Genomic DNA, 51,708 nt, shown 5'->3' with positions numbered 1-51,708 from the left:
GTGATTGCAACATTTGGTCCACTCTTCTTTAACATCTGTGTGATGGTATCTGCAGTGTTACCTTGTAGAAAATTTGTACTTTTTTGATGCTGAAAGTGTTTTCTGAACACTTGTCTGCCATTGCAAAGGAAGTGCAAAGAATTGTGAAGCATGGCAAGGATGTTATTAATGATGCCTCGTTCCTTTTTTAAATATTCAGGGCTGCAGATTGTAATTTCTCAGAAGGACCCCCAACTCAAAGCTCCTTATTTGTTTTTCTACATTCAAAGACCATCCTTACCCTTCCTACAAAAGCACTGGCACCACCATTGTACAAATACATTGTCCTCCATTTTGCATCCATTGATCAACTTTATTTCCACAGACTCCTCAACATGCCAGCTACTGTACCTTGTTTCCCCTTATTCATTCATACACCCTTCATCCTTTCCACAGTTGTTCATTTAATATTTGTTCTCTTTCTCTCAGATACACCTGATTTAACCCCATTAATGCATCCCTGTTGAACTCTCTTGCTGCTTTTAATATTGTTTCACTCAGTGCTAGGCCACCTAGCTTCTTTTCGTTCATATTATTAACAATTGGTAATATATAGCATTCGTATTACATCCGCACATACTGTACTACATGTAAAGCTAGAAAACAATAATTATAAACCTGGTCTTATTAGGCTGTTTTGTGCAAATGTTCATACTCCAAGTGGAGGATCAGATTATTGTTACATTTAATTCTGGTACACCTGTGACACTCTGTGCAATAACAGTAAAGCTATGTTGTTTCAGAATATAAGTTTAAACTCTCATGTTTAACACAGCTTGTTTACCAACATAGTAATGCATTTAATGCATAAAAGTTTATTAATTTGGGCAATTATTGCTTCTTTAAGGAACAGTGGCCATGTTATCAAGATAATTGCTTTCAGTTAATGTACTGGTATCTTATATATCAGGCAAGATCCTCTTAGAAAAAGATTGATCATGCTTCATTGTTTTATAGCTGTAATGTGAATTTTTTTAAAGTATTTTTTCTACTTTATATATATATATATATATATATATATATATATATATATATATATATATATATATATATATATATATATATATATATATATATATATATATATATATATATATATATATATATATATATATTTTTTTTTTTTTTTTTTTTTTGGTTGTGGATGAAATGTGGATGACTACAAATTAGAAGTAGTTATCTTGATATTTTGTTATGGTTTGGCTGCCAGTCGCAGAAAGCTGTCATTGGTATTTAAAACATTGTACCGTACTTTCTGCTCTCTAACATAAGGCAAACATTTTATTAATTTAGTCTCACAAATTATTTAGGCTACAAGATATTCAGGTTAAGGTGTTCCTCAGGTATTGTTCTGTGGGCCCAACAAAATGTAGACTCTCTTAACTGATGTAGATTTTCCCAGCCAGGTACTGTATTCTGTAGTTCTTCTGTAGACTGGCCTACTAACATGACTGCTCATGTAGTAGCCTGCTCGCCATAATCTGATGGTTTTATAAACCTCTTTTGCTTTCTCGCTACATGACCTGCATAGCAACTCTGTGATCTGGACAGGTGTTTTCCACGGCATTTATGTTTACGAAGAAAGTATGCATGGTTTAATACCTATGGATAACACTCGACACAGGATTGGTGGCGGCTCCAATAAATTTTCTTATATTGTATTTATATTTAGATAATGACTTTTCATTGTAGGGCTGGATAACTTTCCCAGCCAAGGCTTGTGTGATGTGAATAAACAATATTGTTGTCCCTTTTTTTGCTTGCAGACTTTACTATAAAGGGGCTTTGCACAATGCCCTGTAAACTGTTTGAGGCTTACTTCATTGACGTAATGCAGGGTATCTATTGTAGTCCTTTCTTTATGACAGTCTTTTTGTATATTTATGTGTAGACTTGTGTATAATTATGTATGTGCTAGTTTTCTGCAACTGTATTCAAAAAAGTTCCTAATTACTTTGATCACTGACATTTTCTAAAAAAAAAAAAAAATCATTTGAGGTTGTTTATGTTGTGGTTCAAAAGTGCTACATATCTAATCATTTGATTATAACTGTGATTACATTGAAAAACTAAAAAAAATCAACTAATTTTTGACCTAATGGATAATATTCACACATGAGATAGTCAGTGGCCAAGATTAGCTGGACTTTTTCACTGCAGTATCCAGTGTCTGTGATTTTCATGCTCCATTGCCTGGTTAATTCTAGTCCTTTGTAGTATAGACTTTGGTCTCAGATATCACACTGATTTACTTAACCCTTATTTTTGTGGCTTCTTTCATTTTACTACTACAGCTTATAAAAAAAACATGCTTCATAATAACCAACTCAAACATGTACATTTAATTCTGTTGAATTATAATCCTAGGTAAGATAATTTACTATGCATCTTTTGTTGTCTAGCTAGTCTTCGAAATAAAGATTTTTAATGTGGTGACTCATTCTCTTTTAAAAATATATATTGGGTAAAGTGTTATATACTGGGTATTTTTTTTGTTATTTTATTGTTTTTATTGTGCATTTAGTGTTAGCATATATAATTAAGAAGTATATAAATAATGTTCAGAAAGTGGATCATGTTAGTGTATAGGGCTTGATAATGATTCAGAAATGTGTAGAGAATGTTAAAGGATGCTCATGTTGGCTTCTAGTTACAATTTGTGAGGGATTTTAATGATTTTGTTTATACATTTTTTTTTCTGCTTATTTTAGCAAGATTAATTTGCACAGAGTATAGCTTTCCTTTGAGATTTTTAGTTCTGAGTTGATCCTGATAAATAATTTTTGTTTTTATAGCAGAGGAATCATACTTTTTCCAGGCTTAGTCAAATTCATTTTATTTCAAGCTCCTTGCTAAAACCAATTAATTTTCTTTTCTCTTAAGTTTTTTGTATTCATAGTTAAGGGCTGACAGTTAATAGCTTTGAAAAATCTCATCCTTGGCCTCTGGAAAAGTTTGTTTTAGATTTTATATCATAATTAATATGAATTTCAAATAGAAATATTTAATTATCTTTTTTTTCATTTTCAAGAAAGTTGTTGGGCAGTTTTTATTTTCTCTTTTTCACTTTCATATTGATAACATGCAAAATATAAGTATTAACTAAACTGACTTAAAGTGAAATTTGCATATATATAAACTGTGTGCTATATTTTAACATAAATTTCTCATTAATTAAGTTACACAATGTGAATATGGAAATAATGTGACATAAAATAATCACTATTAACCATTATATTAAGATAATATTTTATTATTTCTATTCCGAAAGTAGGATAAGAATTTGTCACTCATAGTGGTATAAAAGATGAAGTATGTGGGAAATTAGCTATGTTAAGCATGTCAAAATGTACGGTAGTCTAGCGTGATTGGAAAATCCTGATATTTCAATGATTTATAGATAATATGGCATGGGGTCAATTAGTGGCCTAATAGTATCAGTATGCATGATGGAGTTTTTGACATAGGTCTATATGCTAGTGATGAAAATAATTTACAATTATTTCATAGACCTTTACTTGTCTAATTTTTGCATGATTGCAGTAAAGAATTATGATTAAAAATTTTACTGAATAAAATTAATAATAGACCTCATTAAATACAGTATTCTAGTTTTGAGATAATATAGATACAGTTTTTATGGTAATCATACAGTAATTATATCAGGTTTTTAGTTTAAAATTTGCTCCTTAGATTAAGAAAAAAAAATTACAATTTCAAATTATTCTTTTCAGTATACTGGATTGTTTTATATTTCTCATTTGTATTTTGTAGTATAATCTTGAGTTCTAAATTTGAAAATTTATCAAAGGTTATGCTGATATGCTAATTTTTCCTGCTTCCCTTCTTTATGCAACTATTGAGACTTAAGAGTAGCAAATTCTTTTATGCACAGTAAACTATAAGAAACTGTAACAAATATTTGTGCCTCTCACTATTAGAAAAAAATAGCCTCTTGCTTATATAAGAAGACTTAGAAGGCCTATAATAATTCAACAGTGTTATATTTTAGATGACTATATATAGTATATTATACTTATCAAGAAACATTCACTTCCATAATTTAGTTATGCTATAATCTTGGACAGAAATTTTTTATCTATAAAATGGGTGTTGCTAAGTGCAATTCTTGTCATTTGAAATATAAAATTGCCATTTTCATTGCTCCAACATACCCTAAGCATTGTTCCCTCACACTTCAGCAGATGGAGGCATGCGGTGTGGTGACGATGGGTCCATTGTCCACCAGCTGCAGCGTGCCATGGATCTCGAGGAAACTGATAAAGATACACTGCACCTTCTTTTTTTTTTTTTTTTTTTTTTTTTTTCAACAAGTCGGCCGTCTCCCACCGAGGCAGGGTGACCCAAAAAAGAAAGAAAATCCCCAAAAAGAAAATACTTTCATCATCATTCAACACTTTCACCACACTCGCACATTATCACTGTTTTTGCAGAGGTGCTCAGAATACAACAGTCTAGAAGCATAAACATATAAAGATACACAACATATCCCTCCAAACTGCCAATATCCCAAACCCCTCCTTTAAAGTGCAGGCATTGTACTTCCCATTTCCAGGACTCAAGTCCGACTATATGAAAATAACCGGTTTCCCTGAATCCCTTCACTAAATATTACCCTGCTCACACTCCAACAGATCGTCAGGTCCCAAGTACCATTCGTCTCCATTCACTCCTATCTAACACGCTCACGCACGCTTGCTGGAAGTCCAAGCCCCTTACCCACAAAACCTCCTTTACCCCCTCTCTCCAACCCTTTCGAGGACGACCCCTACCCCGCCTTCCTTCCCCTATAGATTTATATGCTTTCCATGTCATTCTACTGTGATCCATTCTCTCTAAATGACCAAACCACCTCAACAACCCCTCTTCTGCCCTCTGACTAATACTTTTATTAACTCCACACCTTCTCCTAATTTCCACACTCCGAATTTTCTGCATAATATTTACACCACACATTGCCCTTAAACAGGACATCTCCGCTGCCTCCAACCGTCTCCTCGCTGCTGCATTTACCACCCAAGCTTCACACCCATATAAGAGTGTTGGTACTACTATACTTTCATACATTCCCTTCTTTGCCTCCATAGATAACGTTTTTTGACTCCACATATACCTCAACGCACCACTCACCTTTTTTCCCTCATCAATTCTATGATTAACCTCATCCTTCATAAATCCATCCGCCGACACGTCAACTCCCAAGTATCTGAAAACATTCACTTCTTCCATACTCCTCCTCCCCAATTTGATATCCAATTTTTCTTTATCTAAATCATTTGACACCCTCATCACCTTACTCTTTTCTATGTTCACTTTCAACTTTCTACCTTTACACACATTCCCAAACTCATCCACTAACCTTTGCAATTTTTCTTTAGAATCTCCCATAAGCACAGTATCATCAGCAAAAAGTAACTGTGTCAATTCCCATTTTGAATTTGATTCCCCATAATTTAATCCCACCCCTCTCCCAAACACCCTAGCATTTACTTCCTTTACAACCCCATCTATAAATATATTAAACAACCATGGTGACATTACACATCCCTGTCTAAGACCTACTTTTACCGGGAAGTAGTCTCCCTCTCTTCTACACACCCTAACCTGAGCCTCACTATCCTCATAAAAACTCTTTACAGCATTTAATAACTTACCACCTATTCCATATACTTGCAACATCTGCCACATTGCTCCTCTATCCACTCTATCATATGCCTTTTCTAAATCCATAAATGCAATAAAAACTTCCCTATCTTTATCTAAATACTGTTCACATATATGCTTCAATGTAAACACCTGATCTACACATCCCCTACCCACTCTAAAACCTCCTTGCTCATCCGCAATCCTACATTCTGTCTTACCTCTAATTCTTTCAATTATAACCCTACCGTACACTTTTCCTGGTATACTCAGTAAGCTTATTCCTCTATAATTTTTACAGTCTCTTTTGTCCCCTTTCCCTTTATATAAAGGGACTATACATGCTCTCTGCCAATCCCTAGGTACCTTCCCCTCTTTCATACATTTATTAAACAAAAGTACCAACCACTCCTACAATACACTGCAAAACATCCAGTGTGCATTGACGACAATTATGTTATGAAAACATCTTATGAGTTTCTGATCTGTCAGAATATCTATGAGCATTATTTTGATACAGTATTATTACATTGCCATGCATGTTGTAAAAGGCGACTAAAATGCCGGGAGCAAGGGGCTAGTAACCCCTTCTTCTTTATAAATTACTAAATTTAAAAAGAAGGACTTTTGTTTTTCTTTTTAGGTCACCTTGCCTTGGTGGGATATAGCTGGTGTGTTAAAATAAATAAAAAAAATTATTATATGGTCTGACAGAACCCATTGTTGTCTGTTATTGGCAGTTGTGCCTTGTATGTGGCATCTTGCCTAGGTGAGAAACAGCTGATAATTTTAAGAATAATTAACATCTTAACAGGCTTTTTTTTCAGATTTTTCTTTGTCATTTACATTAGTTTGTTTTACCTTATAAATAAACATTTGGGATTCACTATTGTAAATATAGCTAATACATTTATTATAAATACTGTTTGCAAGTGGATTGCTTTCAACCATTATTCATATCAGTAAGTCCAGGGCCTGTAATGAGAGATCCCTTACTTGTATTCTCACTGATGATTCTTTGTAACATTTTGGGTTTTGAAAATTGTCCAGAACATAGGTCGTGAGCTTCCTGCCTCTAGTGCTTTAGTTCTTTGAGTGCCCACCTTATGGTGTATTGCTGCCTCATTCACTGGTTTTAGGATCACAACCTGAACACAGAATACAACAATTCATTGGAGGGATTAGGATTTGGACTTATGGTTTAGGATTACCAACTCACCACCTTAGTCCATTGCACCTGTGCACTGGGATTCCCAGACTGTAGGTTCAAATTCCATTCACTCCACAGAATTATTATATTGATTCATTAAGATTTTTTGATACACACATTATAATGTTTTGAAGTGTGAAAAACTGTTTTGTAGGGAAGATTCCATGAATCATGGTGTCCTCTGTCTTCCCATGTCAGTTGTTTCTAAGCACTGGTACTCAGGGGATGAAAACTGGTTATAGAGTCCATTTCTGGTGTAATATTCTCGAAGTTTATCAACAGTTTACCATCTAGTAGTGGTTAAGATAAGATAAGATAAGATTTCGTTCGGATTTTTAACCCCGGAGGGTTAGCCACCCAGGATAACCCAAGAAAGTCAGTGCGTCATCGAGGACTGTCTAACTTATTTCCATTGGGGTCCTTAATCTTGTCCCCCAGGATGCGACCCACACCAGTCGACTAACACCCAGGTACCTATTTGCTGCTAGGTGAACAGGACAACAGGTGTAAGGAAACGTGTCGAAATGTTTCCACCCACCGGGAATCGAACCCGGGCCCTCCGTGTGTGAAGCGGGAGCTTTAGCCACCAGACCACCGGGTATTGTTATGTACATACTCACTAGACAGATACTAGTACTGTAGTTGGTAGACAGCAACCACCCAGGGAGGTACTACTGTTCTGCCAAGTGAGTGTAAAATGAACAATGGGCTAGTAACCCCTTTTCCTGTAAAAATTACTAAAAAGAATAAGAAGAAGAAAATTGTCAAAGTGGGAAGTCTGAATGTGCGTGGATGTTGTGCGAATGATAAGAAAGAGATGATTGTGGATGTTATGAATGAGAAGAAGCTGGATGTCCTGGCTTTAAGTGAAACAAAGCTGAAGGGGGTGGGTGAGTTTCAGTGGAGAGGAATAAATGGGATTAGGTCAGGGGTTTCTAATAGAGTTAGAGCTAAAGAAGGAGTAGCAATAATGTTGAAGGATAAGCTATGGCAGGAAAAGAGGGACTATAAATGTATTAATTCAAGGATTATGTGGAGTAAAATAAAGGTTGGATGTGAGAAGTGGGTTATAGTAAGCGTATATGCACCTGGGGAAGAGAGAAGTATAGAGGAGAGAGAGAGATTTTGGGAAATGTTGAGTGAATGCGTGGGGAGTTTTGAACCAAGTGTGAGAGTACTTGTGGTTGGGGATTTTAATGCTAAAGTGGGTAAAAATGTTGTGGAGGGAGTAGTAGGTAAATTTGGGGTGCCAGGGGTAAATGAAAATGGGGAGCCTTTAATTGAGCTATGTGTAGAAAGAGGTTTGGTAATAAGTAATACATATTTTATGAAAAAGAGGATAAATAAATATACAAGGTATGATGTAGCACGTAATGAAAGTAGTTTGTTAGATTATGTATTGGTGGATAAAAGGTTGATGGGTAGGCTCCAGGATGTACACGTTTATAGAGGGGCAACTGATATATCGGATCATTATCTAGTTGTAGCTACAGTTAGAGTAAGAGGTAGATGGGATAAGAGGAAAATGGCAAAAGTAAGAGGAAGGTGAAAGTGTATAAACTAAGGGAGGAGGAAGTTCGGGTGAAATATAAGCTACTATTGGCAGAAAGGTGGGTTGGTGCAGGTATGAGTAGTGGAGGGAGGGGGGGTTGAAGAGGGTTGGAATAGTTTTAAAAATGCAGTATTAGAATGTGGGGCAGAAGTTTGTGGTTATAGGAGGGTGGGTGCAGGAGGAAAGAGGAGTGATTGGTGGAATGATGAAGTAAAGGGTGTGATAAAAGAGAAAAAGGTAGCTTATGAGAGGTATTTACAAAGCAGAAGTGTTATAAGAAGAGTAGAGTATATGGAGAGTAAAAGAAAGGTGAAGAGAGTGGTGAGAGAGTGCAAAAGGAGAGCGGATGATAGAGTGGGAGAGGCACTGTCAAGAAATTTTAATGAAAATAAGAAAAAATTTTGGAGTGAGTTAAACAAGTTAAGAAAGCCTAGGGAACAAATGGATTTGTCAGTTAAAAACAGAGTAGGGGAGTTAGTAGATGGGGAGATGGAGGTTTTGGGTAGATGGCGAGAATATTTTGAGGAACTTTTAAATGTCGACGAAGAAAGGGAGGCGGTAATTTCATGCACTGGCCAGGGAGGTATACCATCTTTTAGGAGTGAAGAAGAGCAGGATGTGAGTGTGGGGGAGGTGCGTGAGGCATTACGTAGAATGAAAGGGGGTAAAGCAGCTGGAACTGACGGGATCATGACAGAAATGTTAAAAGCAGGGGGGGATATAGTGTTGGAGTGGTTGGTATTTTTGTTTAATAAATGTATGAAAGAGGGGAAGGTACCTAGGGATTGGCGGAGAGCATGTATAGTCCCTTTATATAAAGGGAAGGGGGACAAAAGAGATTGTAAAAATTATAGAGGAATAAGTTTACTGAGTATACCAGGAAAAGTGTACGGTAGGGTTATTATTGAAAGAATTAGAGGTAAGACAGAATGTAGAATTGCGGATGAGCAAGGAGGTTTTAGAGTGGGTAGGGGATGTGTAGATCAAGTGTTTACATTGAAGCATATATGTGAACAGTATTTAGATAAAGGTAGGGAAGTTTTTATTGCATTTATGGATTTAGAAAAGGCATATGATAGAGTGGATAGGGGAGCAATGTGGCAGATGTTGCAAGTATATGGAATAGGTGGTAAGTTACTAAATGCTGTAAAGAGTTTTTATGAGGATAGTGAGGCTCAGGTTAGGGTGTGTAGAAGAGAGGGAGACTACTTCCCGGTAAAAGTAGGTCTTAGACAGGGATGTGTAATGTCACCATGGTTGTTTAATATATTTATAGATGGGGTTGTAAAAGAAGTAAATGCTAGGGTGTTCGGGAGAGGGGTGGGATTAAATTATGGGGAATTAAATACAAAATGGGAAGTGACACAGTTACTTTTTGCTGATGATACTGTGCTTATGGGAGATTCTAAAGAAAAATTGCAAAGGTTAGTGGACGAATTTGGGAGTGTGTGTAAAGGTAGAAAGTTGAAAGTGAACATAGAAAAGAGTAAGGTGATGAGAGTATCAAATGATTTAGATAAAGAAAAATTGGATATCAAATTGGGGAGGAGGAGTATGGAAGAAGTGAATGTTTTCAGATATTTGGGAGTTGACGTGTCAGCGGATGGATTTATGAAGGATGAGGTTAATCATAGAATTGATGAAGGAAAAAAGGTGAGTGGTGCATTGAGGTATATGTGGAGGCAAAAAATGTTATCTATGGAGGCAAAGAAGGGAATGTATGAAAGTATAGTAGTACCAACACTCTTATATGGGTGTGAAGCTTGGGTTGTAAATGCTGCAGCGAGGAGGCGGTTGGAGGCAGTGGAGATGTCCTGTCTAAGGGCAATGTGTGGTGTAAATATTATGCAGAAAATTCGGAGTGTGGAAATTAGGAGAAGGTGTGGAGTTAATAAAAGTATTAGTCAGAGGGCTGAAGAGGGTTTGTTGAGGTGGTTTGGTCATTTAGAGAGAATGGATCAAAGTAGAATGACATGGAGAGCGTATAAATCTGTAGGGGAAGGAAGGCGGGGTAGGGGTCGTCCTCGAAAAGGTTGGAGGGAGGGGGTAAAGGAGGTGTTGTGGGCGAGGGGTTTGGACTTCCAGCAAGCGTGCGTGAGCGTGTTAGATAGGAGTGAATGGAGACAAATGGTATTTGGGACCTGACGAGCTGTTGGAGTGTGAGCAGGGTAATATTTAGTGAAGGGATTCAGGGAAACCGGTTATTTTATATAACCGGACTTGAGTCCTGGAAATGGGAAGTACAATGCCTGCACTCTAAAGGAGGGGTTTGGGATATTGGCAGTTTGGAGGGATATATTGTGTATTTTTATACGTATATACTTCTAAACTGTTGTATTCTGGGCACCTCTGCAAAAACAGTGATTATGTGTGAGTGAGGTGAAAGTGTTGAATGATGATGAAAGTATTTTCTTTTTGGGGATTTTCTTTCTTTTTGGGTCACCCTGCCTCGGTGGGAGACGGCCGACTTGTTGAAAAAAAAAATTAAGAGATGATGAAATATTTGGGAGGCTTGCTTTAAATTTGGTAAGAGTTTAGCATAGTGTGGGTATGGTTGTTATTGAGAGATGAGATGATTTTTGAGTATAGTCCTAAATTGATTTGTGGGCAGGGGACCTCTTGTTTTTTTAGGCAAAGACCTTCGGGCCCTTTATGGGCATTGCATTTTTGAATAATGCTCTGTGGCCTGGTGGCTAAAGCTCTCACTTCACACGGTGAGTGTCTTGGTTCGGTTCCCAGTGAGGGTAGAAACATTGGGTGTGTGTTTTTTACACTGGCTGTCTGTGTTCACCCATCAGTAAAATGGGTACCTGGGAGTTAGTCGACTGGTGTGGGTCGCATCCTTGGACAAAACTGACCTGATTTGCCTGAAATGCTCTGCATAACAAATGGCTTTCTATATAGAAGTATGTCATTGATGTCAGCTATGGTCTGTATACCTTGTACATAGGCCCGGGTTCGATTCCCGGCGGGTGGAAACATTTGGGAGTCGTAACATCATACACCAGACTGCAGTGAGAGAGCTAGCAGTCAAAGTGACGACATCTTTGTGCAGGCTGCTCACTGAAGGCCTGGCTGCGGCTTGACGAGTATCATCTCTCGACAGTTGGAGTTATAGCAGAGGTTAGTCTAAGCGTCCCCAGACTTGTTTCTCTACATATAACTGCACTCTGACGGTCTGGAGGTGAAGTGAAACAAATCTCGATGGGAATCGTAGCAGGTACGATTCTGCAGAACACGAGCGACGAGCATAAAAGCTTTCTGTACAAGGGGGCTCGTACGCTCAGGGCTGAGTAATCAGTTGTCAAACACACTGGTCACGCGGGTGACATAGTGGTACAACTCAAGGGTCTGACCACAGACCTCACTGGACACACGGAAAACTTACAAACACACCGCTGTACATATGGTACAACATGGCTTAAACTAGCAAATGATGCTTTTTTGCGCATAAAACTGACTAAGACATACTAAAATGTGAGAACACTGACTGAGAGGAATTAATTAACACACGACATATATCTTCTCTCAATCTTCTCGACAATATTGAAATAATTACTGAACACTCAATGGTGACATCATGTGATGTCAGGCGTGATGTCGCGAGGTGACGTCAGCAGCACTGACGTCAACAGACATCTCGAGGTGACGTCAGGCAGACATCGTGAGGTGACGTCAGCAGACATCGTGACGGGACGTCAGCAGACATCGTGAGGTGATGTTAGCAGACATCATGAGGTGACGTCAGCAGACATCTCGAGGTGACGTCAGGCAGACATCGTGACGTCATGAAGTCGGGCAGCATCGTGGGTGACGTCAGCAGACATCTCGGGTGACGTCAGGCAGACATCGTGAGGTGACGTCAACAGACATCGTGACGTCATGAAGTCGGGCAGCATCGTGGGTGGCGTCGATGTGATGCGGGCAGCAGACCACAGCATGAGGCCTGGGACATCTGGTAACTCACGTGGCTTTGTAGGTCTACGTGACATCGTCCACACCCAACGTGGTGTCGATCCACGTGGTGTCGTGATCTACGTGGCATGCTGATCCACGCAGCTTCGAGTGGTCTTGGGCACTCGGATACACAGCACTGGCAATGAATTCATACGAAAAACAGCAGAAAACACAGCAGAGGGAGTGGGCAGTGGTGAGTGGTGTATGGTAGACGGGTGAGCGTGAGGAGGGCGAGCATGGGCAAGGTGAGGAACAGCCACTTCCTCTCCTCTCCTCCCCCACCCACAAACACGTGGAGAAGCTCACACTGGACGCAGAAATCACCACAAGACTCACCTCTGGCTTGCTGAAACAGCTGTGCTGAGCTGAACAACAACAGCAACATACAAGTGACGCTGAACACGTGACTTGAGAAACAGCGTGGGACACTGTAGCGTGAGACGCTGGGACGCTGTAGTGTGGGGTCACTAGCGTGGGACGCTGTAGCGTGGGGTCACTGGGACGCCACGTACAATTCTCGAAGAAATTCGGCAAATTTCGGCTGGATCCTGCTTGTACCTGTGTCTGGGTGCTCAAACGTGCAGACACGACATCAGGATAACTTGTTGAGAGACGGATGCTTCTTGTGTAGGGTGATGAAGTGAAGATGACGCAGTAAATAAAGATATTATTATTATATTATTATTATTATTATTATAGTGTGAGATGGATACGAGGGATGTCAAAAAGTGTTTTGTGCCTCATGTTGTGCCTGTGTGTTCTGTTGAAGCTGGCTAGAAGTTTGAGTGGAGGGTTGATATTGGAGTTTAATGTTCCTGTATATATAGTAGGCACAGTAATAAGTGTGTATATTTTGTATATTAAGTAAGTTCAAGCTTTTGAAGAGTGTTGGGGTGTGTTGTCTGGTGCTAGAGTTTGATCATCTGCACTGCCACATTTTGTTGGGTTATTAAAGGTTTAAGGTGATTGGCCATGGTAGATCCCCAAGCACAGATACCATAGGTGAGGTAAGGGTATATTAGAGAGTGATATAAAGTAAGGAGCACCCTTTGGGGTACATAGTATCGTATCTTGGAAAGGATACCTACTGTTTTGGAATCTTTCTTAGTTATATGCTGGACATGGGTTTGAAATTTAAGATTACATTCAAGGTGGAGACCTAGACATTTGCCCTCAGTGTGTCTTGTAATGGGTGAACCATTTATCAATATGTTTAGCTGGATATTTAATGCTTTGTTTCCAAAAAGCATGAAGTACATGGGTTTTGTCTATATTGAGAGTGAGTTTGTTGGTCGTCATCCAGTTCAACAATTTTAGTAGCTCGCTGTTTACAGTGTTACTAAGTACAGTGGACCCCCGGTTAACGATATTTTTTCATTCCAGAAGTATGTTCAGGTGCCAGTACTGACCGAATTTGTTCCCATAAGGAATATTGTGAAGTAGAATAGTCCATTTGAGACCCCCAAACATACACGTACAAACGCACTTACATAAATACACTTACATAATTGGTCGCATTGGGAGGTGATCGTTAAGCGGGGGTCCACTGTATAGCCGGGTTTGGGTGGGTAGAGATGGGGTCTTTGGATGGTCATTGAATTGTGATGGTTGTACACATCTACTGAATGAGTACTCACCTATTTGTACTCACCTATTTGTGGTTGCAGGGGTCGAGTCCTAGCTCCTGGCCCCGCCTCTTCACCGGTTGCTACTAGACCCTCTCTCTCCCCGCTCCATGAGCTTTATCAAACCTCGTCTTAAAACTGTGTATGGTTCCTGCCTCCACTACGTCATTTTCTAGGCTATTCCACTGCCTTACAACTCTATGACTGAAGAAATACTTCCTACTATCTCTCTGACTCATTTGTGTCTTCAACTTCCAATTGTGGCCTCTTGTTTCTGTGTCCCCTCCCTGGAACATCCTGTCCTTGTCCACCTTGTCTATTCCACGCAGTATTTTATATGTCGTTATCATGTCTCCCCTGACCCTCCTGTCCTCCAGTGTCGTCAGGCCGATTTCCCTTAATCTTTCTTCATAGGACATTCCCCTTAGCTCTGGAACTAACCTTGTTGCAAACCTTTGTACTTTCTCTAGTTTCTTGACGTGCTTTATCAAGTGCGGGTTCCAAACAGGTGCTGCATACTCCAGTATGGGCCTGACATACACGGTGTACAGTGTCTTGAATGATTCCTTACTAAGGTGTCGGAATGCTGTTCTCAGGTTTGCCAGGCGCCCATATGCTGCAGCAGTTATCTGATTGATGTGTGCTTCCGGAGACATGCTCGGTGTTATACTCACCCCAAGATCTTTCTCCTTGAGTGAGGTTTGCAGTCTTTGGCCACCTAGCCTATACTCTGTCTGTGGTCTTCTGTGCCCTTCCCCTATCTTCATGACTTTGCATTTGGCAGGATTAAATTCGAGAAGCCATTTGCTGGACCAGGTGTCCAGTCTGTCCAGGTCTCTTTGAAGTCCTGCCTGGTCCTCATCAGATTTAATTCTCCTCATTAACTTCACATCATCTGCAAACAGGGACACTTCTGAGTCTAACCCTTCCGTCATGTCGTTCACATATACCAAAAATAGCACTGGTCCTAGGACCGACCCCTGTGGGACCCCGCTCGTCACAGGTGCCCACTGTGATACATCATTACGTACCATGACTCGTTGTTGCCTCCCTGTCAGGTATTCTCTGATCCATTGCAGTGCCCTTCCTGTTATATGCGCCTGATGCTCTAGCTTCTGCACTAATCTCTTGTGAGGAACTGTGTCAAAGGCCTTCTTGCAGTCCAAGAAGATGCAATCAACCCACCCCTCTCTCTCTTGTCTTACTTCTGTTATTTTATCATAAAACTCCAGAAGGTTTGTGACACAGGATTTGCCTTCCGTGAATCCGTGCTGGTTGGCATTTATACTCCTGTTCCGTTCCAGGTGCTCCACCACTCTCCTCCTGATAATCTTCTCCATAATTTTGCATACTATACACGTCAATGACACAGGTCTATAGTTTAGTGCCTCTTTTCTGTCTCCTTTTTTGAAAATGGGAACTACATTTGCTGTCTTCCATACCTCAGGTAGTTGCCCAGTTTCCAGGGATGTGTTGAAGATTGTGGTAAGTGGTACGCACAACATATCTGCTCCCTCTCTAAGGACCCATGGAGAGATGTTGTCCGGTCCCATTGCCTTTGAGGTATCGATGTCCCTTAGCAGTTTCTTCACCTCCTCCTCATCTGTATGTATGTCGTCCAACACTTGTTGGTGTATTCCTTGTTGGTGTCCCCATCTGGTCTGTCCCCCCAGAGTCCTTCCTGTCTCTACTGTAAATACTTCCTTAAATCTCGTGTTGAGCTCCTCACATACCTCTTGATCGTTTCTTGTGAGTTCCCCACCTTCTTTCCTCAGCCTTATCACCTGGTCCTTGACTGTTGTCTTCTTCCTAATGTGGCTATACAGCAGTTTCGGGTCAGATTTGACTTTCGATGCTATGTCGTTTTCATACTGTCTCTGGGCCTCCCTCCTTATCTGCGCATACTCGTTTCTGGCTCTTCTACTAATCTCCTTGTTTTCCTGGGTCCTATGCCTCCTGTACCTTTTCCATTCTCTGTTGCACTTAGCTTTTGCCTCCCTACACCTTCGGGTAAACCAAGGACTCGTCTTGGTCTTCCTATTATTTCTGTTTCCCTTGGGAACAAAACTTTCCTCTGCCTCCTTGCACTTTGTTGCCACATATTCCATCATCTCGTTTACTGATTTTCCTACCATTTCTCTGTCCCACTGAACCTCCTGCAGGAAGTTTCTCATACCTGTGTAGTCCCCCCTTTTATAGTTTGGCCTGTCCCCTTCAGTTCCTGTTACCTTCTCCACTTGTAACTCTACTATATAGTCAAAACTCAGAACCACATGATCGCTAGCTCCAAGGGGCCTCTCGTAAGTGATGTCCTCGATGTCTGAACTGCTCAGGGTGAACACAAGATCCAGTCTTGCTGGCTCATCCTCCCCTCTCTCTCTGGTTGTGTCCCTGACATGTTGATGCATGAGGTTTTCAAGTACCACATCCATCATCTTTGCTCTCCATGTTTCGGGACCCCCATGTGGCTCCAGGTTTTCCCAGTCGATCTCCCTGTTTTTTTTTTTATTATCACACCGGCCGATTCCCACCAAGGCAGGGTGGCCCGAAAAAGAAAAACTTTCACCATCATTCACTCCATCACTGTCTTGCCAGAAGGGTGCTTTACACTACAGTTTTTAAACTGCAACATTAACACCCCTCCTTCAGAGTGCAGGCACTGTACTTCCCATCTCCAGGACTCAAGTCCGGCCTGCCGGTTTCCCTGAATCCCTTCATAAATGTTACTTTGCTCACACTCCAACAGCACGTCAAGTATTAAAAACCATTTGTCTCCATTCACTCCTATCAAACACGCTCACGCATGCCTGCTGGAAGTCCAAGCCCCTCGCACACAAAACCTCCTTTACCCCCTCCCTCCAACCCTTCCTAGGCCGACCCCTACCCCGCCTTCCTTCCACTACAGACTGATACACTCTTGAAGTCATTCTGTTTCGCTCCATTCTCTCTACATGTCCGAACCACCTCAACAACCCTTCCTCAGCCCTCTGGACAACAGTTTTGGTAATCCCGCACCTCCTCCTAACTTCCAAACTACGAATTCTCTGCATTATATTCACACCACACATTGCCCTCAGACATGACATCTCCACTGCCTCCAGCCTTCTCCTCGCTGCAACATTCATCACCCACGCTTCACACCCATATAAGAGCGTTGGTAAAACTATACTCTCATACATTCCCCTCTTTGCCTCCAAGGACAAAGTTCTTTGTCTCCACAGACTCCTAAGTGCACCACTCACTCTTTTTCCCTCATCAATTCTATGATTCACCTCATCTTTCATAGACCCATCCGCTGACACGTCCACTCCCAAATATCTGAATACGTTCACCTCCTCCATACTCTCTCCCTCCAATCTGATATTCAATCTTTCATCACCTAATCTTTTTGTTATCCTCATAACCTTACTCTTTCCTGTATTCACCTTTAATTTTCTTCTTTTGCACACCCTACCAAATTCATCCACCAATCTCTGCAACTTCTCTTCAGAATCTCCCAAGAGCACAGTGTCATCAGCAAAGAGCAGCTGTGACAACTCCCACTTTGTGTGTGATTCTTTATCTTTTAACTCCACGCCTCTTGCCAAGACCCTCGCATTTACTTCTCTTACAACCCCATCTATAAATATATTAAACAACCACGGTGACATCACACATCCTTGTCTAAGGCCTACTTTTACTGGGAAAAAAATTTCCCTCTTTCCTACATACTCTAACTTGAGCCTCACTATCCTCGTAAAAACTCTTCACTGCTTTCAGTAACCTACCTCCTACACCATACACTTGCAACATCTGCCACATTGCCCCCCTATCCACCCTGTCATACGCCTTTTCCAAATCCAGAAATGCCACAAAGACCTCTTTAGCCTTATCTAAATACTGTTCACTTATATGTTTCACTGTAAACACCTGTTCTACACACCCCCTACCTTTCCTAAAGCCTCCTTGTTCATCTGCTATCCTATTCTCCGTCTTACTCTTAATTCTTTCAATTATAACTCTACCATACACTTTACCAGGTACACTCAACAGACTTATCCCCCTATAATTTTTGCACTCTCTTTTATCCCCTTTGCCTTTATACAAAGGAACTATGCATGCTCTCTGCCAATCCCTAGGTACCTTACCCTCTTCCATACATTTATTAAATAATTGCACCAACCACTCCAAAACTATATCCCCACCTGCTTTTAACATTTCTATCTTTATCCCATCAATCCCGGCTGCCTTACCCCCTTTCATTTTACCTACTGCCTCACGAACTTCCCCCACACTCACAACTGGCTCTTCCTCACTCCTACAAGATGTTATTCCTCCTTGCCCTATACACGAAATCACAGCTTCCCTATCTTCATCAACATTTAACAATTCCTCAAAATATTCCTTCCATCTTCCCAATACCTCTAACTCTCCATTTAATAACTCTCCTCTCCTATTTTTAACTGACAAATCCATTTGTTCTCTAGGCTTTCTTAACTTGTTAATCTCACTCCAAAACTTTTTCTTATTTTCAACAAAATTTGTTGATAACATCTCACCCACTCTCTCATTTGCTCTCTTTTTACATTGCTTCACCACTCTCTTAACTTCTCTCTTTTTCTCCATATACTCTTCCCTCCTTGCATCACTTCTACTTTGTAAAAACTTCTCAGAGAAGGGGACCCTGAAGTATATTTATAGATGACTTTATTGTAATTCCAGACTGGGATGTGTTCACATATTCTTTCTAGCAGTTCATTATCTTGGACTGAAATGGTAAATATTGTAAATGCTTTATTATTTATACTTTACTGTTTTTGTAATAGTTTTATTTATTATTCTCCACTGCATTTCTTTATTCACAAAATACGTTGTATAATAATTCTACTATTTTGGTTTATTCAATTACAGTATTTTAAGAAATATTATTTGGTGGTGTAAGGAATACTGGGGACCAAATTGACACATCCATGTGACATACCAAGTTGGTATAGTTACCAGTTCAATGTCTAGTGCTCCTTACATTATTGGTAACTTTCATGATATGATGAAATTTGCATTTTTCTATTGGTTGTGTTTGTTTTCAGAGCATCGCCTGTGTTTAATGCCTTCTTGTCTAACCTGTCGCATGTCCTGGATCATAATTTTTCCATGGGTACCCTACTGCTTCAAGGTAGTAGGTTGGTAGACAGCAACCACCCAGGGAAGTACTACCGTCCTGCCAGATGACTGTGAAACAAAAACCTGTAATTGTTTTGCATGATGGTAGGATTGCTGGTTTCTTTTTCTGTCTCATAAACACGCTAAGATAACAGGGATATCTTGCTACTCCTACTAACACTTTGGTCACACTTCACAGACACGCACATGCATATATATATATACATACATCTAGGTTTTTCTCCTTTTTCTAAATAGCTCTTGTTCTTTTTTATTTCTTCTATTGTCCATGGGGAAGTGGAAAAGAATCTTTCCTCCGTAAGCCATGCGTGTCGTATGAGGCGACTAAAATGCCGGGAGCAATGGGCTAGTAACCCCTTCTCCTGTATACAATTACTAAAAAAGAGAAGAAGAAAAACTTTATAAAACTGGGTTGCTTAAATGTGCGTGGATGTAGTGCGGATGACAAGAAACAGATGATTGCTGATGTTATGAATGAAAAGAAGTTGGATGTCCTGGCCCTAAGCGAAACAAAGCTGAAGGGGGTAGGAGAGTTTCAGTGGGGGGAAATAAATGGGATTAAATCTGGAGTATCTGAGAGAGTTAGAGCAAAGGAAGGGGTAGCAGTAATGTTAAATGATCAGTTATGGAAGGAGAAAAGAGAATATGAATGTGTAAATTCAAGAATTATGTGGATTAAAGTAAAGGTTGGATGCGAGAAGTGGGTCATAATAAGCGTGTATGCACCTGGAGAAGAGAGGAATGCAGAGGAGAGAGAGAGATTTTGGGAGATGTTAAGTGAATGTATAGGAGCCTTTGAACCAAGTGAGAGAGTAATTGTGGTAGGGGACTTGAATGCTAAAGTAGGAGAAACTTTTAGAGAGGGTGTGGTAGGTAAGTTTGGGGTGCCAGGTGTAAATGATAATGGGAGCCCTTTGATTGAACTTTGTATAGAAAGGGGTTTAGTTATAGGTAATACATATTTTAAGAAAAAGAGGATAAATAAGTATACACGATATGATGTAGGGCGAAATGACAGTAGTTTGTTGGATTATGTATTGGTAGATAAAAGACTGTTGAGTAGACTTCAGGATGTACATGTTTATAGAGGGGCCACAGATATATCAGATCACTTTCTAGTTGTAGCTACACTGAGAGTAAAAGGTAGATGGGATACAAGGAGAATAGAAGCATCAGGGAAGAGAGAGGTGAAGGTTTATAAACTAAAAGAGGAGGCAGTTAGGGTAAGATATAAACAGCTATTGGAGGATAGATGGGCTAATGAGAGCATAGGCAATGGGGTCGAAGAGGTATGGGGTAGGTTTAAAAATGTAGTGTTAGAGTGTTCAGCAGAAGTTTGTGGTTACAGGAAAGTGGGTGCAGGAGGGAAGAGGAGCGATTGGTGGAATGATGATGTAAAGAGAGTAGTAAGGGAGAAAAAGTTAGCATATGAGAAGTTTTTACAAAGTAGAAGTGATGCAAGGAGGGAAGAGTATATGGAGAAAAAGAGAGAGGTTAAGAGAGTGGTGAAGCAATGTAAAAAGAGAGCAAATGAGAGAGTGGGTGAGATGTTATCAACAAATTTTGTTGAAAATAAGAAAAAGTTTTGGAGTGAGATTAACAAGTTAAGAAAGCCTAGAGAACAAATGGATTTGTCAGTTAAAAATAGGAGAGGAGAGTTATTAAATGGAGAGTTAGAGGTATTGGGAAGATGGAAGGAATATTTTGAGGAATTGTTAAATGTTGATGAAGATAGGGAAGCTGTGATTTCGTGTATAGGGCAAGGAGGAATAACATCTTGTAGGAGTGAGGAAGAGCCAGTTGTGAGTGTGGGGGAAGTTCGTGAGGCAGTAGGTAAAATGAAAGGGGGTAAGGCAGCCGGGATTGATGTGATAAAGATAGAAATGTTAAAAGCAGGTGGGGATATAGTTTTGGAGTGGTTGGTGCAATTGTTTAATAAATGTATGGAAGAGGGTAAGGTACCTAGGGATTGGCAGAGAGCATGCATAGTTCCTTTGTATAAAGGCAAAGGGGATAAAAGAGAGTGCAAAAATTATAGGGGGATAAGTCTGTTGAGTGTACCTGGTAAAGTGTATGGTAGAGTTATAATTGAAAGAATTAAGAGTAAGACGGAGAATAGGATAGCAGATGAACAAGGAGGCTTTAGGAAAGGTAGGGGGTGTGTGGACCAGGTGTTTACAGTGAAACATATAAGTGAACAGTATTTAGATAAGGCTAAAGAGGTCTTTGTGGCATTTATGGATTTGGAAAAGGCGTATGACAGGGTGGATAGGGGGGCAATGTGGCAGATGTTGCAAGTGTATGGTGTAGGAGGTAGGTTACTGAAAGCAGTGAAGAGTTTTTACGAGGATAGTGAGGCTCAAGTTAGAGTATGTAGGAAAGAGGGAAATTTTTTCCCAGTAAAAGTAGGCCTTAGACAAGGATGTGTGATGTCACCGTGGTTGTTTAATATATTTATAGATGGGGTTGTAAGAGAAGTAAATGCGAGGGTCTTGGCAAGAGGCGTGGAGTTAAAAGATAAAGAATCACACACAAAGTGGGAGTTGTCACAGCTGCTCTTTGCTGATGACACTGTGCTCTTGGGAGATTCTGAAGAGAAGTTGCAGAGATTGGTGGATGAATTTGGTAGGGTGTGCAAAAGAAGAAAATTAAAGGTGAATACAGGAAAGAGTAAGGTTATGAGGATAACAAAAAGATTAGGTGATGAAAGATTGAATATCAGATTGGAGGGAGAGAGTATGGAGGAGGTGAACGTATTCAGATATTTGGGAGTGGACGTGTCAGCGGATGGGTCTATGAAAGATGAGGTGAATCATAGAATTGATGAGGGAAAAAGAGTGAGTGGTGCACTTAGGAGTCTGTGGAGACAAAGAACTTTGTCCTTGGAGGCAAAGAGGGGAATGTATGAGAGTATAGTTTTACCAACGCTCTTATATGGGTGTGAAGCGTGGGTGATGAATGTTGCAGCGAGGAGAAGGCTGGAGGCAGTGGAGATGTCATGTCTGAGGGCAATGTGTGGTGTGAATATAATGCAGAGAATTCGTAGTTTGGAAGTTAGGAGGAGGTGCGGGATTACCAAAACTGTTGTCCAGAGGGCTGAGGAAGGGTTGTTGAGGTGGTTCGGACATGTAGAGAGAATGGAGCGAAACAGAATGACTTCAAGAGTGTATCAGTCTGTAGTGGAAGGAAGGCGGGGTAGGGGTCGGCCTAGGAAGGGTTGGAGGGAGGGGGTAAAGGAGGTTTTGTGTGCGAGGGGCTTGGACTTCCAGCAGGCATGCTTGAGCGTGTTTGATAGGAGTGAATGGAGACAAATGGTTTTTAATACTTGACGTGCTGTTGGAGTGTGAGCAAAGTAACATTTATGAAGGGATTCAGGGAAACCGGCAGGCCGGACTTGAGTCCTGGAGATGGGAAGTACAGTGCCTGCACTCTGAAGGAGGGGTGTTAATGTTGCAGTTTAAAAACTGTAGTGTAAAGCACCCTTCTGGCAAGACAGTGATGGAGTGAATGATGGTGAAAGTTTTTCTTTTTCGGGCCACCCTGCCTTGGTGGGAATCGGCCGGTGTGATAATAAAAAATAAATACTTATGGAGATATAAGGCCGCAAAATCAGCACTTGTTGCTCACTTGATGGCAACATGAAGCGCTGCTGCTTGCAGAAGTGTTGCCGATATACCTTTTTTTCTCATTTTTTTTAAATTTGTATAGTTTTTATGTTCTGATAATTACAATTTGTAGTAGTTCTTGTGATTTCATAGTTAATCTTTGTTCTGATGCTAATATTAGGTACTGAAATAGTACTCAAATAATCACAAACACAATGACAGGTGAACATTTTTGCGTTTACATTAAAGCATATATGTGAACAATACGTATTTAGATAATGGTAGGGAAGTTTTCATTGCATTCATGGATTTAGAAAAGGCATATGATGAAGTGGATAGGGGAGCAATGTGGTAGAGGTTGCAAGTGTATGGAACAGGTAGTAAGTTACTAAATGCTGTAAAGAGTTTTTATGAGGATAGTGAGGCTCAGGTTAGGGAGTGTAGAAGAGAGGGAGACTACTTCCCAGTAAAAGTAGGTCTTAGACAGGGATGTGTAATGTCACCATGGTTGTTTAATATATTTATAGATGGGCTGTGAAAGAAGTAAATGCTAGGGTGTTGGGGAGAGGGGTGGGATTAAATTATGGGGAATCAAATACAAAATGGGAAGTAACACAGTTACTTTTTGCTGATGATACAATGCTCATGGGAGATTCTAAAGAAAAGTTGCAGTGGTTAGTGGACAAGTTTGAGAGGGTGAGTAAAGGTAGAAAGTTGAAAGTGAACATAAATAAGAGTAAGGTGATTTTTTTTTATTATCACACTGGCCGATTCCCACCAAGGCAGGGTGGCCCGAAAAAGAAAAACTTTCACCATCATTCACTCCATCACTGTCTTGCCAGAAGGGTGCTTTACACTACAGTTTTTAAACTGCAACATTAACACCCCTCCTTCAGAGTGCAGGCACTGTACTTCCCATCTCCAGGACTCAAGTCCGGCCTTCCGGTTTCCCTGAATCCCTTCATAAATGTTACTTTGCTCACACTCCAACAGCACGTCAAGTATTAAAAAAACCATTTGTCTCCATTCACTCCTATCAAACACGCTCATGCATGCCTGCTGGAAGTCCAAGCCCCTCGCACACAAAACCTCCTTTACCCCCTCCCTCCAACCTTTCCTAGGCCGACCCCTACCCCGCCTTCCTTCCACTACAGACTGATACACTCTTGAAGTCATTCTGTTTCGCTCCATTCTCTCTACATGTCCGAACCACCTCAACAACCCTTCCTCAGCCCTCTGGACAACAGTTTTGGTAATCCCGCACCTCCTCCTAACTTCCAAACTACGAATTCTCTGCATTATATTCACACCACACATTGCCCTCAGACATGACATCTCCACTGCCTCCAGCCTTCTCCTCGCTGCAACATTCATCACCCACGCTTCACACCCATATAAGAGCGTTGGTAAAACTATACTCTCATACATTCCCCTCTTTGCCTCCAAGGACAAAGTTCTTTGTCTCCACAGACTCCTAAGTGCACCACTCACTCTTTTCCCCTCATCAATTCTATGATTCACCTCATCTTTCATAGACCCATCCGCTGACACGTCCACTCCCAAATATCTGAATACGTTCACCTCCTCCATACTCTCTCCCTCCAATCTGATATTCAATCTTTCATCACCTAATCTTTTTGTTATCCTCATAACCTTACTCTTTCCTGTATTCACCTTTAATTTTCTTCTTTTGCACACCCTACCAAATTCATCCACCAATCTCTGCAACTTCTCTTCAGAATCTCCCAAGAGCACAGTGTCATCAGCAAAGAGCAGCTGTGACAACTCCCACTTTGTGTGTGATTCTTTATCTTTTAACTCCACGCCTCTTGCCAAGACCCTCGCATTTACTTCTCTTACAACCCCATCTATAAATATATTAAACAACCACGGTGACATCACACATCCTTGTCTAAGGCCTACTTTTACTGGGAAAAAATTTCCCTCTTTCCTACATACTCTAACTTGAGCCTCACTATCCTCGTAAAAACTCTTCACTGCTTTCAGTAACCTACCTCCTACACCATACACTTGCAACATCTGCCACATTGCCCCCCTATCCACCCTGTCATACGCCTTTTCCAAATCCATAAATGCCACAAAGACCTCTTTAGCCTTATCTAAATACTGTTCACTTATATGTTTCACTGTAAACACCTGGTCCACACACCCCCTACCTTTCCTAAAGCCTCCTTGTTCATCTGCTATCCTATTCTCCGTCTTACTCTTAATTCTTTCAATTATAACTCTACCATACACTTTACCAGGTACACTCAACAGACTTATCCCTCTATAATTTTTGCACTCTCTTTTATCCCCTTTGCCTTTATACAAAGGAACTATGCATGCTCTCTGCCAATCCCTAGGTACCTTACCCTCTTCCATACATTTATTAAATAATTGCACCAACCACTCCAAAACTATATCCCCACCTGCTTTTAACATTTCTATCTTTATCCCATCAATCCCGGCTGCCTTACCCCCTTTCATTTTGCCTACTGCCTCACGAACTTCCCCCACACTCACAACTGGCTCTTCCTCACTCCTACAAGATGTTATTCCTCCTTGCCCTATACACGAAATCACAGCTTCCCTATCTTCATCAACATTTAACAATTCCTCAAAATATTCCCTCCATCTTCCCAATACCTCTAACTCTCCATTTAATAACTCTCCTCTCCTATTTTTAACTGACAAATCCATTTGTTCTCTAGGCTTTCTTAACTTGTTAATCTCACTCCAAAACTTTTTCTTATTTTCAACAAAATTTGTTGATAACATCTCACCCACTCTCTCATTTGCTCTCTTTTTACATTGCTTCACCACTCTCTTAACCTCTCTCTTTTTCTCCATATACTCTTCCCTCCTTGCATCACTTCTACTTTGTAAAAACTTCTCATATGCTAATTTTTTCTCCCTTACTACTCTCTTTACATCATCATTCCACCAATTGCTCCTCTTCCCTCCTGCACCCACTTTCCTGTAACCACATGTATAGTGGTACCAGCACTCTTATATGGGTGTGAAGCTTGGGTTGTAAATGCTGCAGCGAGGAGGCGGTTGGAGGCAATGGAGATGGCTTGTCTAAGGGCAGTGTGTAGTGTAAATGTTGTGCAGAGAATTTGGAATGTGGAAATTAGGAGAAGGTATGGAGTTAATAAAAGTATTAGTCAGAGGACTGAAGAGGGGTTGTTGAGGTGGTTTGGTCATTTAGAGAGAATGGATTAAAGTAGAATGACTTGGAGAGTGTACAGATCTGTAGGGAAAGGGAGGTGGGGAGGGGTCATCCTTGAAAAGGTTGGAGGGAGGGGGTAAAGGAGGTTTTGTGGGTGAGGGGCTTGGACTTCCAACAAGCTTGCGTGAGCGTGAAGGTGGATGGTTTCTGGGACATGACGAGCTGTTGGAGTGTGAGCAGGGTAATATTTAGTGAAGGGATTCAGGGAAACCAGTTATTTTTATATAGCCGGACTTGAGTACTGGAAATGGGAAGTACAATGCCTGCACTTTAAAAGAGGGGTTTGGGATATTGGCAGTTTGGAAGGATATGTTATATATCTTTATATACATATGCTTCTAAACTGTTGTATCTGGGCATCTCTGCAAAGACAGTGATTATGTATGAGTGAGGTGAAAGTGTTGAATGATGATGAAAGTATTTTCTTTTTGGAGATTTTTTCTTTTTAGGTCACCCTGCCTCGGTGGGAGATGGCTGACTTGTTGAAAAAAAAAAAAGAATAATAATAATAATAATAAGTTCCCTTGAACCATGATGTAAGATGTATGTCACTTTACTGCTGACAGTGCAGCTAATGGTGACATTTGATGAGCAAACATTACCTTCACTTTATATGTTTTCACTGTTACAAATAAACATGTCTGTCTGTCTAGCTCTCTGTCTATCTGTCTGTGTGTCTGTCTTTCTGTCTATGTGTCTCTGTCTCTCTGTCTGCTAGTCTCTCTTGTCTCAGAGAATTGCTCATGAACCAAGTGGTATTACACACGATCATGTCTGCTTCCTGAGCAAGTGAAAATGCGTATTAGTTGACATTTATGTTTATTATGCATTATATCTACAAGCACAGTACGTATAGCACTTTGTCTGAATTTTTTGGGTTATCCTAGGTAATTTACGCTATGTATAGTAGCTGTATTTACGTATGTGTTTCTGTGAGATAGAGACAGAGACAGAGATACAGAGAAAGAGATAGTCAGAGATAGATACAAACAGACAGACGGAGATAGAGACAGCCAATCAGCCAGCCAGCTGCCCTGCCAGCTGCCCAGCCAGCTGCCCAGCCAGCTGCTGGTCAGCCAGCCAGCCAGCCAGCTGCTGGTCAGCCAGCCGCCAGCCAGCCAGCCGCCGGCCAGCCAGCCTGCCAAACACATATTACACGTTCCAGAATTGTTTCTTTTTACTTAAGACATAGGTTATAGGACATTCTGGCAGGATGACACTACCAGTGGTACCAAAATTGAAAGGGTGTTGCACAAATGCTGCACATGGGTTATTATCGAGGTCTTTGATGTTTCCACAACCACTTGTGGCCACATCCACCTCAGAGCCACTAAACTTGGGGTCAACATCACTTTCCTCTTAAAAGGAGAGTATTGATACGACATGACATCAGGGAATCCTTGGTGTTTGCCACGCTGTTTGGTCTAGCTGGCACTCAGTTGAATTGGTGCTCCCACAAGGTACTAAGTGGTCCCAGATTTTTTAATACTGCACACACTGAGGGTTAAGACCCATTCTATGCTGACCAGGAATCTCAGGCAATCGTGCCAAATTTGAAGGCAAGAAAAATAAAACGTAGATCTACGTTTGGAGCGCTAGCGGTAAGAACGTAGATCTGTGTTTGGATAGTTAAGGGGTTAATGATATGGTGGCTTGGTAACTCATAGCAGGACATCTCAGGATTCTCTAAGGCTACTGGCTGTGCCCCAAATGCCTTCTGGGCTTGTGTGATGGATGGATTTGTGCCCATAGTCTACTCTGCCGTGATGTCTTGAGTTCAAATTTATCAGTCATTTTTGTCTATAGACAAATTAATGTGGGCAGAAATAAGTCACTGACATGGGAAAATTGCATAGATCATTAGATTACATAAAGCAAGCCATCAGACAAAGAAAACAGTAAAAACCATCGTCATGTGTGAACATTCAGTGAGGACCTGATTGCGTCAGTTTCCTTGAGAACGGTGTTGATGACATGTCCACATCAAAAGCATGTCATGGGAAGCCTAGAAAAGCATCCTCTCTAACATACCCAGAATTACTATGTGATCATTTGCTCGAATCTTTCAAGCAGTGTGGTGCAAAGATTTTTATGCAAGATAGTGCTTCTTACCACACTGCAAAATGCACTGTTTACTGGCTTCATGACTTTGAGGTACCCTTTTTTGATATAGTCCAGGAAATTCCCCATACTTGAACACCATTGAGAATCTTTGGGGTGTGATAAAGAGAGATCTATGAGGAAAAGGATATTAGCCCACTCCCACAACTGGAGGTTGCCATCCACAAGTTGTGGGGGAATTTACCCCATGAAACCCTGAATAATGTGTGTTAATCATTTCCTAGATGATTGAAGGATGCGAGGCATAAGGGACGACCTATCCTGTGGTCATGGTTGGAGAGAGGACTGACATTCTTTAATTGTGAGCACAGTATATTATACAGTACTTAAAAATTTTTAAACCTTGAATCACATAAAGTATAATGTACCGTATTAATGTTCCCTCATTCTGATTCCATTCCAGTTATATAGCCTGTCTCTAACTTCCTTGTTTCTTCAGGCAGTATAGTGAAAGTTTTTACAAACTTACACAGTCTTTGTTCTTAATTAATGTGTTTTTGGTCACTAAATAATTTGTTGCAATTTCAGTATAAGTATAGCAGTCAACCACTCTCAATGCAGGCGCTCTCTCTGGTGCGTATAGTACTGAATACCATAGATAATCATTTTCATCGCTGTCAGAAAGTTGATGATCCAACCTTGTGTGCTGCCAGCTCTGCATATTCTAGAGGTTTGTTGTCATGTATATGTTAAGTCTTGGTAGCATTAGAATTTGATTATAAACACTTGATTATATAATTTTTGTAAATGCTTGAGAGCACTTATTGCATGGATTACAAGTACTGTAGGCTCTCACCTTTTGTGAGGGTTAGGTTCAAAAAAAAAAAAAAACAATGAAGCTACGTAAATGTGAAAATGTGGAGCACAGAGTGAACAACTTATGAGAATAATTGAGTTACATTCTATGACCCTCAAATGAAGCCAAACAAGTTTTGAAGATTCTTAATTCATTAGAATTAATACAGTTATTGACATTGCGCATTGTTGTTTTTGGAATTTGGAGAGTGTTTATGTTGCCTTACCATTCCTAGTTGGATGTTGTGAGTTTAAGGCCCTCAGACATATATGTAGTCTTTGACTTTATTGGGTTATCCAAGATTAAATTTACATAAAGTACTTTTTATTGTCTCATAACTTTGGTGTGCTGTCAAGACCATTGTAAATAAGAGTGTATGATGTGTACCCAAAACTTAAAAAATTTACTTATTAACCCTTTCACTGTCAACAGGACTGATCACAAACCTGCTCTCAGTGTCGAAAATATTCGAAAAAAAAAATTTTTATTACCAAAATCTTAAGAATATTTTTCTGTGTTTTAAAAGAAAAAAATTTTTTGCCATCAGTACTTAATAAGATATAGAGGCATGAAGTTGACAGAAAGTGAACCGCTTACGGCAACATTGGCTACTGCCACTCACTCAGTAATATTATTTTTCCTTTTATTCTATTTTTTTTTTTTTTAATATTTTATTTTTTCAAGTAACTTTTGTGTCCTGTGAGACCAATATAATGTATAATGTATAAATATCCACTCGTTGTATGCAATACAATAACCGCACAAACATTATCATTACATTGTTTACAAACTTGTTTACACAAACCAACAATAAAAAAAGTTGTTTATTACTTTTGTTCTATAATACAGTGGAACCTCGAGTTATGAATTTAATCCATTCCGTGGACTTGTTCGTATCCTGATTTTCCTCATCTAAATTAATTGAAATGCAATTAATTTGTTCCAGCTGAATTCCTGCTCTCAGGAGGCATGACAAAATAACCTTAATATCAACTCTGTGGCTTCTTTATCTGTCACAATTCATCTGATATGACATAATAAACAATATAAATAACATAGAAACCTGATATACATTCTAGAATGAATAAAATATGTCATTACATGGACGGCGGAGGGAGGAGGATTGTGGTCGGGAGTGGTCGCGTATTCTCGCTATGAAATGTCACAGGTGTTATTATCAGAGAAAACAGAGTTTGTGAGGCTAACTGAATTAGATCTGGTGTACATACGACATTTACATACCTTGGAGAAGATATGCAGAGCGGCATATCCTGTCAGGAGTTCACACTTTTCTTAAGAACCGCTATGTACAATTTTTATGTTTATCTCACTACACTACGTATCTCCTGTGAGCTGTTTCTCCGTCAACCATGTCAACACCAGCTTTACCATCTTTTAATTGACAGAGGTCCACTGCTTAGAAATTACTGTAATGCCCTTTGCTGGCACTGTAGCCTTTATAGACTCCTGCTTTAGTATTGTACATATAGTAGATTATTATTATTATTATTATTATTATTATTATTATTATTATTATTATTATTAATCATGGGGAAGCGCTAAACCTGTAGGTACATGTAGTACATGTTGTACATGTAGTACCTGTTGTACCTGTTGTACTCAACTCGCTAAGTCCTCAACCCTCATACCTAGTCTGTGCTTATTAATCGTTTCTTGCTTTAATTCCATGAAAATCATCCTCTTTTTCTTCTCGGCACTGTCCTTTGCACTTGCTTCCTTAGGACCCATGGTTAGAAGAAAGAAATCTGGCAAATTAATTGCACGAAACGTAAGGGAATCACGAGAATTCCTTGCACCGTGAGGGTAGCTCCATGAGCACATGTGCACTGGTGACCATTGTGGTGGTGTTGTCAAACTAAATTATATGCAGTACGTACAAGTATTATTATTATAATTATTATTGTACTATTACATATCATTATATTATATATAAACACTGGTAACCACTACTAGTACACTTTTCACCTGTCTAGACGTAAGTGTAGTCTTAAGTAGGTATTTCTGCCTGAAATGCCTTGGCATGATAGTGGCTTTCTTTGCTCCAATCGTATTATGATATGTAAACACACATTGTAACCTTTGCAAAGAAATACATGTATGTATTTTATTTATTTATTTAAGGAACCTCCCTTGAGGGGAAAGTTCGCATCCTGAAATTTCTTTCATATCCTGAAGCAAAAAATCGACTAAACGACTGTTCGTATCTTGAAAAATTCGCATGGTGGGGCGTTTGGAACCCAAGGTTCCACTGTATATATATACATATGGAGTCACTGGACACGTTCCTTGAACTGTTACAGCTTGTGGAAGGTGGTTGTGCTGTGTGGGTGGTTGCAGGTGGCCTTTGTTGTGGATGTGCTGAGTCAGCGGCATGGCTGGTGTCATATGATGCATTGCACAACCACCACCACCCATTACCCATACTGTCTATCCCACCAAGCATGCTGTCTTCCCACCACCCACATGGAAATAAGTCACTTTGACTTTTTTGGGTTATCCTACGTTGATGGTCATCTGGGTTTTCAGCACTATTTCTGGTATCCTGGTCATTGATTTCGGTCACAAACTCCTCAAACCATGAAATTCATCTTCACTGACACTTCCATCTGTGTTAGAACCATCACTTGGGAAGAGAAAGAGTCCCAGTTTGCCTGGGAGCCAGGTATTTCTTACCGCAAGGCATGGTGAACAAAGCCTACTGAAATGGGACTCCCACAGTGCGCCACTGGCTCCCCGATTATTTTATACTGTGCACACTGACCACGCAGACCCGTTCTCTCATATGTAGGTCTACCAGCTTTTTCCTGCTAGATTTGAAGCCGCTAATATTTTGGCGTAGTACTGCAGCACCAACACTGGCGTGCAAGTTGTAGTGCTATGGCACCAACAGTGAAAGGGTTAAATAAGCTACCATAAGTGAGATTAACAAGTTAAGAAAGCCTAGAGAACAAATTGATTTGTCAGTTAAAAATAGGAGAGGAGAGTTATTAAATGGAGAGTTAGAGGTATTGGGAAGATGGAAGGAATATTTTGAGGAATTGTTAAATGTTGATGAAGATAGGGAAGCTGTGATTTCGTGTATAGGGCAAGGAGGAATAACATCTTGTAGGAGTGAGGAAGAGCCAGTTGTGAGTGTGGGGGAAGTTCGTGAGGCAGTAGGTAAAATGAAAGGGGGTAAGGCAGCCGGGATTGATGGGATAAAGATAGAAATGTTAAAAGCAGGTGGGGATATAGTTTTGGAGTGGTTGGTGCAATTATTTAATAAATGTATGGAAGAGGGTAAGGTACCTAGGGATTGGCAGAGAGCATGCATAGTTCCTTTGTATAAAGGCAAAGGGGATAAAAGAGAGTGCAAAAATTATAGGGGGATAAGTCTGTTGAGTGTACCTGGTAAAGTGTATGGTAGAGTTATAATTGAAAGAATTAAGAGTAAGACGGAGAATAGGATAGCAGATGAACAAGGAGGCTTTAGGAAAGGTAGGGGGTGTGTGGACCAGGTGTTTACAGTGAAACATATAAGTGAACAGTATTTAGATAAGGCTAAAGAGGTCTTTGTGGCATTTATGGATTTGGAAAAGGCGTATGACAGGGTGGATAGGGGGGCAATGTGGCAGATGTTGCAAGTGTATGGTGTAGGAGGTAGGTTACTGAAAGCAGTGAAGAGTTTTTACGAGGATAGTGAGGCTCAAGTTAGAGTATGTAGGAAAGAGGGAAATTTTTTCCCAGTAAAAGTAGGCCTTAGACAAGGATGTGTGATGTCACCGTGGTTGTTTAATATATTTATAGATGGGGTTGTAAGAGAAGTAAATGCGAGGGTCTTGGCAAGAGGCGTGGAGTTAAAAGATAAAGAATCACACACAAAGTGGGAGTTGTCACAGCTGCTCTTTGCTGATGACACTGTGCTCTTGGGAGATTCTGAAGAGAAGTTGCAGAGATTGGTGGATGAATTTGGTAGGGTGTGCAAAAGAAGAAAATTAAAGGTGAATACAGGAAAGAGTAAGGTTATGAGGATAACAAAAAGATTAGGTGATGAAAGATTGAATATCAGATTGGAGGGAGAGAGTATGGAGGAGGTGAACGTATTCAGATATTTGGGAGTGGACGTGTCAGCGGATGGGTCTATGAAAGATGAGGTGAATCATAGAATTGATGAGGGAAAAAGAGTGAGTGGTGCACTTAGGAGTCTGTGGAGACAAAGAACTTTGTCCTTGGAGGCAAAGAGGGGAATGTATGAGAGTATAGTTTTACCAACGCTCTTATATGGGTGTGAAGCGTGGGTGATGAATGTTGCAGCGAGGAGAAGGCTGGAGGCAGTGGAGATGTCATGTCTGAGGGCAATGTGTGGTGTGAATATAATGCAGAGAATTCGTAGTTTGGAAGTTAGGAGGAGGTGCGGGATTACCAAAACTGTTGTCCAGAGGGCTGAGGAAGGGTTGTTGAGGTGGTTCGGACATGTAGAGAGAATGGAGCGAAACAGAATGACTTCAAGAGTGTATCAGTCTGTAGTGGAAGGAAGGCGGGGTAGGGGTCGGCCTAGGAAGGGTTGGAGGGAGGGGGTAAAGGAGGTTTTGTGTGCGAGGGGCTTGGACTTCCAGCAGGCATGCGTGAGCGTGTTTGATAGGAGTGAATGGAGACAAATGGTTTTTAATACTTGACGTGCTGTTGGAGTGTGAGCAAAGTAACATTTATGAAGGGATTCAGGGAAACCGGCAGGCCGGACTTGAGTCCTGGAGATGGGAAGTACAGTGCCTGCACTCTGAAGGAGGGGTGTTAATGTTGCAGTTTAAAAACTGTAGTGTAAAGCACCCTTCTGGCAAGACAGTGATGGAGTGAATGATGGTGAAAGTTTTTCTTTTTCGGGCCACCCTGCCTTGGTGGGAATCGGCCGGTGTGATAATAAAAAAAAAAAAAAGTAGGGCTTGAGGGAAGCTTGTATTTGATGGGGGGGGGGGTCATCATAGGCCCCAATGACCACAAATGTAGGGTTTTACAAATGAATCCTACACCTCCCTGTAGTGTATAGAAATATGCCTAGGTGCATGAATCTTATTAGACCCAGCTGGCTCAGTGGTTAACCCATTGTTTGCGATCGTGTTATTATGATTTCATGAATCAGTATCAGTATGCTGTGTCACATGAATTCTTCCAGCTAAAGAGGCAATGTGACATGATGTAATAATAGTGATTTTTGTCGTGTTAAATAGCAGTTTTCTATCACTTGATTGTCTTCTGAAGAGAGACTCTGAGGCTCAAATACAGTATACAAATCTCTCTTTACCTGTGCTTCTTTTCTGTGGTTTCTGTCCAGTCACTCACGGAAGGTTTCTTGATGCTGGGAAGGGGCTCTTGATCCAAGAAATTGGACTCATCATCCCCTTTCTTGGAACAAAACAAATTATCTCCCATTCTCCAGGTGCTCTATGACCCCTTCAAGTTTAGTGCTTTCCCTCATTATTAAATGAAAATAACAATAATTATTCTACCCATGTAGTTTCTCACTTTGCATTTGATTTTCTGTTTAGAAGTGAGTCAAGGATCTATTGGAGGAAATGAAACTGAGCATCCTGCAGACTCTCCACCACAGTCACCTGGGCTTTTCCCTGGAGGTGGTCGGATCACTCTTGTTACAGGAGGGCCTCATACTGAGGCACGGGCACAGTATGTTGCCGACCACAAGTCTGCCTTTACTCCTGTTGGCCAGGATACAAGGTATTACATGTGAAAAATCATTAGTATTTAAACTGTCATATCCGTGTGCCTCTTTCAAGACAGTGATAGCGTAAATGATGGTGAAAGTGTTCCTTTTTTTTTTTGGGCTCACTCTGCCTCAGTGGGAGACAGCCAGTGTTAAAAAAAATTGTATTCATTGTTTTCCTAGTAAATATTTAAAATAAATATTTAAAATAATGCAGTAATGCCTCCTATTTGAGAACTAACTGTGATCAGCAGATAAACAATTGAGTCTTCATTATGGCTTGGATGACCCACACAGGCTTAACACTTTGCATAAATAATAATAATATTGTACAGTAATTCCAAATTTAGAATTTTGATCTTATATTCAGAATGATTTGAAAATTTGAAACCTTTTATAGTGAAAATTCTGAATTTTCAGTCAGATTCCAAAAGTATTTATTGCACTCACTGTGATGTGTAACTTGAGTTATGAAAGTAAAGTGTAGAGTGGAGAGAAAAACTGGGAAAGTGTAAGAAATGACTGTGAGGGAGAATGCAAGGAATAATGTAGGGAAAATATAGGGTAAAGGCTCGGGAGAATGTTGGAAAAAATGGTTGGAGGAGAAGTGTAGGGATAAATAGGTGGAGGTTAAGTGTGTGAGGGATATTTAATTTAAAAAAAAAAAGTGTCGGGATTTGAAGAATTTGAGCTCGAAATGGAGTTACTTGTTGGTGACTTGACAAACTAGAGTTAAGCTGGTTGTGTTCCATTCTCAGTATTTAATCTGTGGTAAGGTTTTTAATATTTCCAGTGTTTGTAGCATTGAATACCTCATGTTGTAACTCATTATGTTGTTATATCAGAGCCTTTTGCTCTATGTTGAGACTTTTAGGAAATCTTTTTACCATATCAGCTGTTTCCTGTCAAGGCAGGTTTTATAATCTTATATATGATTATTTTGTCACTTATTCTGTACAATAATAAAGTTTCTATTAAATATAACTGACTTTGCAGGGGTATGACAATGCATGGTCATCTCAAATTGGGATCTATTGGATCAGAAGACAGCAGGAAGCAAAGAAAGAACAATGAGTCAAAGTAAGTACCTTTATTTTTTATATACATTTCAAGAATTATGTATATTAGAATAAAGGTGGGTTATGAGAAGTGGGTTATAATAAGTGCTAATGCTCTTGGAGAAGAGAGGAGAGAGAGATTTTGGGAGGTGTTTAGCAAATGTTTTGGGAGTTTTATAAACCCAGTGATATAAGGTGGTGACATCATTTTGATAGACCATGTATTAATGGATAAAAGGTTGATGGGTAGATTTCTGAATAGTGCATATTTCTACAGGGGCAATATGTCAGCAGTACAATATTTGTATAGTATATACTAGATTTATGCTTGGATGATGACCAATAAACTCACACTTAACATAGAAAAAACTTACTTCATGCTGTTTGGCAACAGAGCCTCAAATATTCAACTCAACATACTGTTAAATGGTTCCCCTATATCAAGACACACTGAGGGCAAATTTCTAGGTCTTCTCCTTGACTATAATCTTAAATTTCAGTCCCATACCCATCACATAGCCAAGAAAATTTCCAAATCAGTAGGAATCCTTTTCAAGATATGCTATTATGTACCACAAACAACTCTCCTTACCTTGTATCACTCTCTAATATATCCTTACCTCACCTATGGTATCTGTGCCTGGGGCTCTAACACAGCCAACCACCTTAGACCCTTAATAATCCAACAAAAGGTTGCTGTGCAGGTGATAACCAGCTCCTGTGCTAGACAGCACACCCCACCACTTTTCAAAAGACTCAACTTGCTAAATATACAAGACATACACTCTTATTATTGTGCCTACTACATATACAGAACTTTAAACTCCGCTGTAAACTTCCCCCTAAAACTACTCTTCGACAGTTACAACAGAATGCACAGTCACAATACAAGGCATATGGCCCTTTTCAACGTCCCTTGAGTAAAGCTCTCACTATGTATGAAAGCTATGCACATAAAAGGCCCGAAGATCTGGAACTCGCTACCGGAACAAGTCAAGGATCCCCAGACAACTTATAAATTTAGGACTCTGCTAAAAAATCATCTTATCTCACAATATTAACCAAATCAACCAAACATCTACTGGCTAGTTTTATCATGTGACCTCCTGGCTATTAATTCTGCCATTCCATAAAATATTACCACCTGCACCATTCCTTGTAAATTAGATTTTGTACTAAGTGTACATAAGAATTATTAAGTCCAAATAAGATTGTAAAACAGCTAACCACTATTCTGTGTTTAGTTCTAAGTAATAATTACTATGTACTATTATCTTATCTAGTTTTAATTAGTTACTATGTATAAGGATTAGTTTGCCCGAAATGCCTCGGCATGTTAGTGGCTATCTTTGTACTTAGCAAATCAAAATTGTAATTACACATTGTAACCTTTACAAAGAAATAAACTTATTATTATTATTATTATTATTATTATTATTATTATTATGTATCACCCTATGTTGGCCCCTCTTTGTCCGTTACTCTGGTGTCACGTGACTCCACATGAACAGTGTCTGGCTAGGCCATAGGCCAACCAGTTAGGTGCAGACTAGGATAAGGGGTAGACGTGCTGAGGCTGGACTGTGTCTTACTCCATCAATATAAGAATAACAGTCCCTCCAGTTGTGTCATTGCTACCACAGTTCCTCACTACTAACCCTGAACACAAATCGGTGTATTAGATCATTAATGGTAGCTACAGTGAGAGGAAGAGGTTACACCTTGATGCACTAACATATAGATACAGACATAAAGAGAATTCAGAGCATGGTGATTAGAAGAAGGTGTGGGTTTCCAAAAATATAATTCAGAGAGGATTGTTGAGGTGGTTTAGTAAGGTGGTTGTTGAGGTGGTTTGTTGAGCGGGTTTGTTAAAGGGGGGTTGTTGAGGTGGTTTGGGCGTGTTGTAAGAGGCAACTAAAATGCCGGGAGCAAGGGGCTAGTAACCCCTTCTCCTGTATATATTACTAAATGTAAAAGGAGACGCTTTCGTTTTTCTTTTTAGGCCACCCCACCTTGGTGGGATACGGCCGGTGTGTTGAAAGAAAGACCTTTGATAAACCTTAGAGTTCCGAAAATTTTTCTTCTCCCAGAGCCTAGCTATGAGCTGGGTGTAGAAAGCAGGGATAGAGGGAAGGAGGGGTTAAGGGTTGTCCCAGGAAGGAGGGACAAGGTCAAGGAGATTTTGAGTGCTATGGGCTTGAGCACTGAACAGGCCTATATAAGCAAATTAGATCTGAATGAGTGGAGGTAAGTGTTTTTTATGATTTGATGTGTTGTTGGAATGTGAGCAAGGTAACATGAAGGGATTCAGGGAAACCATTTAGGCAAATTTGAGTCCTGGATATGGGAAGTACATTGCCCACACTATGATGAAGGGGTGAGGATGCTGCAATTTGGAGGGCCATCTGAACTGTAATGTCAGCACTCTCAGAAAAGACAGTGGTTGAGTGAATGTTGGTGAATGTAATTTCTTCCTTGGGTCACCCTGCCTTGGCAGGAGACAGCCATTGAATTAAAATAGCCAATAATAATAATAAAAGTTGTGAGTGGGGGGAAGTTCGTGAGGCAGTAGGTAAAATGAAAGGGGGTAAGGCAGCCGGGATTGATGGAATAAAGATAGAAATGTTAAAAGCAGGTGGGGATATAGTTTTGGAGTGGTTGGTGCTATTGTTTAATAAATGTATGGAAGAGGGTAAGGTACCTAGGGATTGGCAGAGAGCATGCATAGTTCCTTTGTATAAAGACAAAGGGGACAAAAGAGAGTGCAAAAATTATAGGGGGATAAGTCTGTTGAGTATACCTGGTAAAGTGTATGGTAGAGTTATTATTAAAAGAATTAAGAGTAAGACGGAGAATAGGATAGCAGATGAACAAGGAGGCTTTAGGAAAGGTAGGGGGTGTGTGGACCAGGTGTTTACAGTGAAACATATAAGTGAACAGTATTTAGATAAGGCTAAAGAGCTTTTTGTGGCATTTATGGATTTGGAAAAGGCATATGACAGGGTGGATAGGGGGGCAATGTGGCAGATGTTGCAGGTGTATGATATAGGAGGTAGGTTACTGAAAGCAGTGAAGAGTTTTTACGAGGATAGTGAGGCTCAAGTTAGAGTATGTAGGAAAGAGGGAGATTATTTCCCAGTAAAAGTAGGCCTTAGACAAGGATGTGTGATGTCACCGTGGTTGTTTAATATATTTATAGATGGGGTTGTAAGAGAAGTAAATGCGAGGGTCTTGGCACGAGGCGTGGAGTTAAAAGATAAAGAATCACACATAAAGTGGGAGTTGTCACAGTTGCTCTTTGCTGAAGACACTGTGCTCTTGGGAGATTCTGAAGAGAAATTGCAGAGGTTGGTGGATGAATTTGGTAGGGTATGTAAAAGAAGAAAATTAAAAGTAAATACAGGAAAGAGTAAGGTTATGAGGATAACAAAAAGATTAGGTGATAACAGATTGGATATCAGATTGGAGGGAGAGAGTATGGAGGAAGTGAATGTATTCAGATATTTGGGAGTGGACGTGTCAGTGGATGGGTCTATGAAAGATGGGGTGAATCATAGAATTGATGAGGGGAAAAGGGTGAGTGGTGCACTTAGGAGTCTGTGGAGACAAAGAACTTTGTCCTTGGAGGCAAAGAGGGGAATGTATGAGAGTATAGTTTTACCAACGCTCTTATATGGGTGTGAAGCATGGGTGATGAATGTTGCAGCGAGGAGAAGGCTGGAGGCAGTGGAGATGTCATGTCTGAGGGCAATGTGTGGTGTGAATATAATGCAGAGAATTCGTAGTTTGGAAGTTAGGAGGAGGTGCGGGATTGCCAAAACTGTTGTCCAGAGGGCTGAGGAAGGGTTGTTGAGGTGGTTCGGACATGTAGAGAGAATGGAGCGAAACAGAATGACTTCAAGAGTGTATCAGTCTGTAGTGGAAGGAAGGCGGGGTAGGGGTCGGCCTAAGAAAGGTTGGAGGGAGGCAGTAAAGGAAGTTTTGTGTGCGAGGGGGTTGGACTTCCAGCGGGCATGCGTGAGCGTGTTTGATAGGAGTGAATGGAGACAAATGGTTTTTAATACTTGACGTGCTGTTGGAGTGTGAGCAAAGTAACATTTACGAAGGGATTCAGGGAAACCGGCAGGCCGGACTTGAGTCCTGGAGATGGGAAGTACAGTGCCTGCACTCTGAAGGAGGGGTGTTAATGTTGCAGTTTAAAAACTGTAGTGTAAAGCACCCTTCTGGCAAGACAGTGATGGAGTGAATGATGGTGAAAGTTTTTCTTTTTCGGGCCATCCTGCCTTGGTGGGAATCGGCCAGTGTGCTAATAATAAAAAATGATAATAATAAAAGAAGCTATTGAATGAATGATGATGAATGTTGGTGGGAAATAGCTATTGTGTATACTATACTGTCAGTCATATATATATATATATGTCTTACGAGCCACCGTGTCCACCGTATATAACTCAAAATTTTAGCGGCTTCAAATCAAGCAGGAGAAAGCTAGTAGGCCCACATGTGAGAGAATGGGTCTGTGTGGTCAGTGTGCACCATATAAAAAGAATCCTGCAGCACACAGTGCATAATGAGGAAAAAAAAACTTTTTTTAATTAAAATGCCAAATTTGTGGTCTATTTTCGTATAGTATTTATGGCTGTATTCTCATTTTCTTGGTTTCATTTGATAGAATGTAAAATATATTATAGAAATAGAGGTGATTTTGATTGGTTTTACTATGAAAAGAACCTTGAAATGGAGCTCAAAGTAGGGGAAATGTTTGATTTTTGCCGATGTTCAAAAGTAAACAAATGATGTCATTTTCCAATAAATGTCCAAGTAGCCATTCTAATATGCAGTCATGAATGGGTTGACATTATTTATACAATTATTACAATATTGCAGTAGTCTGCATAACAGTAAATCTTCTATTTTTTGTTTGAATAAAAATTCAAAATAGAAAGCAAGAGTAATATCAGAGGGGCCTGGAGATGTGACTGATGAACAAAGAAAATGTTATTTTAGAGCCAGGAATGTCTGCATTGTTCATTCTGGACCCTATTTTGAAATTGTCATATTTTTTAATTTTCGTGAAATTGGCCAAATTGCAAATTTCTGACCACGTTATTGGGTAGTTGAAATCGGTAAATGGGCAGTTTCTTGTACTCAGTTGATAGAAAAAATGAAGTTCTAAAGAAATACCTATGAGTTTGGGTGACTGGAACAACAGAATTAGCCGAAAATAGGGCTCAAATTGGGCGAAATTGCCGATTCGTAAATATCGCCGAGGTCGCTAACTTCGCAAGAGCGTACTTCCATCAGTTTTTCATCAAATTTTGTTCTTTTGGTGTCATTACCATCGGGAAAAGATTCTCTACCATTTCCTAAGGTTTTTTTTTTTTTTTTTTTTGCGCGACACCAGGAGACACCTCAGGATTTGGGGTTGTGACAGTCAAAGGGTTAATTCGTAGGATATTGGCAGCTTGGAGAAAAAAAAAAAATTTTTACTTATGAAATGATAGAGAATCTTTTCCTGATGGTAATGACACCAAAAGTATGAAATTTGATGGGAAACTTACGGAATTACGCTCTCACGAAGTTAGCGACCTCGGCTATGTTTACGAATCAGAGATTTCACCCACTTTGAACCCTATTTTCGGCTAATTACATTGTTCCAGTCGACCAAACTCATAGCTATTTCTTTAGAACTCCATTTTTTCTATCGATTGAGTACAAGAAACTGCCCATTTACCAATTTCAACTACCCAATAAAGTGGTCAGAAATTCTCAATTTGGCCAATATCACGCAAATTAAAAAATATGCCAGTTTCAAAATAGGGTCCAGAATGAACAGTGCAGACATTCCTGGCTCTAAAATAACATTTTCTTTGTTCATCAGTCACGTCTCCAGGCCCCTCTGGTATAACTTGCTTTCTATTTTGAATTTTTATTCAAACAAAAAATAGAAGGTTTACTATACTGTAATGCTGACTACTGCAATATTGTAATAATTGTATAAATACTGTCATCCCATTCATGACTGCATATTAGAATGGCTAGTTGGACATTTATTGGACAATGAGGTCATTTGTTTACTCTTGAACATCTGCAAAAATGAAACATTTCCCCTACTTTGAGCTCCATTTCAAGGTCCTTTTCATAGAGAAACCAATGAAAATCACCTCTCTTTCTACAATATGTTTTCCATTCTATAATATGTTTTCCATTCTATCAAATGTGACTACGAAAATGAGAATATAACCATAAAAACTATACGAAAATACACCTCAAAGTCGGCATTTTAATCCAAAAACAAGCTCGGAGTCTTTTTTTCTCATTATACACTGCTTGCTGCAGGATGTTTTTTATGCTGTGCACACTGACAACACAGACCCATTCTCTCACATGTGAGCCTACCAGCTTTCTCCCGCTTAATTTGAAGCTGTTAGAATTTTTGAGTATATATACATCAAACACATTGGCTCGTAAGACGTATATGTACGACCGAAACAGTCAAAGGGTTAAAATCTCAGTATAACAGACTTTCGTATTATAAATCGTATACACTACTAACAAGTTAAGTAAGACATATGGCAACACTAGGGGTCTTTATTGACATAGGAGACTGTGGAAATATAGAACAAAATCTGCTGGATCAATCAGTTCAAAAACAACGGGTAAAGTCTGTTGGTTTTAAATTGTCAGTTTTTGTTAATATCGTAACAAAACCATCTCCTCTTTACCCACCACAATTGCCATTACCAGTCACCCACTTACCTTTATTAGTTAGTTGTGTCAAGGGCTTGCAGACAAAACGTTTTTCTAGAGTTTCCTAATTTTTCATGGCTAAAACTAGAAAACATTTTGCAGTATCTCAGTATATCAGTATTACTGTATATAGTTTCATTGATACGTTTGGCAGAGGTATTCTTGTCACCCAAAAGTTAAATTGTTTTTGGTTTCAGTAATGATTTGTAGGTGAAAATTAGGACCATATTTGTAGTTTTCCAGTTATCAGGTAGTTGACACATCATAATGATTTATAGTTGATCTTGCAATATGTATTTGCAGTGCTTTTGCTCTATGTTGATATGTTGTCCATATTCTGTCATTATTCTTCCAGAAAAAGACTCACTGTTGCTGAGCCCCTGGCAGAACTGTTTATATAAAATATTGACATCTTGGTATGCAAGGCTACATAAATTCTTACGTCTAACATGGACTATGCAATCAGTGTCTGAAAAATACCATTAAAGAGTATCTCTGCCTTTAAAGCGTATCTTTCTGTGCCTTTAAAGCATATCCTTCTGTGCCTTTAAAGTGTATCTTTCTGTGCCTTTAAAGAGTACTATCTTTCTGTGCCTTTAAATCATTCACGGTTGTTCTGCCACTATCATACTCACTCATAATACAAGTTATACTTACTCCCGTTTTGAGTTTTTTAAGTACTGTAAATTTACTTTCATCTCAGTTGTTAGTGAATTTCCAATATGCTTCACTTAGACATTAGAAGGCCTGGCACTGTTGCTGGTACCTGTATTGCTGTCAGACTTATTTATCTTTTCATAACCTTTATACGAGTCTCTTTATTACCGTGGTTATTAGTATTTACTACTGGTGTTTATTTTAAGGAGGGGTTTGGGATATTTGCTGCTTGGAGTGACATCTGAACTATCATATCTGTGCCTGTGTGCCTCTGCAAAGACTGTGATTATGTGTGAATGATGGTGAAAGTGTTGAATGATGTTGAAAGTGTTTCTTTTTTTTGGGGGTCACCGTGCTTCGGTGGAAAACAGCCAGCATATTGAAAGAAAGAAAAGTTTAATTTTCCATTCTTGGATGACATATTGTTGTCTTACAATAGGTCCAAACTTAGTATAGAGATACAATTTAAAGAATCACAAGGTTGAGTGCCTCATGTGTGAGCAAATCCTGGTTTGGCTAAATGAGGGGTGACGATGGCTCGCTAAGGTACCAGTAGCTGAGAAACTGTAAGTAAATCACATTACTTATAATGAACCTTTGTGTGGGAAACAATGTTGCCCACCAATATGACTGTTGCTGAAGAGGTTCTTCAGTGTTGTATTTTGTAAAAAAAAAAAAAAATAGCTTTGAAATTTTTGTTTATAAAATTTATTTTCCTTTTTCTATATTCATTAAATTTATTTTAATACATTTATTTATTGAAATGTGTTGCATACTGAGTCATGTGTACCATATTTATTATTTTTATTATTACCATACTCTTAGTCCAAGGAATTGGATCTACCCTTCCTTGCATCAAACCAGATTTCTTTCCATTTTTCAGGTGCTGTATGACCCTTATGGGTTTAGTGCTTCCCCATGATAATTTCAGTACTTTCATCCTTTATCTTATACAGTAAGAGTTCAGTACAGTACTCTCATATAACTGTGTGATCACAGGAATCTCTAGGAGAACTTGAACCATATGAAAACATCATGAAGGGTGAACAAGCTATGTTGCGTGTGGAACACGATCGTGGTACTAAAGTGATTGTCTCTCACACACCGTGTGCACTTCCTTCTGCAACTGCTTCCATCATGGTTCCACAGACCATCCGTGCACAGGCCGTTACATCAGTTATGGCTTCACAGATACAAGCATTTGATGAATCCTTCACTGTCAAGTAAGCTTTATTGCCACGTTAATTTTTAGGATTATTAAGCTTTTCTTTTTGAAAGATTATGTAATACTATTTCATCTTTGTTTCATTACACACCTAGTTTTATAAATAAAACAGTCATTTATATCTTTCAGATCCAGTGTTTTGAAATTCAAAACAGCTGATCATAGTTCTTGGTGTTACTTTTCTATTGTCTGGCACTGTGGGTAACCACAGTGCCAGACAACTCATCCTGAGCCTTCAGCATCATGCCCTGTGTTCCAATTCCTTGGATCAAAAGACTTTTGCCAGCATCAAGGAAACATATTTGGGTATCTTTAAATTTCTGTTTGCATTAACAAGTTTACATTGTCTGTTAGTAATTGATAAAGAATAAAAAGGCACAATGCCGTGACTACCCAGGTAACCAGCACATAGAAGAGTGAAACTTATGACTATGTTTTGGTCTGACTTATGATGACATTTCAGTCTGACTTGGACCATTAACTAGTTAATGATCCAAGTCGGACCAAAATGTCAGCATAAGTTTCCTTCTCCTGTGTGTGGATTATTTGTTTAGTAACCAATATCAAGTCTAAACTTTTCTTACTTTTTTTTTTTTGTGCCTGCACATCATTCAAGAGACAGGCCTTGATGTTGGTGGATCTACCCTTCCCTTTCATGGATTAGGTCTGATTACCTCTCATTTCCCAGATTGTGTGTGATCCTTAAGGGTTTGGTCATGTTAGTACTTTTGCTCTGCTTAATAAAAATTTTACTCTACATTAATTTTATTTTTCCAGAATTCATAATGCTGAACTTGCCACAATTGATGTAAAGCTTCAGGACAGTGAGAGAGGGTCACCTGGAAAATTGAAAAGTAACAATGGTCATGTAGACAACAACTGTCATCGAACATGGATTCTTGGAACAGATGGTACTAAGGTAGTCAGCCACTCAGAGGTAGGATCTCCATGTATTTGCTTCTATAATATACTATCTTTCCAGCATTTCTAAACCAAATATTAGTTTTAAGTTACATCATGTGCCTTGGTATCTCTTACCAGTCTTACTTGTACATGTATTATTTCTAATTTTAATGGTGACCTTGTTCTCAAATTACTTATGTGAAAAAAGATAAAAAGTAGGAAAAGAGTTACCTTTCCTTCTCAGAAAAAAAAACTTAGTGAGCAATAAAAAATAAGATGTGTTAAATATGAAAATTAGTTTAAGTGTCAGCTTTCTCAAGAATATCTTGTTTCCAGGGCCTTTGAAAGCTCAGTCTCTAAAAGGAAATAATTTTCTCAAGAGATGAGTTTTACAGAGTTTACTGCAGTTAAATTGCTCTGCAATTTTTACATCTCTTGAGCTAGCACATATAGTGATATACTGGAATACATTTCAGCAGCAGAAAACAAATGGACGGGAGGTGAAAAAAACGCCAGTATCAGGAAGTCACTTGTCCCCTAAATCGGTTCACACTCTTGGACCACCTATTAAAGGTCAGTTGACACTAAGTCCATTTATTCATATAAGGTACCGATACAGTAGTTCCTGGGTAGCTTCAAGAATAAGTGAGAGAAGTAAATGAATGAGAACGGCTGCTTTTGAGGGCCTGCCTAGCATTTGCAGTGCTCTTCTCTTGTGTTCTTAGATTATTTGGCTAAAAAAAATGCAATACTGTTATTGCTAAAACATTCTACCCAGAGGGAACTGATTCAACCTTATAGTGCTTCTTGATGCAAAAAAATTTTAACCTACATTAAAGCTTGTGCACCTTAGTGTGTTTTGTGGCAAGCAGGATTTTTTAGGCTGAGCATTGCACAATAGCCAAACCCAGCATAACTCAAGGCTGTTTGCTTCTCTTGAGTTATAAATTTTTTACGAGCTTAACTATTTTTTATATACATTATGCTTTTTTCCTAGCAGATGAGGCCTTTAAATCCATCGAGCATAAGAATCTTGCAAAGTATGGCAATCCAGATATATCATCTAGAGAACGTTTGCTGCCTGTTGGATTAGGTAATGTCTTTTTCAACTGCTTTTGACACTTCCTTTTAGGAAGCTCTATAAAAAATTTTTACATACAGTATTAAAATAAAATTGCTTTGTGTTCAAAATAAGAGTACAGTAGACCCCACCTTACAATATTAATCCGTTCATGAGAGCGCATCGTGAGCCAAAATTATCGTAAGGCGAATTAATTTTCCCCATAAGAAATAATGGAAATCAAATTAATCTGTTCCAGACAGCCAAAAGTATTAAAAAAAATTTTTTTTCCAGAAATATATGTTTCCCTACAAAGAAAACAATGAGACATGCACAATAACTACATAAATAAATGTTAAAATGACACTTACCTTTATTGAAGAGTATTGATGAGTGATGAGACACTGTTTTTCTTGAACACTCTGGGATTTTCAGAGTGATACATGAGTAAAGGCTTCACTTTACAATCCCCACTAGCACTACAACATAACATGAGAGTTAGCCTGTCTTTCATAGGCTTGTGTCCTGGGAGTGCCTTTTCCTCCTGAGTAATGTAGGTCCTGTTTGGCATTTTCTTCCAGAACAGGCCTGTTTCGTCACAATTGAACACTTGTTGGGGTTGGAATTTTTCAGCTTCACCATGCCTTATCATACTGTGTATGCCACTACAATTCTTAAATCTCTCAAACCAACCTTTGCTGGCCTTAAATTCACCAATATAAGCACTAGTTCCAGGCATTTTTTCCTGTTCACCAGGGTGTTATTCGACTGTTGTGGGTCGCATCCTGGGGGACAAGATTAAGGACCCCAATGAAAATAAGTTAGACAGTCCTCGATGATGCACTGGCTTTCTTGGGTTATCCTGGGTGGCTAACCATCTAGGGTTAATTGTTTCTTGTTGGTGTGGCTTAACAGGAAACAGTTACCAACACACTCTCTACATCTTCAAGTAGTACAGCTGATGGTGGTGGAGCAACAGCTGATGGTGGTGCAGCAGCAGCAACAGCTGATGGTGGTGCAGCAGCAGCAACAGCTGATGGTGGTGCAGCAGCAGCAACAGCTGACATAAGAACATAAGAAAGAAGGAACACTGCAACAGGCCTACTGACCCATGCAGAGCAGGTCCATGTGTCCCACCCGGATTAGCCCAATGACCCACTCCCCCGGATTAGCCCAATGACCCACCCAGTCTGGTCACCTCCACTCAAGGATGGAGCATGGTACCAGACCCAGCAGCACAAGCTAGTCAGGTCTAACTCACACCCACCCACTCCCACTCATGTATTTATCTAACCTATTTTTAAAACTACACAACATTTTAGCCTGAATAACTGTACTCGGGAGTTTGTTCCACTCATCCACGACTCTATTACCAAACCAGTGCTTTCCTATTTCCTTCCTGATTCTGAATTTTTCCAACTTGAAACCATTGCTGCGAGTCCTGTCTTGGCTGGAAATTTTCAACACGCTATTACATCTCCTTTATTTATTCCTGTTTTCCATTTATACACCTCGATCATATCCCCCCTAATTCTACGCCTTTCGAGAGAGTGCAGATTCAGGGCCCTCAGTCTATCCTCATATGGAAGATTTCTGATACATGGGATCATCTTTGTCATCCTCCTCTGTATGTTTACCAGAGCATTTATATCCATTCTGTAATACGGTGACCAGAACTGAGCAGCATAGTCTAAATGAGACCTAACCGAGGATATATTGAGTTGAAGAACAACCTGAGGACTTCTATTATTTATACTTCTAGATATGAAGCCAAGAATTCTGTTAGCTTTACTGCAAACACTGATGCACTCTTGTCTTGGTTTTAGGTTACTGCTAACCAGAACTCCTAAATCCTTTTCGCAATCAGTAGTATTAAGATCTATATTATTTAGTTTATATGTGGCATGGTTATTTAACTGTCCAACATATAGAACCGTGGTGCAACAGCAGCTGACTGTGGTTTGATAGTATGTATTTCTCACCCTTTTTACCACAGGGTTGGCACTAGAAGCTTTCTTTGGGCCCATGGTGGCTTATTTAGCAGTTACAAGCACTATAAACAATGGAATAATACAAAATGTATCGAATGTATGCATGCAACCGGCCACCCTGGCTTGTAAACAATCACGGCAGGGCTGGATGGACAGGTTCGGGATGAGTCATGTTGGTCAGAAACAGCTGATGGTGGTGCAGCAGCAACTGACTGTGGTGCAGCAGCAGCTGACCATGGTGCAGCAGCAGCTGATTGTGGTTCAGCAACAGCTGACCGTGGTGCAGCAACAGCTGACAGTGGTGCAGCAGCAGCTGACTGTGGTGCAGCAGCAGCTGACTGTGGTACAGCAGCAGCTGACCATGGTTCAACAACAGCTGACTGTGGTGCAGCAGCAGCTGACCGTGGTGCAGCAGCAGCTGACCGTGGTGCAGCAACAGCTGACGGTGGTGCAGCAGCAGCTGACGGTGGTGCAGCAGCAGCTGACCATGGTGCAGCAACAGCTGACGGTGGTGCAGCAACAGCTGACCGTGGTGCAGCAACAGCTGACGGTGGTGCAGCAGCAGCTGACCGTGGTACGATAGTACGTATTTCTCACCCTTTTTACGTATGATCACTTGAGAGATGGTATCTCCTGCTATCTGCTTTTCATTTATCCACACCAGTAACAGTCTCTCAACATCTTCGAGTACTTGCGATCTCTGTTTCGAAAACAAACTTGCACCTTTTGCAAGAACAGCTTTCTTGATTGCCGTTTTGTTGGCCACAATAGTAGCGATGGTTGATTGGAGTTTGGTATACAACCTGGCCAGCTCCGAGACACGCACTCCACTTTTGTACTTAGCAATTATCTCTTTCTTCATTTCCATAGTGATTTTCACCCTTTTTACCACAGGGTTGGCACTAGAAGCTTTCTTGGGGCCCATGGTGACTTATTTTGCAGCTACGATCACTAAGAACACTGTGATAGTGTGAAATGTACCGAATGTATGCGTGGATGCGACCGCACTGGCTGGCTTGTAAACACTGGCATCCACGGGGCAGCTGAGGCGTGCTCAGGCCACATGTGGGACACGTCCCAGACAAATCACGTGAGGCGAGGCAAATTTTTTGCATTAAAATGTATCGTACGGCAGATTTAACGTAATGCGATGCCATCGTAAGGCAGGGGTCCACTGTACTTTATTATTTGTTCATTAAATATCCAATACCTATTTTTGTTTATGATTTTTTCTAATCCTTATTAGGTACTGAAATTAAATTTCTATTATATGTCTCTATACTCATTATGGTATACAGTACTGACAAGATGAAGAATTTGACACATGTACAACATCCAGGTATCTTTATTGTAGAAATTTTGCCATCCACTGGCTTTATCAATACAAATTCAAGGACATAATTGAAAGACAGTAGAACTATATACAAAAGATTAGGTAATAAGTCCCTCAGCCTTGGAGGTGGTGAAGAGTACTGTAGTTGTGAAGGGTCTGAAGCACATACGTGAAGACTGGTGTTTATATACTGGCGTAAGATGAGGGACATGTAGCAGACGAAGACATTGTCTCTGGTAGGTGGGATTCTCCAGTGGAAGTAAGTCATACTTGGGATAAAGCCACTGGATGGCAAAACATCTATAAGATGTTGCACATGTGTCTAATTTTTCATAACATGGTGTTTGTTGGAAAACACATTCAGAGTTACAAAAAAAATTCAGGAATGCAGTATATTCAGTAATGGGGGACCTACATTATACCCAATTATACTTCTGTTAACTCTTTTAGGGTTTATTTCCTAGGTCTTTTTGTGTTGTTATTCTCTTGTGTTACCATCCACAGGACAGATATAGGATGCACATTAAACTAGCTATTTTGTGGAAAAATGTAAAATTAATTCTTCCCTTTTATTTCCAGACAAATGTGGAGTCACAGACTCTGGTTGCAACAAGGATAATGCTGAGCATCAAGTTAAGAGAGCAGCTCATCATGATTCATCAAAACTGCAAGATGCTGTTTTTGCAGAAGCCACTGTTGTAGAATCGAGTGTTTATGATCCCTCCGTTATTGAAACAGTGGTTTCAAGGGACTCTAGGGTGGTGCCAGATCCACGAGGAGACATGGGTCGTGCATCTTTCATCCACCACCGCTCTCCGCAGTCTCCACTTTCAATGATGGATTTGATGACTCTTGGTATGACAGCTGTAGTACATATTTATGTATTTTCAGTTCGTTGTAATATTCTCGAAAATTTAGTTCTGTACTAGGAGATAATAGGCTAATGTTCCTCATAGTTACTTCATTAGTACAAGGAAATCTTTATAAAATGTCATCATATACCTGACTTTAAAGGAACAGGTACTAAAGTTAGAAAATAATACAGCAAAGGCCCTATTTTTTGACTTCTTACTTTTGATTCAGTACACCATTCCAAATTTTACTTCATATATCTAGCTTGAAATGGGAAATGGAAATGGGAAGTACAATGCCTGCATTCTAAGGGAGGGGTTCGGGATATTAGTGGTTTGGAGGGATGTGTTGTGTATCTTTATACGTAGTATATACTTTTAAACTGTTGTGTTCTGAGCACCTCTGCAAAAACAGTGAATGTGTGTGAGTGAAGTGAAAGTGTTGAATGATGATGAAAGTATTTTCTTTTTGGGGATTTTCTTTCTTTTTGGGTCACCCTGCCTCGGTGGGAGACGGCCAACTTGTTAAAAAAAAAAAATATAGCTTGAATTTTATATCAAGTATGTGACCTTGGAATTTTACAAAATGGACACAAAATAAGGTCTCAATTTTTAGCTGGGATATAAAAACATTTTTATCTAAAAAAGATAAAAATGTTTAATACAGTATTATAAAATGTATAGTAATGTTGCAGAGGCTTAGCTCAAAAATTGTATAAATTAAAAAAAATATTACTCATTGTGTGCCCCCTCAACCCTTCCCTCCAAGGAAATTTTATATTGTATTTTTTGTTATATTTTAGCCTGTTGCTTAAATATATTGAAAATCATAAAATTAAGTAGAAACCATTAGACCCCATCAGTAGAGAAGACTGGTGATGTGCTTGAGTTGCTTTTTCTCACTACTACATTTCCACTCTTTATCATTTAATTTTTTTGTTACATTTCCATTTAGGATCACCTGTTGAGCTAGATGATCAAACCAACACAGCGTTGGACTCACCAAACACAGAAGTCGTGTCTCCCCCAGATGCTCTTGAACTTCCAACACCTGAACGTTTGTTGCTAGTTGGATGTGAAAAGGTAATGCATTCTAATTATAGACACTTGTGTATAGTTCATTGCATTAATAAAGCAAACATTTTGCCACAAGTGGTTTCTTCAGTTCCAATATAGACAACTAAGAAAGGAACATAT

At 39.8% G+C, this 51,708-nt stretch overlaps 2 protein-coding genes across 9 annotated transcripts; both read left to right on the top strand.

The window, feature by feature from the left end:
* Positions 1–28,675: 28,675 nt before the first annotated feature.
* Positions 28,676–35,785, top strand: LOC138851945 (uncharacterized). The gene is made up of 3 exons (XM_070081518.1): positions 28,676–28,838; positions 34,508–34,694; positions 35,677–35,785. The coding sequence occupies exons 1-3, from the start codon at positions 28,724–28,726 to the stop codon at positions 35,762–35,764; spliced, it is 390 nt and encodes a 129-aa protein (XP_069937619.1). The 5' UTR covers positions 28,676–28,723; the 3' UTR covers positions 35,765–35,785.
* Positions 35,786–44,071: 8,286 nt separating this feature from the next.
* On the top strand, positions 44,072–51,702 carry LOC138851944 (uncharacterized). 8 transcript variants are annotated; one of them, XM_070081512.1, is made up of 6 exons: positions 44,084–44,371; positions 45,151–45,292; positions 45,756–45,849; positions 46,277–46,369; positions 50,240–50,515; positions 51,467–51,702. In XM_070081512.1, exons 1-6 carry the CDS (start codon positions 44,184–44,186, stop codon positions 51,685–51,687), a joined length of 1,014 nt encoding a protein of 337 aa, XP_069937613.1. In that variant the 5' UTR covers positions 44,084–44,183; the 3' UTR covers positions 51,688–51,702. The 8 variants fall into 8 exon arrangements, with proteins under 8 accessions (XP_069937618.1, XP_069937617.1, XP_069937615.1 ...); XM_070081511.1 differs by having other exon boundaries at positions 45,753–45,849; XM_070081510.1 differs by having other exon boundaries at positions 44,086–44,371; positions 45,151–45,310.
* Positions 51,703–51,708: the final 6 nt, after the last annotated feature.

Source organism: Cherax quadricarinatus, unplaced genomic scaffold, assembly GCF_038502225.1.
Source record: "Cherax quadricarinatus isolate ZL_2023a unplaced genomic scaffold, ASM3850222v1 Contig2942, whole genome shotgun sequence".
Classification (NCBI taxonomy): Eukaryota; Metazoa; Arthropoda; class Malacostraca; order Decapoda; family Parastacidae; genus Cherax; species Cherax quadricarinatus.
The sequence above is the reverse complement of the archived record's forward strand: the minus strand, read 5'-3'. Positions and strand labels throughout refer to the sequence as shown.

Coding starts and splice junctions, on each gene's coding strand:
- LOC138851945 (XM_070081518.1), top strand. CDS start 28,724: ATGCAGGCGCTCTCTCTGGTGCGTATAGTACTGAATACCATAGATAAT. Junction 28,839..34,507: donor CAGCTCTGCATATTCTAGAG/GTTTGTTGTCAT, acceptor TTTTCTGTTTAG/AAGTGAGTCAAGGATCTATT. Junction 34,695..35,676: donor CCTGTTGGCCAGGATACAAG/GTATTACATGTG, acceptor CTGACTTTGCAG/GGGTATGACAATGCATGGTC.
- LOC138851944 (XM_070081509.1), top strand. CDS start 44,184: ATGAAGGGTGAACAAGCTATGTTGCGTGTGGAACACGATCGTGGTACT. Junction 44,372..45,150: donor GATGAATCCTTCACTGTCAA/GTAAGCTTTATT, acceptor TTATTTTTCCAG/AATTCATAATGCTGAACTTG. Junction 50,516..51,466: donor GATGGATTTGATGACTCTTG/GTATGACAGCTG, acceptor ATTTCCATTTAG/GATCACCTGTTGAGCTAGAT.